Source organism: Anopheles coustani, chromosome 2, assembly GCF_943734705.1.
Source record: "Anopheles coustani chromosome 2, idAnoCousDA_361_x.2, whole genome shotgun sequence".
Classification (NCBI taxonomy): domain Eukaryota; kingdom Metazoa; phylum Arthropoda; class Insecta; order Diptera; family Culicidae; genus Anopheles; species Anopheles coustani.
In genome coordinates, this window is record NC_071289.1 from 57,602,081 (window position 1) to 57,674,169 (window position 72,089).

The 72,089-nt window shown below is 42.2% G+C and overlaps 2 protein-coding genes across 4 annotated transcripts in view; both read left to right on the forward strand.

Annotated features, from left to right (window-relative positions):
- Positions 1–18,640: 18,640 nt before the first annotated feature.
- Positions 18,641–58,137, forward strand: LOC131264689 (protein bric-a-brac 1-like). The gene is made up of 4 exons (XM_058266959.1): positions 18,641–19,090; positions 30,533–30,590; positions 54,901–55,310; positions 56,977–58,137. The coding sequence occupies exons 1-4, from the start codon at positions 18,641–18,643 to the stop codon at positions 58,135–58,137; spliced, it is 2,079 nt and encodes a 692-aa protein (XP_058122942.1).
- A 6,547-nt stretch (positions 58,138–64,684) lies between these two features.
- Positions 64,685–72,089, forward strand: part of LOC131266779 (serine/threonine-protein phosphatase 6 regulatory subunit 3) — a 9,294-nt gene continuing 1,889 nt past the window's right edge. The window contains exons 1-13 of one of the 3 annotated variants that reach the window (XM_058269416.1): positions 64,685–64,818; positions 66,899–67,323; positions 67,404–67,483; positions 67,552–67,996; positions 68,070–68,217; positions 69,618–69,762; positions 69,847–69,988; positions 70,086–70,204; positions 70,298–70,460; positions 70,542–70,811; positions 70,908–70,951; positions 71,017–71,427; positions 71,516–72,089. The exon at positions 71,516–72,089 is cut by the window's right edge and continues 1,889 nt beyond it. In XM_058269416.1, the coding sequence (XP_058125399.1) occupies positions 67,267–67,323; positions 67,404–67,483; positions 67,552–67,996; positions 68,070–68,217; positions 69,618–69,762; positions 69,847–69,988; positions 70,086–70,204; positions 70,298–70,460; positions 70,542–70,811; positions 70,908–70,951; positions 71,017–71,427; positions 71,516–72,089 (2,598 nt within the window). In that variant the 5' untranslated portion in view covers positions 64,685–64,818; positions 66,899–67,266. Of the gene's footprint in view, positions 64,819–64,859; positions 64,884–65,005; positions 65,126–66,898; positions 67,324–67,403; positions 67,484–67,551; positions 67,997–68,069; positions 68,218–69,617; positions 69,763–69,846; positions 69,989–70,085; positions 70,205–70,297; positions 70,461–70,541; positions 70,812–70,907; positions 70,952–71,016; positions 71,428–71,515 lie in introns of those variants that run through there. The other 2 variants (XM_058269418.1, XM_058269417.1) reach the window with 2 other exon arrangements.

Sequence of the window (72,089 nt, forward strand, 5' to 3'; positions counted from 1 at the left end):
CATATCGAACAGTTTCTTTCCATCCGTTTGCAGCAAACACGGCGGCTTAGGACGGTTTACTAAAGTGTGCGGGATGGGCTGCAGACGCAGCTAAACTTAATCTTGAACAGTGTCTCTTCGGAAGCAAGTTTCTTGACGACTCTTGTCCTCGGTGAACTAGGACAACTAGTTTTAACCTTCCCTTCACCCGGGGGAAACCGTTCTTCACAATTCCGTCGCCTGGAAAGGAAAACTTTTCTCCAAAGAGCAAACGAATCGGGGGAGCTGTGCGGCAAGATGCAAAGTTAATTATGCAGCAAAACATTGATTTTAACAATTATTGAACGGATGTCACACCAGTGAAGAATCTTTGCAACGACCGCAAGGCAAACTCCGAGAAGGGTATTTATCAACACTGAAACGTTACGTGTGAGGAAACGGATAAAAGGTGAGGTCATCTGCAGCAAATGAACAGGCAGCATGCAGTTTTAGTTGACAGAAAGCATGAACCGTGTGCCTTGGTCTTGAATCTCTGTAAATAATGGAGGGATAACTATAGGAAAATACGAAACTGCCACTTTCTCTAAGAAATTTTAATTTATGTTTTATTGTCAACACAACCATCTATTCAACAATCGGAACCATATAATTTGAAGATGAATTTCCTACCAGCAACACAAAAACAACACCACTCTATTAAGACAATAGACTCTCAGAGTTCTTTGATGTTGGTAACTCTTTACACCGAAACCATGGTTATAAAGTAAGTACAACAATTATCAAAGATGTCCTCATGCGTAAAATTACTTGTTCGCTGGTTGTTTTTCTCGTGCCGCTAGGTAAACATAAATTGAAATATTGTGTATTGAAAAATTTAGCGTCATCAGGATAAACTAAAACAATCGCCTTGAAAAAAACAAATGAGACGACTTGAAAATCTACAAGATGCTCAAGCATTCGGTAGAATACGACTAAGACTCGGAGGTCAAATGATCTTAAAAATAAACAAAACAAACTTGAAACATATCAATCAGCATGAAAAAAAAACTCACAAAAGTATAAAAGTACAGACAAAAAGAATGCCACCATGTGGCGAGCTGCACAGAGCAGGCAAAGCGGCGTACACGGTGAAAAGTATTCGCGGGTTTTAATATAAATAATGGCGGCATCAAATGACTGTGCCCGCCTTCTACCGAGAAAAGCGAACCAAACATCAATCGAAATCAAGCGTTTTCTTTTCAAAGCGAACCAGAAGCGCGGAGCACGGCAGCACGGAGCCAACAACAGAAGCTAGTTTTTCTTCGAACGCGTGTGGTATTGCCGAGATTGTTCTGGATTTCTCGCCTTCGAATGAAAATATTCCACCCCTCTAGAACGCCGTTTGATGTTTCATTGATCCAAGAGAAGGAAAATTACACAATCGGTGTGTTGTGAAATTAATCTGCGAAGGGAAGATTTTAAAAATAACGACAATGAGTTTGTGTTGAAGCAAAAAACATTTAACTCCTCGATATTTGGATTATATCATTAGATCTGCGATACCGCTTCAAATAGGAAGCCAATAAATAAAGCAATTGTTTGTAGCCTTGAACTGTAATGAGGAAATATTAACTTAGCATTGTAAGCAATAGGTCATGGTCATCGACTATTTTTGTAAATAAAGTAGCCAATTTTACAAAAAAAAAGGGAAGATTTTAAAAATAACGACAATGAGTTTGTGTTGAAGCAAAAAACATTTAACTCCCCGATATTTGGATTATATCATTAGATCTGCGATACCGCTTCAAATAGGAAGCCAATAAATAAAGCAATTGCCCAAATTGTACCATTACTCCGTGGTACGTCCAATTGCATAAGAAATAGAATTTCGGTGCAATTTGGAGTACTACTATTTTTGTTCCCTGCAACAAATAGCTTTTCATAGAAGATCATCAATCTCTAGAAAATTGAGCTATTCAACACAGTGATCGTTACTGTTTCTTCGGTAAAGATAGATTCGAAACGCTTCCCTAAAGCACCATAAACCGGAAGCAAAATGAAACAAAACAACGGACCATTTGATTGCCGGTTGACCGGATTCGAGGGAAACACTTACATCATCATTTTCTCGAATTATAATTTGCCAAACTTAGTTTTCCAGTCCGACCCCAAGGAAGATATGTCCAAACCAAACCTTGCGAAACTCGTTCTGCCAAAACGGTTGCCAAACATAACTCTTGCGAGTACATTCCGGAAGCCTCTCGCCCAATTTACGTCCACTGTAACACACGCTGAGAACGACGGATGGTACGGCCACAATTCTAGCCCGGTACATTATGAACACGAGTGGAGGCCAAAATATCATAATAATGTTTCGCGCACGTGGGTGTCCGTACGATCAGCGGCACTTAATGATTGAATATTATGCAAATACTGACGGAAATGACCTCAAATCATTGCTAAGACTTTTCGGTCGACTACATATTCCTTGCATAATGGGCAAGTACTATACCGGCGTTCGGTGATGGATGTTTGCTATGTACCCTGTGAGTTTCCCTGTGTATCGTTTGATATCAAAGCAATAACTTAATCTACAATCAACGTCGTTCGTTACAAGCCTCAAAAATGTATGGAATACATATGGGATTGCGAAACTGTCTTTTTGAAAAATTTTGAATCTTATTCAGGATATTTTGATGTATTGTTGTAAGCACTTTGATTTAAATTTAAAACAACCTTCTAAGATTCCAAAGGTTGTCCAAATCCAAGCCCTTTCTTTATTTCTCTTAAAAAATCACTTGCAAGAAGCGGAAAGAATAAAAACTTTCCCTAAACTTTAACCATAAACAACATCATTAAACCTTATAACCGTCATTATATTTCCCACTCGTGTCTCCAGTGTTCGACTCCGAGCTTGTTTCCAGGCGGGATGGAAGTGCCGAAAACAATTGGGGAACATTTTATTATCTTATTTTTTTCTCTGATTTTATTCGAAGCGGAAAACTTGTCGCCAACGCGTCGCAAAACGGCATCTCTTTCACTCCTTTGGGAATGCTATTCTGTGTTTGCATGTCTTTTATGCAAAATCGTGTCTGTCGATATGGTTAATAGAGATTTCAGTTTGAACTTCTTTGGGAACAATTTTGCTGGCGCCAACATTATTGGTTGTTTTAAAAAGTGAAAGAATTTAGGTAGACCAAAAAGTTGGTCGCAACCAGGATAACCAGGATAGCTGTAGCTTCTGAGACGCCATTTCTATTATTTTGTGTTTTTGTTTTGCACAATCATTATCTAATTGAAAACCATTAAACAATAAATCGCCAACCCTATTGTCGCCGCGCTGATTTTCAAAGAAGCGCCAAAGCAATCGATTTGCATGCATGGTCAATTCGAACCGTTTACCATATTCGGGTTTATTCGAACCGTTTACCACCAGCTCGCGCAAGCCAGCCCGGCCCCCAAGGGGAGAATCGTATTTCAATTTTTCAATCAATTAAACGGCACACCTCCGATCGCTAAACAACTTCATCCCCATCTCCATTTTGGTTCTGCTCGCGGTAGCAAAAGCCGGCAGGATGGGAAAAACAACGCTGCAATATGCAACCCCTAATGCTCCGGACATCACATTTAACCGTGTGCTTGTGGGTGTCGGTGTGCGTTTATGTTGGTGCACACCGGTCAAAGTGTTGGTCAACCACAGCCCGGAGCGGTTCAATCCCGCTAATTCGCGACCAAACTCGCGTCCCGCACAACTTTTCCCAAGCCCCCGATCCTCCCTTTGGTCGATCTCTCCGAAGGGGGTGGCACCGACCGATGAGTGCAAGCCGATGCACTTTGTTGGGCGAGCATCATCACGGCGTGTATCGCAGCGCGAACCAAAAATAGTTCAACCAGTGACAATATGCGTGGAGGAAGGGCGCGTCATATTTGGCCCTTCGGTTTGGGTGGACGAGGATGAGGAGAAAAAAAAAAGATCACCAACGTCAAAGAGGTAAATTCGAACACAAACAATCTAACCGACTTCGTGCTGTGGGGGTGCCGGAAGCGTATGGACTAGTGGGAAGGACAGACAAGTGTTGGGACCAGAAGCCATAACGGTAGCACTATATTGGTGGTGTTTATCACACATTAAAAGCAAATAATTCCTTAACTAAACAAACCACACGGGCAAACGCAGTGCAGTCCAGCGTCGGTCTGAATGTCGCGTGTCGCAAAATACACCTCGGTGCACATCCGGATACACATGCTTCGAAAGACCGAACATGGCGATACGATTTATGCAAGATTATTGAGTACTTTCACCATCAAATAAAAAAAAGGAGTGTCAGATACATTTCCGATACACTAAAAAGTGTTTTCTCATTCGTTTGTTTTGACTCTTGTGATACTTGAAGAAGTCTAATTGATTCATAAAATCGTATTTTCTTTCAGACCATCAATATTATTATTATTTGCCATCCATTTAGTTTCTCTAGATAAAGTTAAAAACATTTTAAGTAACTAGTTAGAAAAATCGGTGCAGTATGTAATATATCAAAAATCTCTCTCCGTATATTGACTACCTTTGGCATTTAAAAAAAATGTTATTAATATTACAAAAATCAAAAAAGTATCCACAAAATTTGCCCTTATGTTGTTTATCGAATTTTCTTTCTATTCACGTTTTTTTTTTATTTTTTTATTATACTTATGTATAATGATTTAGATCTCAAATAAAGGTTTAACAAATTACTGTTACTGATGACTTGGTCGCCAAATATTTTGAATATGTTGGTGCGCTTTGTTCCACCAAAGCCAGAGAAACGCAGAGTTCGCTCTCGGGCATCCTTTTCATACTTTAAACAATTTCTACGCAAATTTCAAAGCCATTCGAATGCAAAGGCTATTTTTTCAACATTCAATTGCCACTACGTATAGTTTACAATGCTTGGAACTGACTTTGATAATTGCTAAAAACGATTTCATAAATTTTGTTTCCATTCTTATAGCAATCATAAATCGTTCATATTACAGAAAGAATAAAATTATACCTTAAACCCACTTCCACACGGAGCTCCGCTCTTCGGGTGCTCGGGTATTCATGCTTTATCTTTAATTTTAATTAGGCCAAGAGCCCTTCACGATGCATAGAGCCACACGGAAAGCGGTCGGGTATTGGCCCGTCTGCCGTCGCCAGCAGACCACTAATAGAGCCGCATGACGATTTTTTATATTTATCCACGTTCTTCCTACACCTACTAACGGCATCGATCCCTTCCGGGGAGTGCATTCAATGTTGCATCTCGTCGTTGCATCGCTCGTCATCCTGGAAAATTCTAGCGCTCTCAGCACTGGCTGGGTGAAAACGAAGCGATTCCTCGTGCTTTGCTTCTCTCTGTATATATTTTATTCATTTTCCTACCCACTTATCATTTGCAACCCCTTCAAAATGCAAGTGCATCTCTCGGCCCCTTCATGTTTCACGGCTTGCAGAGAAGAAGGTAGAGAAGAAAACGAGAATTAACCAACCTTCCTTTCGTGACACCAGCCATTCCGTAGCCAATTCCCGCCTGCTGCTGGTGTTTTATTTTTGCAGCACTGTAAAATCGTTCCATTTTTGCAATCACATTCAAAATTATCGTTTGCTTCCGCAGCGAGAAACGGAACACCAGCAGAGTCCAGGCAATCCTTTCATTTGGTTTTGCCAATTTTCCAATCCCCGCGCTTCTCTACCCACCGGGGTCTTGGACGAGCATCATTTGGCTTCCCGTACGAGGTCATGTTTGAAAATTTGAACCCAACGCTTCCGCTTGCAAATAAATATGTAAAATAAAAAAACACGGGCTAAAATGGGAATAGGCAAGGCTTTTCCCATTTTTATTTTCTTTTTCATAACCGCTCATGGACTGCAACACGTCCGGGAACGCTGCACTTCTCTTTTTCATCTCAATGGGGCTGGTAATGTGCTTCTTACGCTGTGAACCATGCTTTCCGGTATCGTCCTTCCCTTCTTGGCCTATCGTCCTTCCCAATGGTGGCTATCATCAACTCTTTCTGTGAATAATTTGGACGCTGCAACGAGGGCGAACGGAGGGAAGTTAGAATGTCACTCGTGAGTCAGACTTTTTACTTTGATTTTTATTTTTCGTCCAACCTCAAACTCTTGTTTCTCGTATCTTTTCCGTTTTTATCATGCCTTTGGGATGCGAATGCAACGTTGTAATATTGTACCCATCGCTGAATGAAACTGGTATTGAATGTGTATTTCAAGGACAAGTATTCATATATTTTTGTAATTAAATTAACTAAAATCATTTTAAATTAACTAAAAACAATGCAAATCTATCTTTCATACATCACTTCAAAAAGATTACTTTTCAAAACAGTCAAATAACAACTGGTAATATACATTTACATTTAATCTACACAGTAATAATTTTACACAGTAATCTACATCTACATTGGGTCCGCGACAGCCGAGCGGTAGCGCCGGTTAGAAAATCGGCCCAAGAGCGCCGAGGCTCACCACCTCGACGGCGTGGATTCGAATCCCAACCGAGACCGGACCCTCCCCTGTACGAGAGGACTGACTGTCCACGTACAACAGGGAAACAAGTCTCGTAAGCCCTTAACGGGCAGGCATGACCAAGAGGTCGTTACGCCAAGAAGAAGAAGAAGAATCTACATTTAACATAAAACCTACTCGCTGCCATGAAAGATGAGGATTAAGCAAAGATAACATATTCTTCTCGATGTTCTTTGTAAATTTTATCCATTTTCAAGCAACTGTAATTCGATAAATCAAGCACAAAATGAGAAGATTATGAAGACATCTACGGAGCATAGGATGGGAAAAAGGGTGGCTGTCTACTACGAAATAGAAAAGCGTTCAAAAACACAGATTATTTCGCTACTCGCTTCTACCATCGTTGCTGTCATCGTTAAACAATCATATTTTCTCTTTTGTTATACTTTATACAAACTATCCAATCAAGAGAGTGTAAGGTAGTTCAAATTGTAATCCACAAAATCAAGAGTAAAACGAGAACAACTTAAATATTGTATAACTAAAAGCTTTTATATTTTCCAATAATCACACACTTGTTGGCTAGAAATTACTACATTGGTAATTTTTCCAAAAACGCACATTTATTACTAGCAAAACTCTCCATTTTAACGAAAGAAACGATGGTTATGCCTAGCAATTGTATTGCAAACAATCAAGAGAGTTTAAACGTGTTGGACTCATATCCGTTCGCCGGTAGCTTACAGGAAATGAGGGTTTATGGAGGATGTAAGCCGGTGGTTCAATAATTGACCATTATTTATAAATTCAACTTCACTTCTATTCCGCACAATGACCGTCGACTGAGACTGCCAAACCTATTTTGCAGACGAATTGCACTATCATGTGTTGTAATAATTTGAAAGTTGTCAGTATTATGCAGCATTAAACGTTCAGTATGCTCATGTTTGATTGTCGTTCGTGAAACAGTTTGTGTTGTAAGTCTTTACCGACTTTACTCATCATTGCATAAGAAAAGAGTAGTTCCAGAACTGGCCAAGAGAATTAAAGAGAAGCAAGAAAAAGCCGAATGGAAGCAAATCAAGAACCGAGCCCCGCTGCTGACCACGTCGAGAGGCACGTTAAAAAATCACCAGTCATAGGAAATTATTATATAATGAATGTCTGAACCGGAAAACGGTCTTACGGCAGTCATTGTACGCGGTCTACGTGGCATCCTAAGAAATGGGGCCATCCGTACGCAGCGTTCCACCATTAATCGTCTTATTTTATTATTATATTTTCCCTAGTTCCTCTTCAGTTTTGCTTTCATAAATTATCTAGGTCTGCGTTGGTGCTTCTATTTTTCAGGCACTTAGATGATATTGCTATTACGCTCTCTTTGAGCACGAAACGGTGAAAGAATGAATCTGCCCAAGAAATCTTGAATGAGACCTTGTTTGTAATAATCTTAGGTAGTTGTTTGCAGCGCTTCAGCGATGGGTGTTTAGTTGTTTTAACTCAATGTTGTGCGATAGAAAAACAAATGTGATAATTTAATCATGCGACAGTTTCTCAACAGAATGAGAAATAAAGTATCAAATCTTTAAGATTGATATGTCTGCACGAAAGATCTTGAAATATATGACACTCGTCCGTTTCTTCGTACATTGCCTGAAAATAAGCTCAGAAAACCTTCTCAAACCTACCATTGCCCCTCATAACTTCATGTCCCTCACTCCGTGGTACTATGACCTCACTGTTCATAATGCACCGGTTTCCTCTTGACGACGCTATCTTTTTTATTTTCCATATTTACCCTCGCCTGCAAAGTGGTGCACGGTTGCATCGGTGCATCGCTGTGACCCGAACAGAAGGGGATGGACATGCTTTAGTGGGTTTCGAGAACTTTTGCCCGGTGCAATCGGTTCCGAAGGGGGTTGACCTTCGCACCCAAGTCTCCGGGGTTTGTTAAATGAAAATGTTTAAACAATTTTTCAACATCCGGAAAGGATGCACGCTGCCTGCTCGTAAAATTCCGCTACCGCTATCCGGTTTCTGGTGGAAGGTAGGAAATTAGCTTTTCGATCAAACAGCTCTGCCTGAAGGTAGCCTCTATTGGAAGCAGGAGTTAAATGCATAAACTTACACACACATACATAGACAAGGCAGGCACACCGGTACTATAAACTCCCGCTTGTCCGATGGATGCACCATCGCGATGTCACGTGCAGTGGCTGTCTTGAAGAAAACGGCGGCTATCATTCAAACACGTGAAAGTGGGCAAAAATGTGTCCCGCGAAGAGAAGTTGTATTTATTTTATTCTATATGCACCTTTTTTTCTTTTCGCTCAATCCATTTCTTTCCCCTCGCGTCCGCCGGAAGTGCATCGCTCCAAGGAATGCACAAAACATTTAAAAAAATCAACGATGACGACAAAACACTAACCCCTTTCCAAAAATGCATTCTAGATGCAGCGAGTGACGTCTGAAAAGAAATTACGAAACTCCTTCACCCGGACGGGCGATTTCTTTCGTTCCCACTTTCACCCTTTCAGCTGCGCGTGCCTGTAGGTGTATGTGTTCGAAGTGTGCGCCACTGCCAGAGCATGCAATTTATTTCAGCCTTGTTGTCTAGACGTGAATGATTATTATTATTCTTATTTCTTGCAATAGTGTGGGGCTGATACAGGCAGGAGTGCATTCGATGCATTTGGAGGCAACGCCAAGGCATTGCGATGGAAATAGACGAGCCATGAAACCTTTTTTTATTTCCTAGCTCAGTCCAAAAATTCCGTGAAAGTACCTTTCGTGTCTTCGAAAAATTCTATAATCTAAACATTTTCTAGTAGCTGTGGGTAATGGTACCGATATGGAATTAAAAAAAAACTTTAAATAAAGTTTTTCACAGGAATTCATTGGCCTGTCCTTATTTGCAAATTATTGGCAAAGAACAGCAAATTCCACTGGTAAAACCCATGTTTTCACACGATCGATAATACGACAAACGTAAAAAAAAAATTCTTCGTCCCATTTCAAACCACTCGGTTAGCCACAAAATGTATGTCGCCAGCAATGCTTACACTCATTCCGACTCCTTTGGAAAGACTTTGGCAAACATTTCTCCACGGGGGGAAAACTATTCTTGTAAAAATTATCTTACCCAATAATGTATGGCATTTTATTTTCATAAATAGTTCCGTCGGGCAAAGTGAGCGCTCCACAGTTGATTTCATTTGGTTTTCCCTTTCTCTTGTTCCATGGAGAAAACAAAAATGTCAACGTGGAAATTCACAGCCTTATCATACCCTGTCTAAGTTCCGCCGATAACTTTCACACAAAGGTTTTGTACTTAGGTTTAGGTTTACCACTTTTGCTGAATACCATTAAAGTTGCTCTGATCATTAGGACTTTGCATTTTTGTGTTCATGTTTTCAAACATCTTTTAAAAGTAACACTTTATTGTTCATAGGGCTGCAGATTATTAAAAATATTATACCATTTTCCATCATACATGCAACTTTTTCCATGACCTATTAAATGGCACTGTTATACAACACAACAAGGCACTACCGGTGTATAATTGTTCTCAATGGACCCCAACCCATTACGATTAATTAAAGATTTCGTAATTATCATCGTCAGTTTTACCAAATTAATGTGGCAACGGTTTGAAACGCTTAGCTTGGCTACCATTCCCGATAGAGATCCATCTCCAAAGGGCGACCCAGTTGCTTTTGCACACTTATTTTGCATCTGCATGTGTGTATGTGTGTTTTGAAGAGTGTATGTGTGCACTTACTAAAGCTCGTTAGTAACCGCTGCACTTCCTGGTTGAAATAAGTTTCGGAAATGAGCTCGATTAAGGGTTAATGCTGAATTGTAACTCATTTCTGCCTTCATATCCCTCACTGTTGGTGCTTTTTCCGATGTTTATGCTCATTATTTTCTCTCTTTCGTTTCAGGTATGTATGGGAAGAATTCATTCGACAATACTGCCCTTCAGTTGGTAGTTCTATAGGATGTTGGAAACCCGTGTGGTTTTCGTACAATTATTTCGTCATTCCTCATAGCAACAGTCCCAGCATATCAGGATAAGTATAAAAAAAAGCTTATTTGTTTTTACCTAACGCAGCCTTTATTGAAGCAGTTACGGATTTTTAAACCACAATGCAAATGAAATGTCGATTGAATTAAATTGTAGCACTCCATTGCATCCGACTGGTCACATTACAAGTCACTAACCTAAGCCAAGGAACACATACTCACACGTACAATAACGTTAGCAGCTATCTAGGCTGGTGCATTGAGCGTAACTTCATCATAAATGATACAACGGGGCAGTTGGAGCGATATAAAAATGTTTATAGTTACACCGAAAGGAACAATCAAAAACACATTGTTACTCCGAAGTCATTTGACGAGCCATAAAGACGCACTTTTAATTGCGTTACGCTTGCACGTGCACATGGGTATTTTTCCTCCATCCGACTTTTCACCCCGATGCGAAAGCAGTTGACTCGCTGCGCACAACCGTGTTTGGCAGTTGGTATTTGTGCCGATGAACGCACTGAGTGTTTTCCAATTTGTGCAATACTAAATATGTATTAAACGGGCAAAACATACTAAAAGGATTACCTATTGTTCATCCCAAAATCCTCAAAAAAAAAAGCAAAAAGGTGATCGTTACGAGATGTTTTCACTCATCGAAAAAATCCCCCACTATTGGCTAGGTAGAGACGCGTTTCCGTTAATCCGAAGCTATACTCAAGCGGCCAAAAAGAACCGCCGGAGAAGGGTTCCGGTTTTATGATCACTAAGTTTTAGTACCACCGTCAATTTGTTAACGCTCTTCACGCGCACGCGAATCAGCATGCAGGGCTGGCGTTGGATTAACTTCCGACCCGTTTCCCGCACTCGAGCTGGAAAGGAATTAAAATAACTGAAGACGGAGAAAAAAAACCATTAAATTTTGGAACTGTCGAGTACGTGGTACGATGGATGTAATATTGTTTACAGGGACGGTACATCTGAGCGGCACGGACTGTCGTACAACTGCATAGAGACGTACTTATAAGACAATTTTATTGTGGGCTAAACAGACTTTTATTGAAACCCTAAATCGTTCACAGTATAGTTACTCTATTTGCACGTTTTCACCCTTACTTATTGGAACTTTTAGTTGTATTTAAGAGCAGCTCAAAAAATTCAATTTCAACCAACTTCTTGAACGACCAATGTGGGTCGAGTATGTGGAACATAGAATTAGGTAGACATCAACCAGCGTCGTTCCCAAATAATACACGGTCATAAGCACTCCCTTCGAACTCTTCCCTCACACGCAGCATTTATTAATGAGATAACAGTAAACCTAATTCTGCGAGCGAGAGAGAGAACAAAAAAAACATCGACCAAAGAAAACTACACCAATTACAACTTCCGATCGACAAATTTGAGTGGGCGCCACCCGGAGCCGGTAAACTTCAATTGCGTACGGAACTGCGGGGCTCCCGATTGGCGGCTCCGAGCTGCTGGTGTCTTTCCGAATGTCAGCAGAAGTTTGCTTCATTTCCGCTCTCGGAAGTCTTGAGAGGGCAACGGGATGATGCTGAGGCCTCAGTGAGTTTGCTAGATAATTTACCCAGCCTCCCTCCGGGCGTACACCGGTGCACCGCAAGCTATCTTATTTGTGGCCTCATTGCACGGTGGCTTGAAGATTTGTCAGTTATGACACACACAAACACACACGTCGGGGTACAAGTTTTCCATCTCCAGCATCGTGCTGACATGGCTCCATGAAGGGAGAAACAGAAAACGGAAGAAAGACGTGTGCCAAGTCATCGTTGTTTATGTTTGCGAGGTCCGGTGAGCTAACCCGAACTTCGTCCGAACCCGCCAGTACTGGGAGTTTGCGAGTCGACCTCCGCGTCGAGCCGACCCGATCGGAAGTTGTAATCAGTTGGGATTATACTGGCCGAGCTGCCCTTTTCGGTAAATGTTCACCTCTCCCGACTCCGCAAGATTGTAAGCCGTGGTGCCGACGTCGGTCATGTGGAGAAATTCACCTAATTTCTTTTGTTCCTCTCGAATTTTTTCACCGTCGATCCTATTACTGCGAAGCACAACCAACACGGACACATCCGCTTCCGGATCTCGTTCGTCGTCTAGTTTCGTAGCGAACGGGAAACGTGGAACTAACGGTCAGCGAATGTACGCTCCAAATTTGAGATTAGGTTCCTTCTGTACATGACGGAAGAAATAGCTAATTGATAATTTTGTATTGCAGCCTTTCTTCGGGACGGATGCTGTAAAAAATGTCAAATCCGCATAGTAACTTTACAGCAACAATATACATTTCCTGGTTTTTAGTTAGAAGCAAAACTCTGACTGAATACTCTAATATCTTACATTTTACTTGGAACATTTTTTACCGAAAGTTCCCAACAAATTAATTAAAAGTAACATATCTCAATTGAAATCTAAACCAATACCAACTGACTTCAAGGATGCTTGTAAGAAAATTTACCATTTAAGTTAATTGTTACTCAACGGGTCTTGTTGAACGAACTTGTTTACATTGCCACCTACTTTTCCAGTTGCAAGTGTTGGGTTTGGACGAAACCGCAGTCCCATCTTCTAGTGTTGACTCCTACTCAAGAAGCGGCCCCGGGTTGGCCCTTGGACGTAAACGTGTACGCTTGGGTCCCATCACGATCGACATTCGCCGCCGATCATCATAAGTAAATCGCCGTTTAGCTCTCCGTTTTATTCTCGCTCGAAAGTAGCGGCGAGCCACACCACAAAAAACCGCACGACGTGACCAACCCCCAATTGTTTATCTTTCCCGGGCCGTCGGTTTTTGTATTTAATATTTCGGCTTCGGCCGCCCTTAACGACCCCACGCCGATTTGGCGGCCGCAAACAGTTTCACCGCTGGATGTTTACTGGAAGAAGTTATTTGAATAATTTACCGATTATAATGACGATTATTGTTATTGAAATATTAAAACAAAATCGGACGCACTCTTGAGGTCAAGGAGGAGGGAGAGGGGCATCGATGCCGCCAACACGAAGGGAAAAGGCCACCCAGCGCCGGCGGCCACCATCAACAATGGTGTGTTCCATTTCGGTTCGCGGTTCTCCACGACAAACGCCTTTCTTCGCCCCCTTTGGCCGAGCGCGGTCTCCTTTCATGTGTGTATATATTTTTTTTAGTTTATTGTGTGGTGTTGTCTCCTTCAACTTTGCTCCCAACCTTCCGTCCCTCACTTCCGCCGAAAAATAGACCAAAACGATGGTACAGTTTGGGCCTAAGTTTATCTTAAAATTTTCTTTTCAGTTTGTTTTGTCTTGCTGGCCCAATCATGAATAGGTAGTTTCTTATTAGGCAACATTTACTCATTTGTCGAGGCACGTTAGAAGGGTGAGTGGTTTTAAAGGTAAACTGGAGGTTTGGTAACGAAACTGTACTTGCACGTACAACTGGTACTGAATAAAATGAGGTCAGAAGGAAAGTATTTGAAACACTGGCAAAAAAAAATTGGGTTGTATTATGTTTACTCATTAAAATGTTGAAAAGACATTTTTTGCAACAATATTTTTACACACCGTCGAACGATATGTTGTTCAATTCAACAATGTTAGCTCTGGTGTGTTTTAAAATAAATTGTGGTAATACAAGGACGGAAAGCAGTAAACACATTTCCTTTTAAACACCATCGAATGCGTACATTCCATAACATTTGCAAAAGGACTTTGCTAGAGAATTTACGATTTTTAGAGACACATTTGAAACAAACAAATTAAAAAATGCATGTCAAATTACTTTCCCCTTTGAGACGTACTGATCCGTCGACGTGTCAATGCAATTCATCAAATCATTGCGTGTCGCCACGCAGGGAAATCATGACGTAGGGTATTTACAAGGTCCCACTAACCGTTAATCACCGATTTCATTCCAGTCTAAAAGGAAGTGAACAAGTGGCAGAAAGCCATCGGAAGCAACCCTTGTGAAGGATAAATCCACAGAACCGGATGATTATACATCCTACAATGGTGTCCTTTGGTGACAATCGTGGATCGTTGGAAGAGCTTAGCGATATTTGCTACTGAAGTATGTGAAGTTATGAATACGATGACGAATACTCTGACAGTGAAACAAAATATCGAGGACGTTTAACAAGTGTTGGTGTAGAGGGCAGGTCTTTTGGGAACGAGCGGAGCTATTTAATCCCTCTTGTTGAGTTTTTTTATATCCACCTAAAACTGAAAAGAATTTCAAGAAGCATAAAGATGACAAACTGTCAGTAGTACATTGGGGCGGTGAATCTTCCTATAACATAAGACAGAATACGAAATAGAAATAATGTGAAATTGTTTCGTCTGTTGACCAAAATATGTACCTAAATAATGTACTGTTAATAATAACACATAACGTTAACAATAGTATAATCTTTCTCCGTTTTTTTAATATCGACATGTATCAACAAACCACTGTAGCCGATTTAGATGCTCAAATTAGAAGCTTACTTAACACCCGATGCGTCATTTAACATGACGTGAAAACACGTGTCCGCGTAGAGAACTTTCTCTCCGGCATGTAAGCTTCATCGCCACTTCCGTTCCATACCGATTTAGAGACGGTAATTATCCATTTGTTCTTAATTATCTACACACGAAAATGGACGCGTTATTCATCCGACCGAAAGCTGTCAGTCCCAAGTTCATCTTACACCGCCATGAAAATGTGCTAAGAGGTGTTAAATTGTAGACACGCGAACAGACACAATTGTATTGCATTGCCCTATCGCAGGAGCTCGTAGTAGGTTCCTCTGCAAGTAAAGAGAGAGAAAACGCTATGTTTTATACAAACAAGGAACGTAGATATGTATGTTTATCATATTAGACTTGTTGCTTAAGTCTTGAAAAAAACGCACGGCTGAGAAGCACATTTTAAAAGCGGCAGGTCTTATGAAACCAATAATTTTATTTCATTCTCAGTATCAGAACGCATATCACGTATACACTCACTCTTGCCAGGTTTCTATTCACGCTTAGAGTTGTTCGAAATGCTCAGATTTGTTACTCACGCTTTAGGAAGGCGGAGATTCAACGATGATACTTCTTGAACCGATACCCTCGCCGGCGAAGATGACGACGACCGCAGCGTTGACGATGTTAAGCACCCGGTGTGCTGCACGAAGGGAAAACCACCAATCGGTGGACTCCGGGCACACCGCCGGCAACCGGAACCGTCGCGTGAAGTCTGGGAAAAGTCTCTTGCGGCAAGCCGTAGCACTTCTGCGCCTCGCATCCGTAGGAAGGATCCTATCAGCAAGGCAGTCGCCCGTTCGCTGCCACTGACGGCGGCACGCCTGGAGGGATTTTCTTCTCACGCCATCCGGGACCCGGTTGGCACGGCAGGTCAAGGAGCCTACGAAAGAGTGATAGAACATTTTATTATGTATAAGGATCACGTCGTCGTCGTCGTCGTCGTTGGCGGTAGTAGCGTCTGCTGGCAATGTACTGGGACCTGTTGCCTTCGCTCTTCCCGGAGCACGATGAGGTAATTGCTTGGTTTTGGGATACCGGAAGAAATCACTACCATGCGCGCGCGCGTGCTCCTGTCTGCCATCTCGAAAGACTAGACGCCGGCTAGACGATGTGGCATTGGCAAATCAAGTAGAATCGACCACCGCCAGGGGTCTGGGTGTTTAACGAGGTGAGAAACCAGTCCCTCACTGCGCCGTCGATGTCTTTTACTCCCGCTTTTGGCATGCTGCTGATTTACGTGCAGAAAACCACACAGTTTAGTCAACTGAAAAAATATGCTACGACTCGTTTACGATAGGCTATGAAATTATAGGTGTTTCGGGCAGTTTAAGCTACTTTTCTTAGCATTTGTACTACCTATGAATTGACAGAGTCTTAATTATTTTCAATTGGCAACCTTGTTACATAACCCCTGCTTCCCAGGCCTCATAAAAGTACCTGTATCGTAATCTATCTTACCGAAATTTTGTTTTTGCTTATATGCATCACGCTCGTCAAGCGTGTGTAAAGTTCATGTTTATTCAAGTGTAACAGAATCTACAACAAATCTAGAGTAATAACTCTGTTTTCTTTAGCGTAACCTTCCAGGAATCCAAAAAGGAGCAGGAATAATAACATTGGCGTCTCTCTCGTAGCTGTTGTTTAAGCTTGAACAGCTGTGTCGGCAAGATTGTTGTGACGGAAGGATCGACCGAGTGTCGGTACTTGTCTCGATCTATGCGGGGATTTGATGCTCCGAATATCGCTATGGTAAGCGGGTATAATCCAAATTTATCTGAGGGAAGAAGCTTCATAACTTATTGGACAAAACGAAGATGGAGAGCGGTGGGGTCGTTGACCTATAAGGGTTCGTAATCATAGTTAATTGTCCTACATAAAATTTAATGAACTGACTGAATAGTCAGTTTAATTTGTTTGTCATACATGTGTGTTTCATTTCGAAACATTTTATGAACTAAGTTTTAGTGATATCGATTCTACAAACTAACGCCCAATACATTGAACCATGCACAGTTTCGAAATAACAATGTAATGGTAAAACTGGTTTTTCTGGACCATAAAGCTGTAAGAAGTGTGATAACGGGAACGTACTGCTTCTATGAAGGGCACCCTTTCTCATCACGTCAAATTTGTTATAGTAGACATAGGAATAAGTAATTCACGATTACTATGGCAACGATAATACTATATATAAGCAGTGCATCTGCTAATAAAGATCATTCGGTTAAGGAACCATTCTGCAATAGGTTATGGGCCCAGAAGAGTAAAAGCAAAAGTCGAAAATGAGTACTGGAAGTTCCGTTGAACAAAACGCTACGGAGGGAAGAGGAGCAGGATTGCCGACGGCTGGCGTAGGACGGCTCAACGGAATCAATCTTCCCATGGTAGAAAGGTTACGTGGACGTGAAAATTACTCAACATGGGCGTTTGCAATGCGGATGATCTTGATCCGCGAAGGAACTTGGAGTGCCGTGGAACCTGATGAAGGCGAAGTAGTGGACAAAGAGACAAAATTGCGTGCATTGGCAACAATCTGTCTGAGTCTGGAGAGTTACAACTACAGTCTGGTTCAGGACGCAACGGATGCAGCTTCAGCATGGAAGAAATTGGCCGCAGCATTTCAAGACACCGGATTGACCAGGAAGATCGGCTTGCTTCGGAAGTTGACGAACATAAGGTTAACCTCTAGCATGAGCGTAGAAGAGTATGTTAACGAGCTGATGTCGACTAGCCACAAGCTTGCTGCGATCGGATTTCAAGTAGACGATTCCTGGATGGTAGCATTGCTTTTAATGGGATTACCGGATCATTACGAACCAATGATCATGGGGCTGGAAGCATCAGGAGCGAAACTTACGTCGGATGCGGTAAAGGCAAAAATTCTGCAGGACGTGAAGTGTGATAGGAATCTTGATGGCAGCATGAATAACGAAGCATTGTACATAAGAAGAGAGTATAAACCAAAGGCGCAGTATAAGAAAAGGAGCGAAAAGACGTGCTATAATTGTAAAAGGCCTGGACATTTTGCAGCCAAGTGTCCAATGTCTGGAGAAAAAGGAAAATCAAGTTCACTATGGAGTTCGTTTGCTAGTGGCGATGCAAACAGTGAATCTTGGTATTTTGATTCCGGAGCAACTTGTCACATGGCAAAACCGAATCAACATTTTAGTGATGAGACAACGTTGCAGCAAGCGATATGGACAGCGAATAATGGCAGCATGATGGCTATAGCACGAGGTACAGTAAAATTAGAAGAGAATAACGCTAACGTATATGAAGTTCTGAAGGTACCTAATTTGGTTACGAATCTATTGTCTGTGAGTGCAATATGTAAAAAAGGGCACACTGTGATTTTTACAAAAAGATGTTGAATCTGTCGAGTTTATGGAATTATTCACAGAAGATTTGTTGATCCCGCACGAAGTGCCAATAGAAGTCGAAAACAATTGTGAAAGTATAGCAGAAAATTTAGAAAGAGTCAGCGAAACACCGCATGCTACAGGACAAAGCGAAGAAACTCAGCCAGTTTTGAGACGAAGTAGTCGCCAGCGTAATTGTCCAAATAGATACAATGAGTTTGTAAGTTACAACACCATTTCAAACCATCCACCGGAAGAAGATATTCCGCAGAGTTACGATGAAGCTATGAGGAGACCTGATCGTGAAAAATGGATCGAGGCAATGAAGCAGGAGATGGTATCCCTGAATGAGAACCAGACGTGGATGATCACCGATTTACCAAAGGGTCGAAAAACCATTCGAAACAAGTGGGTTTTCTCCATCAAGCGAGGATCTGATGGAAATGTGGACCGGTACAAGGCGAGACTAGTTGTTAAAGGATGTTCGCAGAAACCGGGAATCGACTATGAAGAAGTGTATGCTCCTGTAGTGCGATATTCAACTGTCCGATACCTGATGGCACTTGCTACGAAGTTTGATATGGATGTGGACCAGATGGATGTGGTTACCGCATTTTTGCATGGAGAACTAGGTGATGAGCAAATTTTCATGGAGCAACCCGAGGGGTTTGCAATTCCAAATGGAAAAGTATGTAAACTGAAGAAAGCGTTATACGGTTTGAAGCAATCGAGCCGGGTATGGAATGCAAAGTTGAATGAAGTACTGCTAGAATTTGGCCTACAACGATCGAAAGTTGATACTTGTTTATATTGGAAGATGAATGAAGATAAAATGCTGTTCGTAACAATATATGTTGACGATCTGTTAATTTTCACGAATGATAATCCTTTGAAGAAAAGACTAAAACAATTTCTAATGCAGAAATTCAAAATGAAGGATTTAGGCACAGCATCACATTGTCTTGGCATTCGAATCAAGAGAGATCGAAGTGCAGGAATATTATCACTAGATCAACAGTTATATATCGAAGAGATTGTTAGGCGATTTAGAATGGTCGACGCAAAACCTGCAACAACTCCCATGAATCCTGATCTTAAATTGGAAAAGTCAATGTCACCAAAGAATGACGCTGAAGTTGAGGAAATGAGAAGTGTACCGTTTAAAGAAGCAATTGGATGTTTATCCTTTGTAGCGCAAATAACTCGACCTGATATTGCCTTTGCTGTGAATACTGTTAGCCAATTTTCTTCAAATCCCGGAAGACAACATTGGGAGGCTGTGAAGAATATAATAAGATATCTGAAAGGTACAGCGAGCAGGAAATTGCAGTACAGAAAGGATGAAAGCGGAGAATTGGCAGGATATACCGATGCTGATTGGGGAGGAGATCCTGACAGTCGCAGATCAATGAGTGGATACGTGTTTATGTTGCAAGGTGCAGCAATAGCATGGGGCGTAAAGAAGCAACCAACAGTAGCTCTTTCATCTTGCGAAGCAGAATACATGGCTCTCTCTCGAAGCATTCAAGAGGCAATATGGTGGAAAAACCTTTGTTCGGAATTCAGCGATGTAGGAACAGTTCTGATTTATTGCGACAATCAGTCTGCAATCATCATCGCTAAAAACGGATCGTATAACCCTCGGACGAAGCATATAAGCATACGCTACCATTTTGTGAATGAAAGCTTAGAAAATCAAGTGGTGAAACTCGAATATGTATCGAGTAAATTACAACTGGCCGATGGATTCACTAAGCCTTTGCAACGGATGAACCAGGCTAGGTTTTGTAATAGTATAGGAATCGTGAATTAGGGAGGAGTGTTATAGTAGACATAGGAATAAGTAATTCACGATTACTATGGCAACGATAATACTATATATAAGCAGTGCATCTGCTAATAAAGATCATTCGGTTAAGGAACCATTCTGCAATAAAATTATCATCAAATAACCATCAAGTGCTAAGACGCATCCCGTGCGCTATACGTGAACATCTTCTTTTTTTCGTTTGTTCCATTTTCTTTCCGAGTTCGAGATAAAACCCGATCCACTCGCCCGTTGGATGCCACAAAATTAGCGTTTTGATTGTTATGCTCATATTTATTTGAACATGAAGCGTAAATCATACTTAGCACACCATCGACGCGTTCCCCGTCGAGAACTCGAACGAAGACGTCGACATTTGCTCTGCGTTGATATTTTCTTGCCAGACAAGCTCGGCGAACCGTTTAACCGGTTCAACCTGCTCCCGGAGCGACAAGGTGCTGAAAAGCTCGTCAGCCGGCCAAGTGCTGCTGAATGCCATGGCGGTAATAGTAATTACTATCGGGCTAAAATGCACCAGCATTCCATTACTGGTTTGTGATCTTCATTTGCGAAGGAGATCTCAACTGAGAAGGGGGGCCTAGACAGGAGGAGTATGTCGTCGAAGTCTAGTATGAGGTTTGGAGGCCATGGTAGATTCTTTACTAAACGAATCGCCTGGATTATTGTTCAAAACAAAATTGTTACAGTTTTTTACAGTTTGCGATTTTTTTCGTTTTGACTTCTGTGCGGTTCAAACACAAGTGAAATGATGATGCTAAATTTTGTGCACTCTATGACAACTTCCGTTTTCTATAAAAAACATGATAGAGCAGTTCATTTGAAGTTCCAAAACAACATAAAGCGTTGAAAGGCCTTTCAATAAAGTAAACTGATGTTTTTTAATCGATTTAGGGGGAATGCCTAGTAACCTCGATACGTAAACGCTGTTGCCTAAAACAGCCCGGAAATTGAATTCCAGAATTAACTAATATACCCCAAAAATGTGGCTGGATAGTGCATGAATTTAAAATATGATTGCATTTGCTTTCAGGGCAAATATTGTTCGGAAAATATGCTTCCATGTGGTTTAGAAATAGGAACACCGGATATGTGTCCTTAAAAACACCTCACTGTAAAATCGTTCCAAGTAAAATTCGAGTGAAAAATACTTGAACGTTCTTGAGAGAGTTTGTTTTCCAAAATGTCAGCCACAAAGTAACTTTCAACAGAAAATATAAAGTTACTCGAGGAAGTTTACTCATATTCGTCCTTGGGTTTCTTGCTGGATTTAATCAATACCAAATATATTTTTTCTGGTAATGAATACACCAGCAACAGCAGAAAAAGAAAAGCAAAACGGACAATGTACCGTGCCTACATGTGATGTACTTTCTTTCGCAGACGGCATCGTTCGCTTTAGACCTCGTACTAATTATATTTCGCTAATAATTACAATAAATTATCGTCAACCGTTCGTATGCGCGTTTTGTTCTTTCGGCAAACGACCACGCGTTCCCCGTCGGTCTGCTTAACAAGCTTGACATCGATGCACCGATGCACCGCAACAACATCAACAACAACAAAAACAACAACAACACCCTATCTGCATCCATTGTCCAGCTACCGGAGCGGCGAGAGGCAAGCGTTCCAACTGCAGTTTATGTGCATATTTAATTCAAAAAGTTTCAACAATGGTATAATAAATGTGGCCCAGTACCCGACCGCCCCTAACCTTTCCCCTCAAACCCCGGCCCGGTGGCAAAATCGCGAGGCTGACCTCCGGCGGCCGCGCTCCGCTTTTCGAAGACAAACAATGAGCTTATAAATATTAGATAATGTAATGCCACCGACGTCACAACGACGCCGCTTCGGCCCCGTTCTAATCCAGCCCCGATGCCCTCCCCCCCCACCCCGTTCGCTGGGTGGTCTCTTACCTTCCAACCCTCGCTCCACTTTGCCCCTTTCGTCAACCGTGCCCGGTTGCCATTTGTCAAGTGCCTAAACCGACTCCTTTTCCCTTCTTGTTGCCACCTGTTTGTCTTAAGACGCGCTGGACCTTCGAGCCGGATGTTGGTCGATTGTAAATATCGGCGAAAACCCTCTTCGATTCACCGGCGGGTGAAACTCGCGGTTTTCCACCGGCATGGCACCGCTCATTTGCCAGCTGCTTAATGATGTGTTTATAGGGAGATTATTTTACAATAAATTTACATAACCTCATTTGCATAGATGCACCTTGTGTCCGGCGCATCTTCGGTGTTTTCAGCGTCCGACCGACCGGCGGCGGCGGCGGCGGCACGTCTTGTGATGTGTGCTTGTGTGTAGTGCGCTACATGGTCCACGCCAATCCCATGTCGCGAACAAGCAGCCCATTCTGGAGCCGCATTCGCAAACAACCTGCGTTCGAAAAATAAAAAAAACTTCTCGCCATCGCGCACCAGAATCCAGTAGTGTCCGGTTGGCCAACACTTTGTCCCATCAATCAGCAACGAATGAGTGATTTTGAAGAATCGATCATTTCTGTGGCCCGATCAGCATCGGTGAATGTAAATGTGAACTATCCAGCAATAAATTAGAGGAACATTTTCTTCGCCAAAGAGCCTCGAAGTTTCTCCACGTGGGCTTATCTGCTACTGTAAACTCTGTTTGTTTTACGAACAAATTATTATTGTATGTTGTATGACACTTTTACCACTGTTAAACATCATTCATTATTTTACCTGTACAAAATCAATTTGTTAGTTCATAGTAAACCACTTTACAATATAACATTACGTTGAAATCAACCTTCCAATTTGCAACGCTCGAAACTAGCGCACATCGTATTTCTGGTACTCGTTCGTTATTCATTAAATCAGCAGCGGGTGGTTTGGAAACGTTCGACAAAAGGGGCAAAATTTCAAGCCTATCCTGCGGCATACAAAACCCAGCCCCAGTAGCGATCCCACAAATAGAATCATGGAAAAAATATAAACGGAGGAAGTAGTGAATAAGAAATGGCTTTCATTTATCATTGATACGTCGAGACATAACATGCATACGTAACTATTTCTGGGCCGAAGTGCTGCTCTCTGTTTGGAGTATTTTGTTTTTCCTGCTGCCACGGCTTGGACTTCTGCTCGGCCGGAAAAAAAATGTTACCGGCAAAGAGTCCATCAAGAGTGTACCGACTAGCGGTACCCTTGTAAAATGTGCGCGTCCGGGCGTAGTTTGTGGAAGGAAGTGTTTTGTTTTTCCGATTTTCTTGCTTTAATTTCCAACGACAAACCCGCTCCTGCAAAACGAGTGTACCAACTTACTGGAAACAGCCACCATTGCGGACGAGAAGCTGGTGGATTGTAATCATTTTCATATCTGCTCTCGCGCCATTAGGAAAAAGGGATGCCAAGCAGCGTGGTTCGTGGTTCGTCCTTGGCGCGCACACCGATCTCCACCACCGGAGAACGAACGGCGAATGGATGTGTACATGTACACATGCCTTTCAATTGCCCGGACACCATTCGACTCCGGCCCAGGACGATCCCGAGGACGCTCTCCTTTCCCGGCCGGTGGCGGAACATAGAACCCAAAAAAAAACACCCATTCCGTTAGCTGACGACCAATCAAGCAAGCAACAACTTCCGTTCGCAACCAGACACCAATGGATTTGGGCTAGGCGGGCAGGAGGAGCGACGGCAAAGGGGAAGAATGGCGGCGTGCACACACACAAAAAAAGACACATAGCCCCATTCGCGCCATTTTGCTCCACTGAAAAGACTTTTCATTAATCATTCATCAAAACATATTTAAAAACATTTTTCCTGCTGAAATATGCAGCCACGTCGTTTCGTTTCGGCGTGTTTTCCAGCCGTTGGCCGTCCTCGTCCCCTCGCTCGCACTGCAAAACCCCGCCGTGCGAGCTCTAGCCCATTAGCTTCGGTACCCGCTCTTGCTGTGTCTCGTGCGGCCGAGACCCGGATCGCAACGATGGCACTTTCACGATTTTCCCGGCTTCCGTTCGCAAACCAATTCGATCGTCCAGATCCGTATTCGTGGCAGAAAAGTAGCTTGCATGTATGCATGGAGCAGCAGTACGTAGGATTGGGAATGCGTCCTGAATATAGCCCCCGCTCTTTCCCTTTTTCGATCAACCTCAGCCCACCGAACGGCCTCAAGTTTAGGACGCTGGAAAACCCTAGAAATACAACCACAACGACCCACCGAACAACGCGCTACGTTAGCGCCATTCCCGTACTCCGTCCCTTATATTTTCGGCCGTTCGAATCCTCTCGCGAATGCCCGATGATTTTCTAACCCCAGCTGGCGGCTCGGGGGGTGTGGGGTGGGATTCCGGTGTGCAATGCGCACTGCCACTCTTCTCCACCAATTTGGACACAACAAACGGCATCGGGAATGAGCGTCGGTACGTGTGGTGGAAGAAAAACGGTGGAAAAGTAAGCGGAAATGGTCAGAGTAACAGTGGCGCTACCGGGTTTTTGTGCACCGGGACGCCTACGACGACGATAACGACGACGACTCCGACGACGCCGATGACGACATTGCGTTGTGTTGCTCCATAATTAATAACATGCCACTGAAAATTGCATCGATGCCTACGGAGCGTCGGGCACGGCGTTGTCCGGTGCTCCCGGGGAGCGAGGCCATCGTTGACCTTTCGCAGCATCGAGATGCGTCACGGTGTTGTCTCCCGGGCGTCGCAGGGCGTACGGGTGAAAAAATCGCAAATCACATTCATCAATTTCTAATATCATTTCACTTTTACCTCGACAAGATACGAACTAGAGAAATGTACTGAATGGCATATACTATTTATATTCCTTTCAGTCCATCCGATGCGAAAAATATGTATATACATATCGATGAGCTTTATTTTAGGGAAAACTGCACGCAAGAGAAGATGGCCAGTAAACGAGACAAGTCGAAAGGATACGTATCCTGGCTAATAAATTATATTATTCGGGTTTTTTTCGTCCCACTTCCTCTAAGCACACTCTGTGTATCTTTTTCCAATATTCATGAGCGGGAGGTTCGAAAAGAAATTGCACACAAAAAAGAAGGCAAAGTATCCTTTCTTCAACTTTAACCTTACACCGGAGCGGCTCGGAGGGATACTGCTAAGGCAAAAGTGTGTTTTAATAAAATATCCGGTTTGGATTAATTATGAATGAGCTTCGGTATCGATCCAGGATCGCTCGGTAACGTTTCAGCTCGGAAGAAAAACCTTCCGGCGCAAGTTATATATAAAAATTTGATAAAAAATTCACAACTGTAAGTCTACATTCCGTGCGCCGCGCAGTTGATGGTGATTGAATCGGGCGCTCATTAAATATGCGCAATTTATCTTCGTGCTGCCATTCTTTTTTTTGGAATGGTTTTATAAAATCAACTATCTATCAATCAATGTACAAATGTTTTTGAATTTAAAACTCTTTCATAGTCGAGAGTGTTTCTCTACTGTTTGTAACGTTTTTGAAACAATGTTTTTCTATTTTATCATTTTTAATAGTTCAAAGAATAACGACCATCAAACGTCGTTCGTCGGGGAAAATCGTTGCTTAACTTCCTGTAAACATGACCCTTCCACATCCGTTGCTTCACTTTTTAGCTTTGATGTCAGCCCAGTGGTACTTGACAAACGGCGTCACCCATCGTTCGCCCGATCGTTTTGTAGGTCAAAACGGCCCATTAGTCGATTTGTGTCTTCTGCACGCGCACGCCTTGTAATGGTGTAATTATAAATTTAATTTCAATTAGCATTCAAAATGGAAACAGCACCGTGAGTTACGACATCGTCCACTGTTCACCGGCTAACCGGAACCGGACGGAGCAGCAGAACAAGCACTTTCGGCAGTGATGACGAGTGATAATGATTCCTTCGTGGCTCCTTGCGTTGTGATCCGGCGAAGCGTCTTCGTGTCCTTCTCTAGAGACACTCGAACATCTCGGATATCTGCGGTCGTAGGATCCTAGACGCAGTGGCAATTTCCTCTTGCCACGCACGTAAAGCTCACTGTTGGCTGTTTATTGAGCTCACTTGGACTCATCGTCGCGCTGAACGAAAGCTAGACTCCTTGGATGGTCTTTAATTTCAATAAATGCATCAATTATCATCCATGCGTAATTTGTGTGACGGTCTTGCATCGAGTGGCCCCGGCCTGTGCAGCTCACAGAGTTGGTGAAAACGTATACGATTCGTTTGCTCACATTGAATTTGTTGATTTTCCTGACCCGGAATCATTTGCAATGTTTTCAAATAATGAGCCATTTAAACCACCGGAAGATTGATTGTGGTTGGGGCACGTGTAAGGAATAAATGAGAAATAAGTGTCCCTCTGGTCTATTTCACAATGGTTGCAATGCCATTTCAACCAGGAGCTTGCCACTCTTGGCAAAATGGTGCAATTTACAATCGAACAACAAGTGATTTGAGGGGAACGTGTTTACTTTCCCCAACGACCCGTTAGAGTAAGCATGTTCTGTTTAGTAATAATGCGATAGAAAATATTAATTAGTCGATGGTAAACAACATTATCGGAACAGTAATTGGATTGGCCATTAGGAGAGGATGATGGTAGCGGGTTTTATTTATTTTATTTAACCTTCTAGGTAAATGTTGCTAAATGTTACTTGCAACATCCAATAAAATGTGAATGAGAAGCACTTTACTTCGCATTGTTGATCTGCCACAGGAAAAAAAATATATGCAGATTTTTTTTGCGATCAGCATGCAAAATTCATTTTTCTGGGGATAAGTCTGTTGCGAAAATTGAATGCAGTTATAGAGTGCTGCAGGAACAAGATGCAGTCTAGACAAATCGACCGAAACATACTTTACACTAAACTCTACCCTTTCGAATATCTAGGAAAACTTTGAGCTGCATTCGAACCACTCGAAAAACTTACTCTATAGACATACGATTCCGAAAAGATGTATTGAGATGCAATGTAAATATCCGAGCCAATTAATGAATGCACTACTTTTTTATGAGCAGAGCAAAAACTTCTGAACCTCTCATTGTACGTTGTCTTCACTATTCTGCATATTTTGCTTCTGTTTGCCGTTTTAGATGCCGCCGCACAACCTAAGAGCATTACTGTGCAAGTCAAGGAAAATCATAAGGGTAAAGTGGAAAAGGTGCAGAAATATGCAATCCGCTATGCATCGGTCAGTTTTCAAGTCCGGTTTCATGCAGAAGAAATGCAATCGGAGTATCGTTGTTGGCAAGTTAATTTTCGTTTTTGCAGCTTCTTGCTATCACCGTCTACTTCACTTTTTTAGATTGCATTTTCAGAAATTCAACCCAAACGCTGAATGCACTTGCAGACTGCATTTATAGGTTTTGCCAAAAAAGTTGTACAAAAAAACCACGCAAGGAAAGTTTATATTTGTGTGTATGTGTATTAACAGTCATAGTTTGAACCGAGCACTTGTAATCTTCAGTAACTTCCGCGTCAAACATAATCCATGTAAAAGCTCTTGCTGGTTTCTGATATCGGAGCGTTTATGTTAACTGTTCCGTAATACATCTTGCGTTTTCATACTTATTTTATATTTCAAAAGCATGTTTTTGCAGCAATTCAACGCAATTTGGTACGATTGGTCTTAGGCAATAACATTTAGCAGTTGGAGTTTGTTTTGAAGTCAGCAAATTCCTCATTCCGTTTATAATTTTTTTCAATCCAATCCATTAAAGGTTGATTGGCTATAATTGTACTTGTTAAAATGTGGTTAAATACAATAATAAGTCTACTTTGGTACATGTATTGAGAAAAACTTGTTAAAAAGCTATAAAACAACGGATTCTTTTAATTAATCATTCGAATGGAAAATTCGTTACATTTTACCAGCGACCAGCAAGTTGAAACGACCTGCAGCCTATCGGTTTATTACTGTTTCATGACGAGAAGCACTCAGACCTCAGCAATTACCGTGTTGCGAATATATTTCACGTCAACATAAGCCAACGAAATGCAACCAAATGAACTGTAAAGCCACCGACGGGCATAAATTTGGGTAGCCAAACGATTCGTTGGAAATGAAATTGGAAAAAAGAAAGTGGAATGAAACATATGTCTTAGGCCAGAAAGCAATGAAAGAAACGATTCGTTTCGGAACCGAAAACCTACCCTTGCTAAAAGTACCCCTCAAAGCATCAAGAAAGCCAGTGGATTTTATTACATTTCCGTTCAATGCGTTGAAGTGTAATGCAAGAAGTGGATTGCATCGTTGAAGTACACAAGTAATGATGTGTAATATTTAACGATTCGAATCAGTATACTCGTAGATACACAAATATACTCGTAGAAAATCTAACTTAATTTTACCACAATTGAAAAAAACTCATGCAATATACTCTTGCAGTTATTGACTCTTAGAGTTGTTCATCAATATACAATTTTTCAAATTTGTTGGTAATATTGCATGTATTTTACATTCAACACGGTGTTTCAGGCATCGATACGATCAATTGACCGGAAAAACATTTTGGATCGTTTGTTTTCAACATCTGTCCATCTCTTATATTGCATTCAATTCATACTCAACACTTACCAATTTGCATAACCCAAAACAGATTGCATACCGGACCAAAAGCATAAAGACTAGTAATCCACTCCAACAACCAATTGAAAGCTGAAAATATTCAGTGACTGCCTGTTATCGCAATATTTCCCTTTACTTTTTGATTCGGACTCGAGCCTATCAATTAAGGAACCAATCGAACAATTCCGGATTTCCACTTTTTCCGTTCATTCTTATCGCTTTTAATTGAACACAATAAACCGCAAGCGCAGTGGGCAGTCGAAACCCGAAAAAGCTAACCGCTGAAAAACAAAAATCAATGACGGCACGGAAGCGTAGGAATAAACATGTGATATTATGTTCGTACACAGCAGTCTCCGCTGCACATCGATGCACTTTCGAGCGAGGTTTTTTGCATTCCATCGAAGCGTTCAGCCCGGTGCCAACGGAGTCGAACAAGGAGGCGTTCCTATCCGGCGGCAAGGTTTATTTTCATTTGTTATGCATTTCGGACTGACGGTATATATTTTTATGTCGTAGGGGAGAAAAGCAAGAGGAAAATGAAATCATATTTCCGAAAAAAGAGGTTACAATATGACATCATCTCGGTCGTATTGTGTGCCAGCAACCGCGGAAACGTGGCAAATAAACACACCCGTGCGCCAAATAAGACGCAACGGTCGCCCGATCGCCGAGTTCGCCGACGTGGAGTAGGAAATGTGCAGAATCAATTTGACATCCACGCGGCCGGCTCGGGAAAAAGGGGAAAAGCTGGCGAAACGATGAGCACATTCACACCGCATTAGTGTGCTTCATTGTTGCCCCTCGTTGCGGTGTGGCCGAGAGTGTTTTTACTTTCGCGCGCTAAATATGGGGACAGCCAAAATTATACCGGGAAGCATCGATTTGGCTGCGGATGGAACTGATAATTTTTGAACCAGTTCCGATACGGACGGCGAGCGACACTCTTAGCCCTCTCCGTTCGATCTCTTTCGATTTTATTTTAAGCATCACACTTGCTGCCGTGCACAATAATCTAAGAGGAGGTCCACGGGGGCGATAAATCAGGGCAAAGGTAAGGGCAGCGAAAGACAGACAAATGTGAGAAATTATGCGAGCGAGGGGGCGAAGAGGGTGGGGGATACAAATTGGCCCCGGGGACGGTGCGAGAGCTCTAAATTTGCAAGAAATGATTCAGCTTCTGCCCTGTCGCGCCTGCGAAGCGCTGGAGGATGATAATAATAATGTTTTCGATTCGCCAAAATCCTGCCAGCGTCCTGCAGATTCCTGCTAACTGCATCCTGCAGCTCGGGTTTGAGGCTGAAACGTCGCAAGGAATATGCTTTAAAATGTATTGCCGAAAAAACACCGAAGTAAGATGAAACGGAAAAAAGAGGACGTGAGTGTGCTAAAGCTGAATTCGGTTGCATACACCCGATGCTCGCCATGCTGACCACCGTCGACCGAAGGGCATCATTGTCGAATTTTATTGTGTTTATTATGATACTTATTTTGGCTTATTTTATTATTTATTGTAGCATTAACGGGCAAACGGTGGGCACAGCTTTTTCGCATCGCACGGTCGCTTCGAGAGTGGCGGTGTTTGTGCCAGCTAAACATAGAGTACCGTTCCGGCAAGCTGCCAATTTTAATGAACCTACCGTATAATTCATGCAACATGAAACGCTAGCAGGGGCAGGAGGAGAGCCTGGCCCTTGTGCGTCCCTGAGCTATCGGTTTTAGTCGTACAATTTGGCCAAAACAAACCTATCAATTTAAGAAACATGAAAGAAATGTTTAAATGGTAATCGTAACACAAGGAGTTCTAATTTGTCTCTTCTCTGTTGCAGGCTAAGCTGCTCGAAAACTCACAAGCATGGCTAGGTGCATCCACTTCATCTATTGCTGGTAAGTTACACAATAGTATCCATATAGTTTTGGATGATTAAGGCGTATAAACATCCATGTTCTTAATTAAAACAAAAGACAAGGGTATGGCAATGAACGCCCGAAAGAAATTCAATATTTTCGAGCACTTCATCGAAGAAAAACACCCCAATATTTACGCTTCGAATTGTTTCTATTATTCATATAATTTCTACTACCAAAATCTATGAAGACAACTAAAAAATCGAGATATTTAAAATCAATTTAACTTGAATAAAAAATGAAGATTCTTAATGTAGCACGTTTGAAATTTCAAAACGTAGTTGAAAATTTCAACGGCGAACAATAGTAATTATGTTGAAAGTTTCAGAACATGTTTTCAGTTTCACATATAAAACGTACTCTAGGATTTACAATATCAGCGTCTTAAATTTTAAACTAGTTTTTTTCATCACAGGAAACTTTCGAGAGAAGATTTTTAAATGTTCGTACCCACAAGCAAAACATACTTAGAAATAAATAGGGTTGAAGTTTTGTTAACAGCTCGATTTAAAGCTTCCAGATTAGCAGACCTGAAACATAAAAATCGTTACCGAATCAAATTTTAAGAATATTTCTTAAGTCACCATAATTCCACTAAAACCGAGTCTGTACATTTAACCCCATCGGTGCATAATACCCTGCGTTCTCTTAAATAAATCATTTACAACCCTACCTAGCACCCACTTGTGACCAAAAAGGATCAAATCAGCGGTTCAAATGGTTTCGTTGGCCGGATATGTAAAACGTTAAGGGCCAACCATGTGCATGTGCGACGTGGCTAGCAACGCGAATCCCCAGTCCCTACGGAAGAAACACTCTCGGGAGGCCGGAAGTGCATGCTGAAGGTCCAGCCGAGGAGAAATCATCCTCCGGTGAAACCAGTGAATTCTCGATCCACCAACAATGGTGTGCCCATCGGTTCCCCATGCCTTCGGTTCCCCGCCCGGATGTTTTTAGGAATGTCTCTTCTATCCGCCTATGTAACGACCAGAGGGTCTTTGTCTTTGTAGGTATCTCATGGTGGGTTTTCCGATCGGTGCTAGTGGTGGATTTAATTAAAAAATCTATATTTTTGCAATTTCTCCCTTAACCCTCACGTGAACCAAAGTCGCGGAAAAGGGCACCAGCTAGCGTAGGCCAGCGTTCCGTCGACAGTTTTTCTATATCAAACGATATGATGGTACAGTTCCCTGTCCTGCCGCAGCCAAATTCGACTTTCATTCTTCGCTTTATCCAGCAAAAAAGGCCTCTTGTAGATATATTTTACAACCAGTTTGTTCTATTTTTGATTCAGCTCATCGGTGGTTTCTGTTACTTTTTTACCATGTTTTGTTTTTAACTCTCATACCATCAGTATATGGCTGTGTGTCGGAGGACGAAGTAACTGCTAGGTCAGCATAATTCCTTGTGTGCAACGGGCTTAAAGGAAACGTTGTACCCGTGTACGGGTTGGTCTATAGCATGGAGTTTCGCTATTTTTGTTCGCTTAAAGTAGGTTTTGTTCGTTAGTTTGTAAGTTCATTGATTTTGTTTATTTGTTACCTTTAGATTAGTAAAGCTAAATATTACTAAGTATATTTTGTTTTTATTAATTGTACCCGGAGAAAAATCACACTGTTTTCTGTTAAACTAAAGAAACTACTTTGAACTCACCAAGTCGAATTGTATCTTCTTACCGTTTATCAATATGTATCGAAGCCTTAGTAAAATAACCACTTTCCAACAGAAGCATCTGATGTGTATCGTAAAAAAACGACCTGTAACGAACGCTTTTTTCTTGTTTTAACGCCATGCAAAAAAGTCTCTCAAAAAAAAGCTCTTTTGGTGCGTTACGCAGGAAGTGGATGGCTTTCCCCTTTGACATCCTTCGATAAACATGGACATCGCGTCGGAACTAATCTGCCTACGTCACAGACGGTCGTCAAAGGACGTTCTGCGCCCATCTACTACCCCGCCCCCTTTCTCGCCTTCCTTTTATATATGCCTGCTTTGTGCTTCCATTATGCGCATCCTTCCGGTACGATGCATCTTAATTGCTACGTCCTTACGCACAAACCGATGCCATGCGGGAGGGTAAAAACGTAAAGGCAAAAGAGTTTCCCCTGGTACGTCTGAACTCGGGTTGCAACCCGACGCCCGGTGGCCGAACGACGACGGGCCGTCAATATGGCTAACTTCTCAAACTTCCTAAAACCCGCCGGAGTTAAGCTGAGGCCCCAAACGTTGCACCGTGCGGTGTGGAAAAGGAAAAACTACGTTCCAACGTCACGTCACACCGATGCCGGCCGCGAAACGTCCTACGCCCCTACGCACCATCACTAGCTCGCAAACAGAAAGGACACATTTCACTTACAGTCTACCAGCAATGCACGCCTGGTTCCTCTTCCTTTCCAGATTCAGTGGGGCAGCATGTAAATAGTTTTTCTGTTTCGTAGCCGCTACCCCATCCCGCCATCATCACGGGACCATAGGCTGGCATCCTTGATCCGTTTTCCTTTCGCGCCTGTATGCTTCTCGGAGATGCCGGTTGCGTACGTGGTTCAGTGCCCTGGAGCGATGGACTTTTAGAAAGCACCGTGTGGAGATGATGGCATTTTTTAGTAAAAAAATAGTGTAATGCCCTTTGCACACACATTTTCAGTTCTAGGATTTCTTTTTTTATCTTTTTCGTGTCCGTTTTGCATCTCAGCTCGTTAGGGACCGTACGTTCAGCGTCGATCTCTAACGAAGTGACAAATGAGTAAAAGGACACTCTGGCCTTTGGTATAAAGTTTCTTACAGACCACTTCCAGCCTATACGATGGTTTATATTTTTTGTTGTTTAGTTCTGTTCGTTTTACACTGTTTTAAGCCCTTCGTGGTGTTTTGTTTCGCTTCGGAGCAACGCACTGTCACAACGCATGTCATTGGAGTGGTCACTTTTCCACCTCGTTGCGTCATGGCATGGCATGGCTGGCTTTTGGAAAAAAGTCACCTATCCTGTTCCATCAGCATCACAACGTTGAGGTGGGCAACAACGAGTCCTATAACATGTATAGTGCACGATGCATTAAAGGTTGGTTACATGTTAGACGGTAATGTTCTCAAACCTGGAGAAACATTGATATAATAGAAAATAAAATTTTTTTTAAGACTAACATTTTTCTGTAACGCATATATCCATATATGTTTACGAGCACGTTTTGACCGATGTCATATTTTAAGATCATTGATCTAATAATATAATATTTAGTATTGAAAGTTCTCATTTTGTTGGTGTTATATGGTTAAGTAATGAAACAAAACTTTTCCGGTCTTATTTTTTGCAAAACATTTGCACATAAGGCTGAGTTCTAAGAAACGAAAACTAAAACTCAAATATGCATACATTCATTCGAAACGACAATGGATGTAAACGAAAGCACCGAGCATTTTTTCTTCCCTCAGAACTGCCAACACGTATTTGTTCGTGTGCTTCAAAATACTCCCCTATATTACACGAGAACAAACAAAAAAAAAGGCACAATAAAAAATGACGAACTGAAAACTCATTAACAATATCGCGGGTGTAGATGATTTTCATTTCGTTTTTTCCCTTTCACGACTTATTTTGCACACTCTCTTCCGCGTTGATGTACGCTGGTGGACGCTGCTAAATTGAACTTCCCCAGCATCGTTTCTTTCGCTGTCTTGCTAATGTTCGTCAGCACTTTGCAAAGAACAATTAAAAATATGTACGAATATAAAATTGGAAAACAGAAGCGCAGTGCAGGGACGAAACGGAAAGAAATTCTTCCGTATTGGCGAGGGTTTCGAGGGCCTGGGGTTCAGGGAAGGTTAAAAATATTATAAAAACTGGGGACTTGCAATAAATATTTGATTAATTAGGACTTTTTTCCCACCTTCTCTTTCGTTCTTCACATTCTTTACCCTCTTTGTTTCTCAACAGAGTGACCGGGTTTTTCGTTCGGTAATTTTATGTCTACCTCCACCTTGGGTCACCTTTCATCCCATCACTTATTACATTTATGATTTCCTTTTTTATTTTTCTTCTCCTTTCACTCAAATCTCCTTCCGTTTTCACTGCCAAACGCTGCGATCAAATATTTTATATTCAGCGTAGAAGTAGAACTTCGCTGTCGAAGCGGGAAATGAAAGGGAATTTGCTGCAGGTTAAAATATACTGCAAAAATCGAGCCAACGGATTCGACTACGACGCGCCGAAACTCAAGGCACCAAAGGCCAACCAGTGAGTAGGAAAATATAAAAATTAGAACCAACCATTTTCTTCCCCTCTCAACGGCCCGTTGTTTCGTTGGCCTCGCGAACTGTTCATACAAAACAATATATAATATTTTTTCCCATAAACAAAACAAAAAATGTAGAACGAAACGGGGAATGAGAAAACATCAACCTTCCGCTGCCTGTTCCATTTTTTTCCATTCGCAATAATTGCGCTGCAATGATGCTGGAGGATGATTACGACGGTGTTGGTGGATGCCGCCGGTAGACTGTCGGAGAGGTGTGGAGGGTTTTGCCCCACGATGGGACGCGAATATTGTATCGGTACCGCGGTTCCGGGTAGCCCGGTTTCATTATGTTTAATTTATTGATTGAGTTTGTGTTCTGCTCATTTCGTGGATACCAATACCCATAGACGCAAGTTCGCCCAACTTTGAAGGCAAAATATGGTTGGTTGTTTCATGTTTTATGTTTTTTTTTATAATTTTCATATTTTTTGCTTTTCAATTCTTGATGCTCCTAAAAGCGCGTCATTATGGCACAGTGAATTGCCTGTTTGCACCGTTTCCTCTTATCAAAAAGTGCACAACCAAATTTGCACCTTAGGGCCAAGGAATACAAACATTACAGTTTCAAAGTAACCGCACGGAAATGTTTGAACTCGGTCGTTGAAACCCCCAATTTGAATGGAAAAAGCTGAATTCATTTCAACTGAAAGTAACAATGACTTCCGATTAATTACGCTGGTGTAAAAATCGATAGCCAATTCCATAATGTAAATCCTGACAGCAGGATAAAAATAATTAATTTAACTTACCTGGTAAATTATGCCTTTGAGATACAATTTCCCGCTCGATTTCAATCCATCATCCCGACATTATCCTGGAGAAGGAAGTGAATAAATTCAGAACTCATCTTGATGGGTGTACTCTGATTTCCTGTTTTTACCGGAGTCCTTGTTAATTCTTATGATCTTTCTCCAACCTTATCGAACGTCCTTCGGTGCATGCCTTTTCCTGCCAATAATGCAGCAAACAGATAAAAGTATTGAAAACAACCATGATATAAATTAAATTGGTTGAAATGATTTATCCACTTACTCTGTACCATTTCGTTCTCTCCCAATAGCAAGCGTTGTTTTCCATTTTTATCAGATTTTTTCAAGCTCACCCTTTTGAAGATAATTTTGTCATTCTCATTAAGAACATTGATTTACGTTTTATTAACATGATTAAGTTGCTACCCCAAGGATATCAATTAGCATGGCATTTAAATTACAATGTCGCTCATCAATATCTCGTTGTCGGTGTTTTACTGTGGAGCACAATGATGTCTCGTGAGTGAAAAGTCATGTTTTCCAGGATAGTATTTTACAATGTTTTCAAAAACCGTTTCCCAAATCGTTCAAAACCGATGCAATATTTTTAAACTTGAAACTTATACTATTCATAGAAAGCTCACCGTTACGGCATTGGTTCTCATGAAACAGTAGCTGCATGTAAAATTTCACTTCAGGAAAATCTTTTTCCCCATCGGAACAAAAGTGTAACCAAAAACACAATATGCCCAGTGTGACAAACGATTTTCCACACGTGGAGCACAAACAAAAAATCATAAAGCCCGAACCGACCCATACACTTTCCCTCTGCGTTTCCTTGCCATTTCGTTCTGGCGCGATGTTGATATATATTTGTAATATATTTTTCATCAGTTTCTTTTATGTGAGCCGCCGGGGTTTTTTTCCTTTCAATTTAGAATAATTTCTTGTAAACAAACCTGTTCAGCGCTTTCAGCGCGGCCTCCAAAATCCGTCCATAATGGTTTTTCCGCCGACTTGTTTCATTGTGAGTCCGTGCGATCTCGGGTGTGTTTCACGTAAATAGTACCACGTCACACGTGCAGACACCATTCTACTCACACGGAAACACATACACACATGCGCCCGCAATGCACTCATCTATATACATTTTACACTTATTCTCGCTAACCCGATCCACACTTTCGTCCATTTTTCCGCGCATTTTTTATCTGTTGTTTTCTGTTCATCCTTCCTAACAATGGCCATCCCACGTGTTTATCTTTTTGTTCTCACTCCCCGTTCCTCTTCCTCGGCGTTCACCCAGCTGTAGACACATGTTTTTGTCGGCTTGGAGCACCAGCGTCCCGAAGGGGCTAACCGTTTTTCATCTCCAACTCCGGCTTTTCACCGGTACCGGGGCTCGTCTTGTCCTGTTCTTGGCTGAGTACACGCGAGTGTGTGTGTCTACAACTTAAGTTATTTTCGGATCGAGTCTTTACCTTTTGTTTCGGCCGCTGACACCGCCGTTCCGCCCTCCCCAGCTTTCCCCGCGGGCGCTTCCGATCGGGACTTTTCTCCAGTTACTCCCTCGATTTGACTCTTTTAGCACTCTTTTCCGGGAGTCGCTTAATCTACGGCCCGTTGGTATGCAGTGCACAGGATGGGAGAAGTCACCAGCGCGACGATACATTTTCATATTTTTACACTTCTGTTATTGTCCTAACTGTACCGCCTAGCGTCTTCTGTTTGTATCCCGGTTCGTCTCGGTTCCTACGATTGTCATGCGTCCGTGTTTTCTTCCCTCTTTCATTATATCTTTATTGCTATCTTTATATTTTTGTTCCTCTTCTCCCAAACACTCTGCTCCGGCTTGTTCGATGCATTTCGTTGCATCTTTAGCTTTGATGTAACACGCGGCAGAGTAATTATTTACATTCGTTCGTCGCCCCCACCCTTGTCACTTCCTCGTGCTCTCTTGCAATTGTCATTTTCACATTACTTTCATCTCGGTTTACCATCGGTATCTGCTTACGTAGGCTGGTTCGGTACAGAAATATCTCTTTCCACCGACGATGGCTCGGAGGACTTTTATTACATTTTTTTTTCTATCTTGCCTCTACTCATTCCTTTCAGTCACTTCTTGCCTTTCTCCACCCTTTCGAAACGGCACTTCACGTTTCGACATCCAGCATCCGTTAGTTAAACTTATGTTTCCTTCCCGCGTGCCTTCCGCACCGCTCGTATCGGTTCTCGCGACATGAGCGTCCTCGTGTGCCGCATGGTATGTTATTTCTTGTATTGTTCAAGGTGTAACAAATCCACCCGAGCCATCCCACCACCCCGGCAACGGTGCGCCGACCGAAAACGTCTTACCTTTTCTAATATTTTGCATCCATCGCACACGGCACGACACATAAAAAGCCAATGGCACTCAAACGAGCTGGTGGGTTTGGTGAACTTTTTCTCACTTTTATGTCAGCTCCCATTTGCCCGCACCACCACCACCACCACGATCGCCCACCCTGCCTGCATGCACCGGTGAAGATGCTCTGCCTGACGATACGGCATACGTACAGCATAACAAGTCACAACATTACCGGCACATAGGTATTGTCTGCAAAAAAAAAACAACTTGTACTCAGCGGAGCAAGAAAAATAGCACATTTTTACCCCTTCCTCTGCTGTAACGGAATCCGCTGCTTCCTGGTCCCCAAGATTGTAACATTGTGTTGTGCGCCAGCCAGCTCAATGACTCAATCGGCCACTTCTGCCATGTCGCCTTTGATAAACGGTACGGCAAGGGATGTATTGGTATGACTTATTCTGAAACCAACATTAAATAACAGTGAAATATAGGATACAAATCTACTTTTTCAACTCCAAAATACCAATTTCAAGAAGGTCGTTAGTTTTTTTTTTTAATAACTAGAGTTCTTGCTGATGACAAGCATAGGGCACGGGTTTAGCTACACCTTAAGCATTTCATGCATAATTCACAACTAAAAATTTTATTTCCTGTTTTTCGTTCGTCACCCGTCTTGCTTCAGCTTTAGCGAGGTTTCATGAATTCATTTCATTTTTAATTTCTTTCATTTTCCATTAATCAATTATTAATATTAAGTCTTGTGCACTTTTCCTTCCCTTCCCGCCGGAATGCTCATAACCTCACCCACCACGCTCGATTCGAAGGGATCTTGAAGCATTATTTATGTCACCATTTTTTTCTCCTCTCGTCCATCTACTTCGCCATTTCAGCTTCTTTACTTTGTTCCGCAATCCGGTCATGAAACCCCCAGAAAGAGCCCAGTCGCGAATTATGTTTTTGTCGCAGACTATTGGCGTTTTATGTTATTTCCATCCTTATATTTCACACACCCAGTTTTTCGTTTACTTCCCCAAGATTAACCTCCCCATGCCGGATGCATCCAAGTTAAGCTTGGTGCTGTTTTCTTTTTCCTGTACTCCGTGTCCACCTTGCGCCCCCGCTGCGTGTTATGTAATAAATGTATGTACTTATTATTTCATACACTTTTTCCATCGTTACCCGGCCTTACCAGCGCCGTTTTGTTTTTTCTATATTCATTCGAAACTGTAAGTGCGGTGACTCCATTTTTACATTTACTTTTAATTAAATATTAATGAAAATTAAAATGAACCTTGCGTGAGAAAGGACGAATACAGGAGTGAAATGGATATACAGAGTACTTTTTTCCTCAATGAAACTTACTTTCTTGCTCCTATTCTACCTTTCTAATGACCTTCCGACTTCTCCATGAGAGATGATAGACTTTCCTACCACGGAGAATGTGGTTGGTTTCTATGTGTTTTTTTATGTTTTAAACTTCCATCCATCCCTACGTTGTCAGTGACCATTTCCCTGTGTCAATGGAAACGGTTACACATGATTGCCAACAATCGCATTCACGGATTGGCTCATTTGTCGAGTAATTAACTTTGCACGTATTTGTTTTTCCGCTCAGCTATGCGAATAAAGCCTTCGAATTGAATCGCCAATCGCAAATCGATCCACGGATCCTGGAATGTAGTTTTAACTTTTAAGTCTACCCCTTGACGAGGCTCAAAATCGATGGCAGTTCATTGAGTCGGTGTAATTAGTGCATAGGGATATGAAGGTTTTAATTGATTTTTCAACCGACTCACTCGGCATTTGTGTGGCTTTCTTGTCGAAATCGAACCACCGGACAAGCACGCGATCGAAACATTTGCTACAATTAACAGCACTAAATATTGTATCACGGAGTGGCTCGGTGATGGGTTTTCAATGCACGGCTGAGCGTAAACGGGTGGTTTTCAATACCTATACCCTTTCGCATCGGTAAATCGATTTGTGATTTAATTTTATTGAAAGCTTATCAATTACTTGGTGGCCTGAAGACGGTATGTTGTTTGTCTAGAGCAAACTGGTTCGTTCTTGGGAATGTTTTTTAATCGATTCTACAATGGTTCGAGTTACGCTGGCATACGCGAGACATCAATGGTTGATTTGCGAAACATTCTCACGAAGAAAAAGCGAGAGGAATGGAATTTAATTTTTCAAATGTGTATTTTCTTTTAACCAAAGGAAAACCATCTCCCCATCACACCTGCCTTTTCAGACCAAAAGAAAGTCGTTTATTGTTTCTTACCTGCCCGATCGTTTGGAGATGAAAAGATGTGTTAGAAAAAGATTTGAGGAAGTATATGCTGCTTTGTGGCACGAAGCATTTCAACAAATAATCAATCGCTAATGCACATACAAATAAATCAGTTGCCAAATCGAAACGTTTGTGATTGAGCCTCGTTAATCTTATTTTCCAACCTTCCATGAGGGATCGAAACCCATTCTCGCCAGAAACAAAGAAATACATTTTGTTTGCACCATTACGGACGAATCGGGCGGAAGAAATCGATCGTCTCTGCGTTCCACTGCGCGCCTTTGATCGTAAGATCTCCAATCGAGGCGATCGGGCGTTCCAGGCGGGCTGCCTTCGCGTTGCTCGTGAGTGGTTCCGCGGGTGTGCAGAAGTTGGCGTCGATCTTGGTACCAGCTCCCGTGAATGGCCATCGACGTGTCGATAGCAACGGTGCCCTTTGCGGTGGGACGCGTGTAGCGTTATTGTTGGGCGGGCAGCATTCAGATTGGGAAAACAGGTACGCAGCAGGCTGGCTGCGCAACGGAAAGGGAAAAGGTATGGCTTGAGCAAACAACCGCACACTGAATTTGTTTGCTTAAAATTTCAACATTTATTTCAATAACCCTTCGTTCCTCATTTGATGCTCAACGATCGTTAAGCGTTCTTTGAAGTTGGGGCGATTGTTTGTTTAATTGTGTTTCGGGATTTTGCAGATCTCGTGTTACTGACTCTTTTTTTCCCCTACAGCTGATTGCCAGCAGGCAGAGGGTCGAGAAACGTTGCGTGCCAAATGTTGCATGTTGAACGCTTCAATTTATCTCATATTTATTAGTACATTAATTCCAATTAGCATCAATCCAAAAATGCTGCCGGAAAGATAAATTTAAAAAAACATATATCCAACATCTTTCCAATACCTAGTGGTTCTTTGAGAATCATTTTTGATTTTAATATAAATCCATCACCGCATAATAACTGCCCGGAAAACATATGTAAAAAATTGGTATACATTTACTCAACATTATAAAATGATGTTAAACTAAATTATACGGCAACGGGTTTAAAACACGACAGTTGTAGGCAACTCTAAAAAGGCCGCGAAGCTAAAATCGTTGACTGAGTTGGAAAACCCGGACACGACAGTGCGAGAGATTATTACTTCTCTTTATTTATTATGGCAGCAATAACAATAATAATAATCATAATATATTCGGCTTTATGCTTTTCTTCCATTACTCCACACATTTGGCGGTCGCCTGATTCCGCGTGTGCGACTTTTCACAACATACCAACATGCGCGGTTTTGCCCCGAAGTAAGTCGACCCACAATGTAAGGCTGCCCCCAAAATTGTATATTTTTTGTTTGCCATCCGCCTGGCGTTGCCTCATCAGAGACCGGCTCGCGGTGCAGGCGATCTCGTTTCACTTGCTCTTTCATTCATTAGGCAGCCCACCCCTGCGCCGACCCGCGCGCGCTTCATCAACCTCGGCTCGCGAAACGAGAAGGAAAGATACATCGGCAGTTATTATAAAAATACCTTCCCAAAACCGTAAGACAGAGAAATACTACCGGGGCAAACCGGCATCAAAACCATCACGATCTGTGAAAGATATTGGAGCAGCGAATGGGGTAGGAGTAGCGACGGGTGCGGGGGCAGGCCAGCGCGGTGCTGAATGGTAATGAGCATTGGAGGTATATTTATTTCTATCTGTTAGAGATTACCGAAGCATTAACGATATAGCGCTTAATTGCAAACGCGCAAACAAATGCGTTCTGCGCTGTGCGCCGTTGCGAGGGTAGGGTGTTGGGGAGGGAAAAATAAATAAAAACTTAAATAAAAACCCAAAAATCATACACTTTCGCAAAAGCAACTCACACCAGCCCCGCGTCAATGCATACGTGTGGCAGATAAACAGAAGGTAACATAAAATAAGATGATTTTTTCGGGGCTCGTTATGATAATCTGCCCGTCTGGCGAGCGCTGGTGTGGGGTGGTTGGGTGGAAAGTCAACGAGGGAGTAAAAAGCTTTTACCTTCCACTGGCCCGAAACCAGCGCACTTCGGTATAATTCGCTCATTACGCCGATCCCTTGGGCGAAGCGGTTGACGATCGTTTAGTGTCGCGATTGAAATCATATTTCCGACCGTCACTTATTGTGTCTCGGCTCCTCGCAAAATGTGGGGCACATAAAGTGAACGGTCTATTTTGCAAACGAAAGTGTTTTCGGATGCCGACCTCTTTGCTATTTATTTATCAACAAAGAGAAAGCGGTGGTTGGGACGCAAATGAAAATTGCTCTAACATTAACAGATTTATTTGTTTGACTGCAAACGTATCGCATCGGTGTAGGCAAGACTCTCAAACCTCGCTTTATGGTTAGGCAATTATTGTACATTTTATGTCGTAAAAATTCTGCTCTAACAAACACTGCCTGCGTGTGTGATGACTAAGTTCCTGACGCCGATGATGTTCACGGTGATTATCTACCTCTTGCTAGTGGTTAACCCTATGCCGATGTTTGACAAAGTAGCGTTGAGCTATAAAGTACAGCGCATGGTACATGATAGCGTTTTGCAAATTAATTAGTAACACGTGAGTTATTTGCTTGAGCTGGACCACCAACAACAGTGGGCGGTCTGCAATGATAATTAGTTGTGCTGGATTTTGATCAAGTTGTTCGATATTTGCAAACGTTTTAACTAAGAGACTACGATGGTTTTATCAGTAGAAACAGTCATCAACAATAAATACCGCCGAGCTGCACATATTTTATTTTGCAACACATTGAATATTTGTTATTTTCCTTGTTTTTATCTTCAATATCCTATTTAACCGAATTAATGTTGTTGGTTAGAATTCATTCATATGAATCTTTCACCAAGGATTTATTCAGCTAGATTCACGAAAATCTTGGGACTCAAATCTTCAAACATTTATGAATCTTTCGAAACTTTAATGAATCTTCATGAATCTTTCATGGATCTTTCATGGATCTTTCACGAATCTCCATGATTTTCATTAGCGTGGATCATGCAAAAAAAAGGGGGTCCCTCTACCTATGTTCTGTTCATAAAATTTCATCAATTGATGTATCTTTGGGATTTATGAATCCCTCATTTAAAGATTCATGAATCTCTAAAACACAAAAAGCATTCAGATTCATGAATCTGAATCTGTTATCATCAAATTATCATTTGATGTTTTCACCGGTGATTTTCGATTCAGAGTTGACAAACTATAATCAATAATTATTTTTCTACTAGAACCAACTTATTTTTGATTCAAACTTTTTATTTCATTTGAACGAGTAGCAAAACTAAACAACGACATTGAAATGGAACATTCCAAGCATCATCATTCACCCCAAAGCAACTGCGGTGGGGATTTCCGGGCAACTTCCCTCGTAATGCACGTCATGGTGTAAATACAATTACGTTATTGTTTGCTATATGTAATTTAGTGAACAAAAGAGATAGCGAGCGATCGCGATATGGCGCAGGAATAGGGAGCGACAGTACACCCAGATGGAACAGATCTCATGTCTAGTCGCATCGTACTTTTGCTTTTCGACCCGTTCCTGTTCCCTCTAGAAGAACATGACACATTCCCCTGTTCGAGCGCACACCGATACTTGCGGGCGAGCTTATGATTACTTGAAGATACCGGGAAACGATGCGGTGGTGTTGGCTAGTAAATGTTTACCGGTCCGTTTGAAAAACGCCGTCGAAATGGGCCGTGAGTGGGAGGGGCCGCGAATGGAGGGGCGTCTTGGTTTTTGGGCAATCTTTTAAAAGCGGCAAAATTAAATGGTAAACAACATATAAACACGCGAAAGGAAGCAGCGCGCTAGGCAACAATAGACCGACGTGGAACAAAAAATCAAAAGCAATATTCCGCCCACCGCAAACCCCCGTCCCCCCGTTCGGTGGAAACTGCAAACTGCAACTCAGCCGTCTCGAGACGTCTTACGTTGCGTCGAGCAAGATGCGACGATGGGCCGAAGAAATGGCATGCGCCTGGCATTGCCCCACAATCTGCCCTCCGATGGAAGTCGCGCGTGCCTCTGTATGGAGCGAAACCCCGCTTTAAGTGTGAGTTTTTCTTCAATTTCCTCCCACCCGACCCCGCCGGTATTACCCGCCCGGGAAAGGGTTACCGAGACAACCACGTGGTGATGATGACTTTTTATTCATGCTTTTAATGAGTAATGCCGCGGTGGAAAGATAAAAGAAACCGTTTTATTTTCCACCGAACTGTGCCAACGTAATGTCTCTTTTTATCTTTTTGGTCTCTCTCTCTCTCTCGTTTTGCCCTCGACAAATATGGCTCGCTTCACGTGTGTGTGTGTGTGTGTGTGTGTGTGTGTGTGTGTGTGTGTGTGTGTGTGTGTGTTGATGTACCATTATACGATGGAATGTAGATAGATCTTCATGTTCGGCTCTCCGGTGGATGTCGTACAAAACGTACCCACGTGCATACGATTGGCCCTTGCTCGCCGGACCGTATGTTACGGTCATGTCCCTGTTGAAAGACTGCGACCACCGACCGCGAGACAGGAAGCCGGGAACCGTACCCTGGGCCGATCGTGCAATATTTGTTTGTACCGATGAAGTTACATAAACGCACACGCGATATACCTACCGGAGCTGAATCGCTACCATTACTCACACTTTGGGTGTCGTTTAGGTTCGTTATGGGCGCGAATCGCTACGATTACTTCAAAGAGTACTGGAGGCCGGAGGCAATAAAGTACACAAAAAGATCACCAACTCATAAACGAAGGCAAAAATGCTGATACACTCCAGTTTCGTTCCCAATTCTCGAAACCCGTCAGAGATCCGACTCAACCTCGGGCTTTGTTTCATGTACGTGCGATGTGCGATTAATTTATGATGCGGTGTGTTGAGTTATTAATCTAGCCATATGAGTATTTTTATTTATCTAGAGCAGTGGTGTCAAACTTAGTTGACCTCGCAGAACGCATATCCTACCAAAATAGGTTTGTGGGCCAAAACGTAACATTGGATTCATGGGTTCGTTGGATGTATGAAAATAGGTTCTTATCAGTTTGCATTTAACTTAACAATTATAATTTACACTTTTACATTTTTGGTGTATTATAATACTTCTTATCAATTTTCTATCAATCATGTAAAATTTTTCATTATCACGTCGATATATAAAAGTATAAGGATTATACACAGATTTTTTTTAGACAAGCAAATAAATCATGTTCATGGAGAACTAAGCTGACGATCTACAAGAGCATTCTAAATTAAATTATAGACGTTCAGCCAAGCAAATAAATCATGTTCATGGAGAACTAAGCTGACGATCTACAAGAGCATTCTAAATTAAATTATAGACGTTCAGCAATCAGTTGGCTGTAGTAATTCTGCACTTTTACGTATCTTAACTCTCTACCAAAAAGCACAATAGTGTTTAATTGTAAAATATGTGCAAAGAAAAGGAAAACGATTGCATTTCTTCGATGCGGTTACAACAGAGTTCTTGCAGCTCACCGTTTCCAATGAATGAAAATGCTTTCTAAAACAAATCTTAAGGAGAAGCTTAGATAAGCAGGTTGAAATGGATTCTATAAAAAAACTTATTCCAAATCATTCAAAATTTAATTCAATTAGAAGGAAACATTTTACCGATTTGAGGGAAATAGCTTTTTATTCTGAGTAATTTTTGTACAAATTAATCAAAACCAAGATCACGGATAACTAACGATCATATTTGTTTTATCGAACTCAGCTCGAATATTATAAAAGGAAACTTTGAGTTGGTAAAAAAGAAACAATTTCATGTAATTTCATTGCGAAAGCTCTTATAGTTCATCAGATTTATTCGCTCGTCTCGAAACATCTGTTAACCTTTGCTCATATCCACCGCCATATGTCGGCATGATGTGGATCAATGGTGAGTAGGACTTTCTTATAGAAATTGTTTAAATTGACGATGGTTCAGTCCTCTAGCTCGAATGAAATTCACAGTTCGTGGAACCACGTTCACAAAACCATTTTGCCATTCATACGAATGCCAAAACTAAAGGTTTAAAATTTTTCATTATTTTTTTCAAAGGTGTCGCGGATCCAACGTTCTTGCAGGCCGCATGTTTGACACCTCTGGTATAGAGCAAATAAAAAATACGGTCTTTCGTTGTGTGGAGCTTAAAAGGCGCTTTACTCACTTACTGTGTAATGGCCATCTTGAAACACGGTGGAGGGCAGCGGACTGATTTGGGGTATTCACAATAAAAAAGTAGTAAAATTGTATTTGATGGGAAGCACCAGTTCGCCTTCAAAATTAATTCATTGCTAACAAAAAAACAACCTCGATTCGACAAAAGGACACACCACAACCCGAAAACGAAGTCGACTACCTGTTGCGCTGAATCCCGCCGCAAAGCCACGCAGTGGCCCTCTTTGCCATGTGCAGCACACCTCTGTAACACGTTCGAACGGAGAGCCAATCGACCAATCGGCATGTAAATGATTATCCGATAATCGTATCAATCCACTCGCGGTCGGGCTCGCCGACCAAACGCTGTGGAAAACCGACCTGCGGAAAACGGCCATCGGTCACCAAGCGTGAGTGGGATGGGTTGGTGAAGGGTGGGGCGATGTGCGTGGAAGGAAAAGAAAAAAATAATCTACCGCCCAGCATCGAAACCGCCGTTTGGTGTGGAACGCGGGTTAAACGTAAACACACTCACACACACACGCACTCAAATAAACATCAACCTCCCCCCAGGGCAGCCACACAATGCAGCATCCCTCCCGCCGCTGGCCGAGAATGTGGCACAAATTATTATGCAACGCGTCGTGGGTACGCGCGAAACATGCAGTGCAGATTTATGCTCCTGTCAATGTGTGTATGTGTGTGTGTTGATGTGTTCGGTTTTTTGTTTTTCTTCTGCCCTGTACCCCACCACCACCAATCCAACCTCGTTAATCTACTCCGATCCACCGGTGATAGTGCAATATTTGTCGAAGTGCATCATTGCAGCGCTACAACACCCCCCTCCCTCTCCTCCACCCCTCCCACCCAACTGTGGAAATGCCCCTCGCCGAGAAAACGGCCGACCCGCTTTGGGGCTTTTGGGGGTGCAAATTGAATGAAATCACGCCACGTGCCCACGGCCGACAAAATTGACGCCAGTCCCGCTTGTGGGCGGGAGAAGCGAAGAAGGAGGAGGTGGGGAGGGTGCAAAAAGGTACACACAAAAAAGTGACTGTGAATCATTCGCACCGGTCAAACGAACAACGGCTCCACCGTTTCCGTTCCCTCATCGCAAAACGGAGGATTGGATGGATACCGCTGGCGCGATGTTTATCCTGCCGATCTGCTCTGGGGTTTGCTTTTCCGACACCCAGCAGGCCCACACCTATGGTACACACACACACAAACACGTGTGAAGTGCCCTCGCTGCATCCGGTTCGGTTCGTCGGAATGCACTCGACATAATTTGAAATTCGGAGCAGCGTGAGTTCTGCAGGGCCAGCCCCAACCCGCCCGGACAGCGGAGTCACATACATTGACCACCCAGCTTGAGCCCTCCGCAGCCTCCGCCGGACAGAACATTTTGACAGGAATTAGGTGCGAAAGATTAACGCTCATTGATGGCACGGGTTGGAGTGGAATAGTTGAATCGCCGTGCATGTTTTCATGACAATAAATCACAAAACAAAAATACAGCTGCATTTGCAGGAAGGTTCTTGTGTTTGCAAGCAAATAGAACAAATAATAATTGACTAAACTTATCACATTCTCTCGGAAGAGATATATGAATATCCTAGTTTGTAGCATCGCCATTAAATCTCTTTAACACCAGCACACTTTTCCTACGGCCCCCTTGGTGGTACCAGTGTTTGCATATTGATGGAACCAACTTCATCATCGGAGTCGCACCAACACTTTACGCTATTTAACCTTCGAAACTGCCAACCTGTTGCTTCGGCCTGGACTTAGGTAGTGTGTGAGATGGGTGAGAGAAAAAAAAACATGCAAATTCCCCTGCGCTGGGCGATGATTTGTGTCGGTAAAATTCAATAGAACCCTCGATGCACCCCAGTCCAAACCCTTTTGGAAGCGTTTGAACGAGTTGTTCTGTGCAATGGATAGTGCAATTGGTGGTTTTCCTGGTTACAATACAAATTCCATTCGAGAAGCGTAATATAAACTGTATAGCTGGTTTTAAACTGTCCTTTTTTAAGGACAAAAACCATCTCCTGGCACATTTTTCCATCAAATTGCATTCAATTTTAACGATTCGAGCCGATTGCTGTTTGCGTGTAACATTTACTTCGACTGAATGAACCGACAAAGCTTCGAGCTTGAAGCGTACAGCATCGAGTGGATGCACTTTTTGTCACTCAGCACGAACTGCAGCTGCACAAATCCTCTGTCTCTTTTTTTTTCTCTCTCACTAGCATCATAAGTGGCTGCAAACGAGCGTGTGGGTGATTTGTGGACACATTCCATTTTGTTTTTTCTATCTTCCTCGATGTGTGATGTGTCCCATGTCCCAGGGTGAAGAGGGGGGTGACAAAAACCCCAAACCATCCCGCAAAATCCTTCGGAAAGTCAAATATATTCATCAACCGTTACGGACCGGTACGGATCGGGAAGGGAAGGATTTTCCCGTTTCAGTTTTCTTTTTCGGTGCAGTTTTTGTTTGGTTTTCTTTTTTTATTTTGTTGCTCTAACAACCACCACTTTCAACACCACAAGCATGCAACAACCATGTTGTTCGCGGTTACAACGACCGTCCGTTTTGCTGGCGTTCGGTTGGCTAACCGAAATGCCGGGGCATCAAAAACGCCAGCCGTACCCGAGCCCGATGCAGATCGAACGGACAAAGTGACGACGTCCATCGAACGAACCGTGGCCGAAACCCGACCGTCCGTCCCGTTTGATGCGATGTATTCGATTTCTTTCAACCTTCACATTGTCGCACGGCCTTCGATGGCGCACTTGCATCGCCGTAGTCCCAGTCCTTTCGATGCAGAGCAAGTGCAACCAGTTACATTCGTGTAAAATTGGCCATTGGGTTGTTAGGCTCGAAAGTGGATAGACAATGTCAGATTAAATACGAGTGTTTTTCGTATCGCAGATTGTCAGTCAAGTAGTTTTCCAGTGTTGCCATTTTTTATGTTTGGAAAGAAAAAGAAAATTTTACCAATTTTTGTTTGAAAAAAGCTCCGAAAGCATATGAATCATAACTGGAAAAACTGAACCCTTTTCAAATGTTTAATATAAAATTACCCTTACCAACTCCATTAGCTCAAATTCCCAAGTTTTAAACTCAATCCTTAATCGACATCCTTTTTCACTTTACTGACAAAACTCCTTTCGATCAAAACGGGAGGCAATTTTGGAAACTAATGAACTGATGCACCGATAGAACGAATCATTTATTTCCCATTCATCTCTCAAGTCGCCTGGGTCGGGGTCTACCAAACGGTCCAAATAGTGCTATTTATGTCACTGGGATTAGTTTAGGCTGCATCTATTGAACGGATCAATAAAATTACATCTGATTTGGCTTCCAACCCATTCTACTCTCGATGCAATTTTGGCCAGCACAGGCCAAACAGCTTCGACACTAAATAAAACAGGGAGCCAGCTTGATTCCCGCGTGATCGGCACGCGCCCAACATTTTCGCCTTGCAAACACCGCGCCTCCACGTGGTGGTCCGTGTGTTGATGAATACTGTGGCACGCAAAAAGCTACGGCTATATAGCTTCCCGGCCACATCAAGCGCACAAACATGTGTTAGCTGTCACTCGCTCTTCATGCGGTTCGTTGGCGTTTGATTCGCTCGTCATGTCTGCTCGTTTGAGCATTTGTATTTAACTGTTTTCCCCCCCCTTTCTTTTTCACCAAAGATCCCCTCTCTTAGCTTTGCTTGAGTGCGCACGGCGGGCAGAAGTAAAAACTAAAACGAAACCCAGTAGCAAAACGGTAGCTGCACTGCACCTTTCTTCTGCGGCCTTAAATTCAATTGAGCCTTTGGCTCGCTCCTAATTACCCACCCCTGGGTGCCTGCCGCACACTCCTCTTGCTCTTACGGGGTCATCAAGGTGGGTCTACAAATGAAGACTGCAGCGCGCGCGCTCGCGATCGTGCGATCGAAACGAAGAACTGCAACGGGCACGATTGGCAGCAAGAGACGAACCCCGTTCACCGAGGAATGGATTGGCAGCAAGGGTGTACGGTTGTGGCATGATCTTTGACGACAGTTTGTACACAGTTGCACATGCGTTGGTTGCAGCGCAGCAAACCTAGTAGCTTGATAGGACTCCTTCCTCTGCACGATGAATGTTAGCGTACATTGTCATTATAACATTCATAATATTAATTATTTATGACATTCTGCACGCAATATTTATTTGTCATTTCTAGCTCTATCGACCTCCATCTTGGGAGTACCATTGGAGCAAAAATGTGCACCCCTTTCCACCGTCACCCACTTACATTTGTCCACCGTTCGACGGCACGCAAACAATGCAGTGCCCCATAAACCCCACGATACGTCAACATCGGCACATACAAATGTGTCAGTGTGTGAGGGTGATGAGGAAGGACACATTGAACGGGTACCCTAGTAGGTGACTAGGTTGTCAGAATGCTGACGAATGGTGATGGCGCTTTCCGGGGGCAAAAATGCATAACCATTTTTATATTTATACACCCCCCCGCTCCATCTTTAGAACTATTGTCGATTATGCCCTTCCGTTGCCTGTATTTATATTTTACTCTACATCAAATACATTAACTACTCTCCATGCTGTCCAGTGCACGCAAAACACCACAGGGAGTGTTTCTCTGCGACCGTCACATTACGATCTAACGATAATGAAGGCTTTTTATGCCTCAATTTGTCTGCTCTACGTCACTCTGGTTGTGCGATTGTGTGGAATTGTGAAATACAAACGTACACCTATCAGCAATCAACCACCAAAAACTAACATTTTCTCAAAGCCCAGGGAGATAAATAAAAACTCTTCCATTTGACACAATTTTTTTCTTTTTCCAAATATCAACAGAATATTGTTAAGAATAGAGGCTACAATATTCTATTATTGGTATTATTGGCTACCAATTAAGTGAGAGATATACATGTACAATACATTTTGAAAATTTCGTTTGTAGTATTACTTTATGGACTTGTCCAGTTAATTTTATGTCATGACAGTACATTTTATGTACAGATGCTCAAAATCTAAATCGAAAGGCACTGAATTTCTCAAACTATTAATTATTATTATTTTTTAGCCTGGATGCATCAATTGTTTCTTCTGTACTGTGAGCAGGTTTATCAGTACTTGTTTTGTTTTATTTTTCAAAATAACGCGCTGCCTCTGTTGTTGTATATGAAACTCTTTCAAAATTATGATATATTTAATTTGACTTTTCGTTATGGACGATTTTTGGTATCGCTATTTGAATGAAATGTTTGATAAAATCAATTTAAGATTGGTGAAAAAATTTAAATCGACTAAAAATAATCGTGTTAAAGACTGCTTTTCCAACGTCCTTGAGACACCTTATCAGCAGTATCCTTGTAAGCTAAGCTACCCCATTTTTGATTGTCATAGGTTTGTTTTTTACTTTAAAAGTCGTTTTCCTACTCTAGCACAAACAATAAACCTGACTACTTACAGCCAACCCTCGCTATCTCTTTCGTTTACATTTGTTTAGTTTTTTTTATCGTTTTTCGCGAACACATCCACTACAAACACAGCTACCACCTGACCCTGAAGAGCATGATCGAAATTGCTGCACAATGCACAATGTAGCAATTAGAGATAATAATTGATTACAGTTGAAGGAATATAAATAATGCCGAAGAGAAATGATGCGATGTGCATCCATCTTCGTGACGGCATGGAGGAAAAAATAACACAAGAAAAATGCACGGTGCATGATGCAAAGATGCCTTTTTCAGAGGAGAGGGGGGGGGGGGGGGGCATGCAAACGGTGTAAGTTGGGAGAAGCTCCCTCAATGTGTTGGAGAGGCGGGAGGCATAACTTGGGTGTTAAAGGAAAGAAAAAAAAACAACATGAAAACGAAAAGTGTTGTACATCGACGCTAATGGTTGGAAGTTTTACATCATCCACCTTCGGCGACGCCGGCGTCAGCGGGCGCTGGGTGGCGTGATGACAGCGCCTCAACTGTGTGTTCGCTTCATAGCAATTTTATTCTTCACACGAAAATGATCAAGCTTTTTTCTTTCCCAACCACGCTCGCGCCAACCGCGAGGGACGCGAGTTCTGGTATGTTTTAATTAGTAACTTTACGCCTACGTCAGACTGATAAAAGGTCGCTGGAAATCTAACTCACCGCATTTAGATTCGACCAGACTCTTAAAACAATAAAACGATTCCGTGCCACGGTTCGTTCAAGGAAGAGCATGATTATGGGGATGCAAATGGATATGTTGTACTTGGCATACAAACCGGGCAAGCCGAGCCTTGGATAAATAATTTGAATTTATTGGCCAGCAATTTGATTGAAATAAAACATACCGTAGATTGCTTCAAATGCAACGCCTTGACTAATAGTAAGCTCCTTAAAATACATAGCTTCAAGGTAGTGGAACAAAAAAGTTCATTATCATTAATGGTAATACGAAAACCATTTCCTGATGGTCGCGATGGAAAAAGGAAATGATTTTTTGCTTCAAGACCCTCATACAGATGGCTTATCTAACATCGAAAGTTGTACAAAAAAAACCACACGGTGGACAGCAGAAACAAAATCAATCTCCTGTTTTTAAATACCTTGCCGGAATCCACTCGGACGTTCCATTTTTTATCAGTCCTCAGTTTCTATCAGTTTTTATCACTCCTCCACCGAAGAGGAGGTTTTATACAGGCTATGAGCAATTCTGCAGATCTGCACAAGGAAAACTAATCTATAGCATAACCACCTAAATGTCATCCACCACAAGTCAGTAGGCTCAACGGGCCAATTGCATTGGTTCGGGTTTCGAAAATGAACACACATTTAGGTCCAGTACATCCTCCGGGGAACGATTTCGAATATATTTATCCTACGACAGTGTTGGTAAATCTGTCTCTCGTTATCAATAATAGATTGATTGATATGAATTAGTTTTGCTTTTCATGAGAATTCAGAAGAGAAAACATATGAAATTTGCAATAAATTCACCAGAAAAGAAGGATTCTGCAAGTGAATATCGTTCAAACCAGATCCAGACAAAAGACACGCAGTTTTCATTCAACATATTTGTGAATTATTTACTATTGTTATAAATTCCTTATTCTCTTAAATCTGATATCGACTTTTTGTCGATTTAAACCAAATAAAACGAAAAATTTATTTACGGCTTCATAGTCGTGTTTCAAACGACCCACGGTTGTGGTTTACCACCGCACACCTGCACTCTGTTTGCATCGCTGTTTGCATCGAAATGCACCACCCAGATGGGTGGTGTGTTGACCTCCCACGTGTTTTTGCGGTTTTGTGGTTGGTGTTTATCGTTTATTTCGGGTGAAATAGTTTGACAGCATCCGCACGTATGAACATTTAATCTCAACAGGTGTGGGCGTTTGTTTGCCCGGTTTGTTTTCCCCTTGGTCTGACACATTTTAAACCACTTTGCATTCGCTTCCAACTTCCACCGGGGAAACCCCCCGAAAGTGTTCAGGCTGATGTTTTATAGTGAATTTTAAATAACCGCCCCACTTCAGCTTCCGAGTGTTTCGTTTTATTTATTTTGTTTTTATCTTGCAAATCGTCCTTTTTCACACGTGCAAGTCAATGTGCGGTTTTTCGTTTGGTAGGCAAAAAAAATGAACCAAAGAAAAACGAAAGCGAATCATACGACAGATTCGGAATTTCTATAATGCAACACGACCACCGGTCAACAATGAACAATGAATCCGCCGCGTTCGACACGCGCGTATCTGCGGAACAACGGAAACAATACGTCGATCCCAAACCAACATCGAATGCGGTGCTGCAATATTTCATATCATTATAATTTCATGACTTTAATTCGACTAATGTGTCAAAAGTACGCGAGCACTTGAGTCGATTTTACCGACACTGGGTTTTTGCTTGCGTTTTCCTTTTCTTTTATTATTTTACCATCCATTTTCCCGCGTTTGGTTGCTCTGATTTTTGATCATACTTTTTGACAGGCGATTGGTCCTTGCTTTTCTTTTTCTGGGAACCGTTAAGCTGTCACTTTGACTTTTTGGGAGTCTTGTTTTCTCCTCTCATGGTACTTTTTTATTGTTCCCACATGTATTTGGTTTTTCTTTCGATGTTCATTCAAAAAACATATTCGTGTAGCGGTACAGGAAGTCGACCACTTTTTTTATTCCACTTAATCCGACCAGTAATTGAGCGATTGGTGTGAACGGATCAATTTATTTGATTTCTCATGCTTGCCTCTCTGCCATTCGGGGTAGTTTGCGATTGATTGAATTATGCATTGATACAGCATCATTTTCGGGGCTCGAAAAACCCGCCTGTTCCGTACCGTTTTGTTTTGTTAAAGCATTTTTCCTTACTTTCACCCCTCGCCGTTGGATGGTTTTTAATTGTAGGTATTTTCCCTCTTTTCCTTCTCGTTCTCGGGCCTCACAGCAGAAAGTTACCAATATCAGCTGCAGTCGATGTGGCAGAAGTGCTGGAACAGCCAGAACCTGATCCACCATCTGCGCTTTCGCGAGCGCGGCCCGCTAAAGTCCTGGCGCCCGGAAACGATGGCCGAGGCCATCTTCAGCGTGCTGAAGGAGGGTCTGTCGCTGTCGCAGGCCGCCCGCAAGTACGACATCCCGTACCCGACGTTCGTGCTGTACGCGAACCGCGTCCACAACATGCTCGGACCGTCGATCGACGGTGGAACCGACCTGCGGCCGAAGGGACGCGGCAGGCCGCAGCGCATCCTGCTCGGCATCTGGCCCGACGAGCACATCAAGGGCGTCATCAAGAGTGTCGTCTTCCGCGATGCCAAAGAAATGAAGGAGGAGCCCATGATGTACGGAAGACACTCTGTAAGTACCGCGGTCAATGGTGGGCCGATTCAGTCCGGTGTTATCGGGGGAATGGTTGCAGTTGTAGATCGTGTGCTTGCGCCAAACACTGGATAGTTTGCTTTACTAACGATGTGCTATTTAATTTTATTCTTCAATAATTTGAACCGTTATCCCAAACGATTTTATTTTTCTCTATAAGATGCCTTAGTTATACATTAGTTGTAACAACAAGTATTGGTAGTAATAACAAGTAATGAGTAATTTATCGCAAACATTTGTTTAAAACAAGAAAAATAGCCAAAAATGGTTCTACGGTTTACGGAAAATATATAGGGTACGTGACATATTTTTGTAGTAACCAACTACCCAGAGATTACTAAACAAAATAATATCGAATATAGAGAGCAATCTATTGCACACCGTCTTTTTAGTTTTTACCGGATATTGGAACCCAAAGGATAGATGAAGGAACATTCCGTATGGGTTTTGTTTATGAAGAACGCAAGCTTAAAAGTTATTCGCCGCCCTTTATCGTTATCGACATTAGCGGTGCAGTTACAACTATTTGGGCTCGATTCAAAACATCGGTATCGAATCAATCATTTTTTTTTGGTATATTTAAACTTTATCACAAATTTTTTAAACTACAGCAGAGGTGGATCATAGCATAAGCAAACTAAGCAGCTGCTTGGGACTCCGAGCTTCCAAGGGCCCCGTTAATTATTTTTATTAGTTTCCAACAAAGTTCCTTGATTTCAAATGTGTGGTGAGTTTATGAATTTATTTTTGCATCAAATTAAATGAAGAATATGAAAATGTGGGAATGATCCAACTCTTCTGAGTTGTGTTTTGATGCAGAAAAGGTGCCGTATTTTTTAGGTAAAAAAATGAGCTTCATGCACTAACACAAATCAAGGAGATCAGAGTACAGGTTTTGTTAAAGATGAGAAAAATCTTCAGACTCTGTTGAAAATAATCGACATGGATCAGGAAAAATACTGCACATTTCCAATTATAAGTAAAATTACTTAACGTTATTCGTACTTTTTTCACTTTCAACCATTTAACGATTGTTAATTTTAAATCAACTGAGTAAATTTCCATTAAAAAATTAAAAAATAAAATTCTTGTGAATTAGGTTCATAGAAAATGATAGATTAGAGCTAAATGGTTCTCTTAGAATGTTATTGATGGTTTTGCATGAAATAAGGCTTTAGGCTTTGGCATTGAAAATTTTTCAATGAAATAACATTACAGGACAGTTGTAGTCTGATTTAAATTTGCTGTCACTTTTAAAATGTGTGGTTTAATCTAAATGGAAATTGTGTAAACTTTGAAAACAAAATTTTAGATGCTTGTGTACCAAAGAACGTTTAATCCGCCTCTGGACTACATTTCTTTCTGATACACACATGAACCTTCTGAACAGAATAACCTTTCCATTGCTGTCAAATCTATTTTTTATTTCAATTGTATATCATTTCGTGTCACTCATCATTTATTAATCAATATCAATGGAAATTAAAAAATAAAATTTCAATACTAAAGGTGATGGATGTAGGACAGATTACCATTAAATACATCAGATAACGTTGATGGAAACCATCGAAAAAACCATTCCCCTAATGCGATGATGTCTTATCAATTTATGCATCTCTTTTAGTAATTTGTCGAATCCTTCCAGCCTTTTCCCTTTCAAGACAACCCACTGAGCTACGCACCGACCGCCCCGAACGGCCAGCTGCCGTCCGCCGGCTCCGTCCCGGACGGCATGTCCCCCGACGCCCTGACAGCCGCCACCGTCGCCGCGGTCCGCCAGCAGATGTGCAACATGGTGGCCGCCGCCCAGCACCATCCGGATGCGGCCAACCTCGTGGCGGCCGGTTTCAACCTTCCGGCGCACTGTGCCACCCCGTCTAGCCTGAGCATTCACCCGGCGTCGGCCGCCAACGCCGCCGCCGCAGCCGCCGCAGCCGCTGCGGCCGCCGGTGGACCGAACGGTGGTAGTGGTGGTAGTGGTGGGGGCGGTGGAGTCTCCAGCGGATCCATTCCCGTGCCCAAGCTCGGCTCCCCGGCCGTCCCATCGGCCGGTCACGTCGGCAACAATGGCGGCTCGGGCGGTATCCAAATGCCGCGGCTCGGATCACCGGCGGGTGCGAGCAGTTTGGCCAAAGAGCATGACCTACAGCATCACGGCGGTCACGGATCGCTTTCCCGCGGAACACCGCCGGGAGTGCGCGATCGGGCGGCCACGGCACGAGCCAGCGAATCGGGACGCAGTTCGGCCGGCGGCCATCCGCACGGGGCGTCTCCGTCCGGCAGTGCGCCTCCGTCGTTCAATCACCACCCGTCGCACCTCTCCCATCATCACCATCAGCACCAGCACCAGGCGTCGCACCACGGCCACGGACACCACCACCCACACCACAACCCGCTGTCCCACCTGGTGGGGTCGGGCGGCGGGCTCAGCATAACGAAGCTGGGCTCACCGGGCTCGGCTCACGATCTGCGTATCAGCAACAGCCCCGACCCGGGCAGCCCGCTGGCGTCGCCCATCGGCATGGTCCTCGAGCCGGCCGTCAACCTCGCGCTCGGCGGCGGCAGCCAAACGCCGGACGACGTCCGGGGTCTCGTTCCGCCACCGTACGGCAGCAAACCGCCGTCCCGTGGACTCGTCACGTCTCCACCGCGGCCGGAGCATCTCTTCCAGGATCAGGACATCGCGGCACTGGTGGCGACAAGCCGAGCCTGCCCGCCGTCTCGCATCGCCGACTACAAGGACAGTCCGGTGAGGCCACCGCCCTCCATCAAGGTGGAACCGCTCACCGAGTGCCGGGGCGACTAAAGCACACTGCATCCAACCCAAAGCAAATAAAACGTCACGCCGCGGTAGGACATTAGCTGCTTCCTGGACGCGCGCCGCACCAGCCCTCCCCTCTCGTTCGGTTGTTCTTATAAGTTAATGGATTTAAAATATGTGATATATTTAAGGTGGTTCGACGGTGCCCTTCACCCAGCCCATCGGTGCAAGGGGAAGGATCTTTTCTTACACTATACACAACCCTTCCAATCATGGCGTCAGGCGTAGGTGAGAAGTATGGTTCGCAGTATTTATTTGCACTGGAAGCAACATCCATGTATACTGAAGAAAGAAGCTTAAAAGTGTCGGTGCAGATGTACCGTGGCAAAACAAAAATAAAACATTATCGTGCAATAACCAGCCCGTGGTTCGAACAGATGCATACGAAGAGTTTTAAACTAGCTGCAAATCGGAACGCGCACATGAAGGCGTGAGGAAATTTAGAAACCGCGAAAAAACAAAAATACTACGGAACGGAATCCTACATTCCAAACGTCAGCGTCAGTTAATTTACTTATTCACAAAGCAAGTAAGAAAAAAGGAAAAACAAAATCTTAATCTACGAAACGTGGGTTACGTGTGTGCAATGAAGGCAAACAAAACGATGGATGCAAACAAATCAGAAAGAGAGACATTATAGTACGCGACTTTGCGACGAAAGCGTATGCAAAATTGCCGCAAAACAAGTGTACAAAATGAACATTCGAGAAATAAATACGAAAGCTAGAAGCAAGTGAATGCGAGGCTGCACAAACATGAAACTATATTTAGGAGAAATGGAGCCAATTTCTCACTACCATGCGTAAACGAAATGAGCAAACAACTCGGCCAGTCGATGACTGAATGAATTCGTTTTCCGACACTATTTCGTAACGCACGAAAGACGCTCAACCCGGCACTGGGAGCGAAGAGGAAAAATACACACAACAGCAAACCACATTTTAAATTGCCTTCTTTATCGTGTGCAATGAAAAAATGCAACCTCCAGAGTGACGAAAATGTTTTATATAGTGACACATTTTATGCCAAAATTTCGGAAAACGTTAAGCGAAAAATTAAATTGACACAAACTTTTCGGCACATTTTTAAACATGGACGGAAACGGAGACAAACTTGATAGCAAAGAAGGGAACGACCGAAGCTGATCGAGTTATTGCTCGACAATGCGGCAACAAACTTTTGGCTTAGATTGGTTTTTTTCCAGTGAACTGAAGCAACCTCAAGGCAGTGGAAAATGGATACAGTTTTATGGTTTGTGTTGGTTTCGGTTTTAGTTCATTTATTTTAGAAGTATGCTACCTATGGTACGCTTTCTTCTAGAGTACATTGATGGTTAGTTGTGGAAGTAACAAGCTGAACGAAATTAACAACAACACAACTTATACAATCGAGAAGAAACTAAAAATCGACCAAACATGAGAGCATTACGAGAAGAAAACAAAAGGAAAGGGGAAGGAAACTATCGCAACAAAAATCGCCCTGTATTGCTTTGCCGTTTTGCGAAAAAGATTGGGTGATGTGACCCTTGTCTTATCCACCACGGCAATCGCATCTGCAGGGTAGATCAACTCTCCTCTTTTTGATATCCTCTCATCCGAAAGCATCCAAGGCCCTATTCCTCATAAGAATCACCTTTTTGGCAACTGTTTCAGGAAATAATGTTTAGGCAACAAATTACTAGCGACTTAAAAGGCGACAAAAGAAAAAATACAAAGTTTCGGCCAATGTGTTCAATAAGAAAACAATGTTGAAAACAAAATTCTACCGAAAATTAACAAAATTTTATGAAAAAAAGCTAACAAAATTATTATGAAAGTAGGTGAAAGTATATTTAAATTGCGTGAAGCAAGATGAAAGAACAAACAAAATAATGGATGAAATAGGCTAGAAAGCATGAAGAGAAACCAAAAGAGAGAAATTTAAAAAAAGAAAAGTGCCTTCCACTTCCTTTTATGGAGCGTATAAAGAAACAAACAAAAACCATACCGGAAACGGTGAACTGAAGGGAAAATACATAGAGAGCAAAGAACGAATCAGTTGAGGTGTAGTTGTTAGTTTTATAGTAAAAAAACGTTACAAACCTTTTGGCATGAGAACAATATGTATGTAAAACAAATCAGATGTAAGTAATTTTTTATTTGTTGGTTGTTCAGTACACAGTGGAAAAGATCAAACGCAAAACGATACAAGTAAAGTGAGTAAGTGAGTAAAGAAGCATGTGCAACTATCGGAAAAAAACGCAAGCAATAGTATTCAACCGTATATTGCTATGGAAAAGTCTGCTTCAGTAACTGTTCAAATCCAAAATTAAATCCCCAATCGGTTTGACAAACTATCCTTCCAACACAATAAGTAAAATAGTGGACAGATGTGAATCCCAGAATGATGTAATGTGGTCTATTGACATACAAGAACACATTTTTTCTGCCCAACTGAGAAAGTAACAAAAATAAAGAAAGCTCTAATAAATAAATCACAAGATTTAATACAAAAACTCTTCAACTGACGGGGTACACTTTCTCCAACAGAATAATTCAAATGGTCCGAAGTTTATGGAAACAAGTAAAACCATCAACCACAAGTATACGAGAGCAAAAACAAATAAGTAAACGAGAAGATACGCAAACAGACACAATTAAGGAAGTGGCGCATAACTTTGTTTTTTCCATACCGATGAGATGTAATAAAATTCTACAGCGTGTGCTTTAAGTGAACATATGATCTCAAAACGGCACAGCAAACAAAAAGCAATGTTAGCTGAGCTTGCCGATGCAAAGAATCACCAGACGTCCATCGTTCCGCAGCTTCTCGGTTCGAAAACATCATTGAGTGACAAGGAAAAACAAAAATTAAAACCAGTCCAACAATCCAACAAAACAGGCGCAATGCGTAAAAACAAAAAATATTAGCTAAAATCTTTGATGTGTGTGTAACTACGGACTAAAAATACTTAAAATAGACGCTAGCAGGAGCATACAAAACTCGTGAGGTATAAATGATGCAGAGCGAATAGTTTTCTTAACCACAAAAACGCTAGTGGAATAAAGATACGAAACCCATTTTAACGGTACAACTCAAAACACGCGAGGCAGAAAGTTTGTGAATAAAATAGATTAATCACATTTTTTTTAATTTCATTTCAAACTCGCCTTCCTACTATGGGTAAAACACATCTATCTGTAATGAGCCCAACATCTTACAGAAAGTACCAAAAGTGTCAGAAATTGATATTGCAGTCTAGAAAAAGTCTTTGAGTGTGTGCAGTTTTCTTGATATACCCATTATTACTTCGTAATTTGCTGCGCAGTCCTATTTATATTTTTGAAACCTCTTGTGTAAGTCGTGCACATCGATAAGTTCACACAAATAGAAATCAAAAACAATCAGCCCATCATCATGTGCAGATGTACGAGCTCTAGTTCGATGAAATGAGAGAAACTCGCTTAAATGTGTAGTTCTTATTTAAGAATAATAAAAGCAACACTTGTAACTTACAAAACCTATTCAAAAACAAGTCATCACGATAGCAAGGAAGTTTCGCTGTAGCTGGAAAATCCTAGGTTAATTTAAATGAATCATCACCTACACCATACACTCACAATAGGCTTATGGGATCGTAAGAGACAGAGGGTGAATCAAATGTAACCTTTGCAGGAAGGTGGAAATAGAAAATTGTAATTTATAGATTATTTAAATGTTCCACGTCCTACGGGCACCCACATACTTATATACTTAGAACTCCAGATAGTTTTGTTATTCTCATGTACAAATGGTTTGAGTCCCATCATCTGCAGCTGGTAAAGAGAAGCTACTATCGTTTAATTGTTTAGTGTATTTTTTATGCATTTTCGCATTAAGTGTTTCGAAAGGCTATTTTTATTTTTGTTGAAATTTACAGAAAGTTACTTGCACATCCAAAGCTGTGCGGTATTCTAACATCTTTTATTTATTTTAAAACAAAAGACCTATTCATTAGTAACACTAGGAATGGGGTAAAAGGCGTCACAGCCAGGCATTGCCGAATGTATACCTATATTATATGAAATAGTCCGTTCTATAACCAATAAGAATGGAAGGATAACACCTTTACAAACCTACTACATGAAACTAACTACCAAGATGGAAATAACTCAAAACGGAAACAATAGCCTACCATGAACGTCAACCCCTTTGTAAATGTCTCCTTGCTTATGACGATATGAAGAAACTTTTTTTATTTATGTGTCTGTTGAATTTTATTTTCTATTGCTTAAGTTTTGTATTTTTACCGACAACCTTTTAAAAACACATTTTTAATGCCTTCGTGCATTGCCGGTGAAAATAGAGCGAACAATAGAACGAGAGTACCAGAGAGACAGAGAGATAGAGAGAGAGCGAGGACAAGAATAGAACTCTACGCGCGGTAAAAGGGGCATCGCTTTCGCCAAAGGTTACATCCTTTTCGTTCGAAAGGTAATCATATTTTTACGGTGCAAACTTCATTGTGAACAACTAATGTGCAAAACAAAACAAACAAACAACTTATCTGATACCGAATAGAAAAGCAACTAGACAAACCAATCTAATAGAACATACCACGGATCATCACATAGAGCAGCGAGAAAAGAATATAAAAACAAACTGGAACAATTACACAGCAACAGTTTATCATAATCATTAGTTGGCTATTTGTCACAGTGTACCACTTTATTCGATATAAAATATAGTTTAAAAAAATAATACATAAACGAACTTACTTATTTGTTATATAATCATAAAACTCTTTTATGGCAGGCACGGGGGGTAAGTATGCAATCAATTTTTTCAATATAAATAGCCGGTAAGAAATTTGCAACGTTTTATTTATCTTTTTTTAAACACCCTTAAGTATCTTCACTAAAAATTTGAAAACGATTCGGCATCTCAATAAAAAAAAATTGGTCTGTAGTATAGAAAAACAGAATCTTCGATACAAATTGTATGAATTACTCGGGTAGGTCGGTAATAGAAGTAAGGGGTATCAACCAAAAAATTCAGATACAAATTATTCAAGTTCCTTTCAACATTTATTTTCTTCGGTAAAATGATTGCATACCGATAGGGCAATTCAATCAAAAGTTATTTAAACATAAAACTCCTAAAACTACCCGCGTGTACCAGTGACGGTTAAGCGGTTGGCTGTTGACCAAGGTGTATAAATTAGAAGGTGAAGTAGTCCAGTGTAAAATGACATTTCATGACTTGACATAACACTTCTATGGTATTCATATGGGTTTTGAGGGGGGGAATCGGAAAAGGATTGGACTTTTGACTTAACTCTTCTCATATATGGCACCCCTACCAAAGCGACATAAAGTCACCTTCTATATTTATACACCTTGGCTGTTGACGTTGAATGCAAGTAGCTATCGTTTAAAATGGGCGTTGGTACAGCCAAGATGGTTGAAAGCTATCAATCAATAAAAATGACTTCCATCATAGGTCGATGGGAGCGACAATAAAAAAATAATAGATAGATTTGTTAACATTTTTTATTGTAAGTATTGAAGCTCAGAACTAGTGAAAGAATTTTTGAAAATCAATTATGTGTTGCATGCAACGCTTCATTTTAGTAGCCTTGGCTAGCTCGTAAATATAAAGGTGAATACAACAAACCTTTGGTCTACCTGATACATCTATTACTGTCTTAAGGACCTTGATTTTGACAACTGTCAGATTGACTCAATCTTAGTGGTGGGCAAATTTTATCCCTGTAGAGATTCGAATCTTTCGATTCGAAGCAATAATTTGCAGATAATAATAAAAAATTTGGTTCAATTGCATCGGTAAGTATTAAATATGTGAATAAAAATTCATAAAAACATAAGAACGTGTTTTCGAAGCAGGTGCACAGTCAGCCGGGTTGTGAATCGATTCAAATAGTCTAGGATCAAGTCAGAATCGAATTAAGGCTGATTCGCACGTCGGCAAGTGCAAGTGGCAAGTAAGCAGGCAAGTGGCAAGTAGCCGTTCGCACTGCAGGCAAGTACTTGCCGGTAACTTGATCACTCACACAAGTACACAATAACGAATAAATTTTATTTTACCATTATTTCATCATCAATAAATGAAAAGATCGATCATCGATACGATCAAATAATATTTCTTGAACATTAGTCGAAAATTATTCTAAAAAAATCACGAAAATGGAACAGTTTTTGTTTGACATCTTGTATTTACACGAGTTGTCAACCAATACATCCAGCTACTTGCCCGAAAAATAGACTCGGTTCTATTCCAGCCACTTGCTACTTGCCACTTGCTACTTGCTAGGTCCTGATTCGCACGGGGTAGGTACCCGGCAACTTAAGTTGCTTGCCACTTTGCACTTGTTTAATTGCCACTTGCACTTGCCACTTGCTGACGTGCGAATCAGCCTTTAAATCAAGTCCCAAATCAATCAAATCTGATGCGAATTCTAATCGAATCAAATCTTTAGAATCTGTCAGATGGGATACGAATCTTTAGAATCCGTCTAGCGATCGAATGTTCGAATCTTCGGAATCCCGATTGGCACAACACTACTCGGAACAGAACGGCAGTTTTGGTGCATGATTTGCATTGGACTTTCCTCGATAAGACTTCTATCAGAGGAAAATTGCTACATCTCATCAGGAGTGGCCAAAGCCCGGCATCAATCGTGCACAGGTACATCCGCTTTTTTACTATCCCGGGTAGTCGAGAAACAACTCGCGAAAGTCGGCGACAGGCAAGTGAGTCATCGTGGTCGCTGGCGAAAAAAAAAACCTGCGGTCGATTTGCGTTGGTTCCTCCGAACATCGAACCTTTGTTCGCCGCGTTCATGTGCCAGTGTCGTTCAGTGTGTCGTGGGTCGGGGAAAAAAGTTGCAAATAGCTAAGGAGATTGTGGTTATCAAGTTTAATGCCGAAGATACGAACGTTCGACGTGTGCACTCGACGATAACCATTTCCGCTGCAAACGCTATTCGCATATTGTGACTTGTGGATGTGCGTAAAATGAAAGAAGAACCCGAGATTTGGGATAATGTATGGAGTGTGCGAGTCAACTGAATGGATAATCCAAGCATTTTCTTCCATTTTTCTTACGTCGACATCAGCAAGGCAAACTTAGGATGGTTTTCCATTCGGGAACCAAGGTCAGTCAGGCCTTTTTCCTCAATTCCCTTTCCCGTCCAACTCCGTCCTAAAAACAGTCTTTTTGACATACGACCATTCTTGTCGGGTTCACGACGGAGTAGGAGCGATGAGCAACAGGAAAACGTTGGATTAACCTAAAATTACGCTTCACCGGCAACACGAACAAACGCTCGGTAGAGAATTGGTCGGTGACGTTTTTTTTATCATCCTGTCTATTTTCTATCTTTTAGCGCACCTTACAACCACACTGCGCCGTTCGTCTTATCAGGCACAGTGTTTGTGGGGAGGGGCGAGGGTTTGCGTGTTGTGTGCGACGGATTTTGTGTACACTCGCATTGCGCGAGCTACCGAAAGGGCCGAATTGTGGACTGTGGAACAAAAATAAAGTGCAAAAATCTCCCTAGTTTCGAAGTACCAGAGGAAGTAAGGTGTGCGGTTTTTTTTTGATGTGGCCTTTGGCTTCTAAGAACTCTCCAAGGATGTGTTGGAACTGAAGGATGTTCGACTGATCTTGCAGTTTTCTTATCGTAGGCTTTGGTGTTACGGCGTAACAACGGAAACCGCAGTGTGTAGTGCAGCAAATCGTACTTATAGGAAGCTATCGAACTAGAACGAAGAAATGAAGTTGAGCTTCACCGTGCAAGATGCATTTTACATTTTAAAACTACACAAACTGCTGCCCGTGGTAAAGTGTGAAGTTTCGTTTCTGCCTTCTTTTCTTTTCCATAGGGCTCATCGAAGAAAGATTTCGATTCTGAATCAAATCGGTTGTTGGATTAAGAATGCCTGTACATAACCTGTAAGCTTCCGGTTTACACTTGATGGAACACGCTTCCGTTTTCGCTGCTTTCCACACTAATTGGTCCAACTAACAGAAATGTTTAACTCCCTCGATTTCAATGTACGGCCGAAAAGAGGAGGTGGCAACGGTAACAACGATGGTTTTGTTGAGTGACGGAACAACAGAATTAAATTGTTTGTGTGAATTATCGTCTGCGTGCCAGTAGGCCGCGAATGCAATACAATGAAGTACTTGATGTCTGAACATACTTAACCAGCCAAGGCATAATAATTGAGAAAGATCGAAAAATGCTCCCACGACTGTTTGAAAAATCTTCCATCCAGTAAATTTTATCAAAACGAAACATCCCAACACGACACCGACAACGATCATATAGGGATCTGTCTTGGGTAAAGTAGTAATTCCTCTTTGAATCACCCATTCGCAGCGGAATGTATCAGATATATTTATTTTTCCGAACCTTCTAAAGCTGCCCTCTAATGGTGATCAGTTAGCAGGAGGAGGTGGTAGGCTGTGCGCGGGATACCCATGGTTAAAAATAAAAGATATGCGCTGGTTTTAACACCGTACGCTCGTCACTATCGATGGGAGGAATTGGTTGCTCTTATTCCTCAACGAGAGGAAACGTTTGCGTGATAAGAATGAACACTTTAGTATGCAGACACTTAACGCATACCACATAACCGACTCGCGAGTCACCTAATCTGACACGTTGTGGGTTTAATATTCCGCTATACATTCAAACTAGTTGACTGTTACTAGAGATTATTAATATTCTTCCATTTCTTTTTCATCCTAATCTATACAGCGCTGTGTTATCTATGCTTTGCTCGTAGTTTACGGAAAGCTAGCTAGCTAGAAAAGTAGCCGCTACAAAGGACACATGTACTGAAGATTGCATCGATTGTACTGCAAACAAAGCAAACCGTGCTCACCTCAAAGCCAACGAACACAACCACCAAAAGTCAGCTACCCACGTTTCGTTGACTTACTAATCACTATTGGAAGGAAAAGAAAGGACACATTATACTAATACGTGGCAGTGAGAAAGTTGATACGGGCAATTCATTGTCGGTCGTGTCGCTAGCGCACGCCCCAAACTTTATTGCAATCGGCCGCAGTCGATTGCCGGTCGGTTCTGTTTTAATTCCAGTTTTCAAAATAAAAAGAAGCATTATGTACTGGGACTTGCAAACCACACAGTCCGACGTGGATACATTGCTTAGCAAAGAGGTAAGTGGGGAGATGGAGCAGGGATATTCTTGTCGGCCAGAACCCCAACTAACTAACCTGTTGTAATCCTTTTCTTTCAGGGTATAACCCTCCAGGAAGTGTTGGAATATGAAAACATTTTGCAAGAATGTAAAACTCAGAATCCCAAACTGTTACAATAGTATGTATCCACCGAACAAATTACGATCTGCTGGTGTACCGGGTTTTGACGTTCGTTTCCTTTTCCAGCTTAAATCGCACCGAGATTTTCGACGCACTCATCGATCTCATCATTCAGGAACCGGCCGCCAACGCAGACGAACATGTACGCTTCATGCATTCCAATATGGCATGCGAAATACTTACCAGTGATGTACCGTCCTTCAAGACGCACCTCGTCGAGAACCAGAACTTCCTGAACAAGCTGTACAGCTTCCTCACCAAGGAACCCCCGCTCAATCCGCTCCTGACGTCGTTCTTCTGCAAAACCTTCGGCATGCTGATAGCGAAGCAGAACGAGCAGGACTACTTTTCCTACAAATCTGTGTGCCTACAAGTATTAGAGTTTATCAAATCGAAGAAAGGTTTCCTGCCGACGGTTCTGAAGCACTTCGGCAACCAGGTCGTCAGCGATCTGCTGCTGTCCCATATCACCGACATCGAGGATGCCGAGCTCAAGTCGGAACTGCTGGAGGTAGGTTGCCGTTGCAGAACCATTCTCTATCCCCAGCACGCTTTGAAACACCGTTCTTGCATTTCCGTTTTAGTGGCTCAACGAGGAACAGCTGATTGCGCAAATCATAGCCTTACTGAAGCAACCGGGTCAGGTGCAGAAGCACTATAATGCGGCCCAGTTTCTAATTGAACTGATCAAGATCAGCCGGTGTAAGCGGCAGAACGATCGCCAAGACAAAGGTATGTTGGCTAGTTTTTAGGTTTTTCATTTTGTAAATGTATCATCCGTTTCCATTTCCATCCGTCGGTCTTTTATTGTACTATAATTATTATCTAATAATGAGAGATGTTCTTAAGCAAATGAATAATTTGAGACCTTCCTTCTTTGGTTCTGTTCTTCTGTGGGATCTGTTTGCAAATCAACGGTTTTATGTTATTTATCCATGATTTCCTTGTTTGATGTGCTTTTATGACGAAGAACTCATCTAGCTCACTGCAAGCATGTTTTGAAACCGGAATGTCATACCAATCAAAGCTTTGAGAAATGAGCATAGGACGAAACAATCACTCTATGTTGTTCCATACATCACCTACCGTTTGCCGTATCGCGCTATAATTTCTTACCACTTTCTACCTAGCTTCCGCCAACTCCGGTTTCGATATAATTGACTTCTGCTCTCTCTCATTTTCTCTTTCTCTCTTTTTCTCTTTCTATTTCTTCCATTGTCTAAATTATCAAATGCGAAACTGTCCACTTGTGTAACACTTGCGCACCCTTTCCGTTGGCCCGACGACTGAGTTCAAAATTTAATCTTTGCATTATCGAAAATTTCTCATTCGAACGTTCATTCCTCACCTTCCACACCACCACCATGCGCGCGATCGTTCGATACACGTTCAGAAGGGACGTACAAGCTTCAAAGCACTTGCAAACGGATTGACAATCTCAAATCAAAAATTCTTCCAAACGAACTGAAAAACGTTTTCAGCTTCAACCTAAGCAGTACAATTCCGTCGATTCTGGGCAAGATTTCATCTCGCTTTCAAGGTAATACACACTTACGCTACACACCATCCATCATCATCGCTCTGTTGCTCGCAGCCCCTCTGTTCCATTTGCCTGTGGCCTGTGGCCAATCAGTTTTCTAATACTTGTCCTCCTCGTGCCAAGTTGAGTTCCGAATCGAAGCGCGCACGGTCCTTAGGCTTACTTTTCTTATTGTGCCGTTGCGTTTGTAAGGAAGATATTTTTAGTAGTTTATGCGTTGAGCCTTGCATTTGTTTTTGGGTTTTTATTCTTCTTTGTTTAGTCATTGTTTGTAACACGTCGACAAATGTTTTGTATTCTCTTGTTTGAAGGTTTTTAGAGAAGTGGTTGAACATTTGTATTATGGTCGTTTTTTTCTTCGTTAACGCATACTTTTTTTTTGCCATCGCTCATTATCTCCCTCATTCCGATCTATATTTGTTTGTTTTTTTTTATTATGAAAGATGGAATACCAACCTTAAGATCGTATATTATGTTCATTCTTAAAAGACATCGACTCTTTTTTACTCTAGTGAAGAAGATCAAATAAGTATGAAAGTACATCGTTTTAAGTATGTTTGTCTTTGTTCTTTTATTCTGTTTCTGCTTTCAGTCACATCCGATCCTCTGTTAAATACTCTGGAAAGCGAAGCCACAACGAAACAACTGGTCGATGTCATTCTGGAGGAAAAGGGGGAAGAAAGTGCAATTGTATCTGGAATTCAAATCATTTTACGGCTGCTAGAAAATACTATCATGTGAGTCTCGTTGAAAAAATCGTTTTCCAGTGGGCGGAAGGTTATTAATTTACTGTATTAACATTTGTTTGTTTGCCCTCTCAGCCAAGAGCCCGTCTCCGATACTGTCCTGCAAATGGTTATTGACGCCGAAAAGGAGCACCACGACACGGTCGTGTCCCGCCTTGTTAACGTTATCAAACCTCGAGTTGCTGAATTAGTTGAAATTTTGCTAAACCCGCCTGTGGTAAGTACTTAGAAGCGGAGCGCGTAGCAGGCTCATAAGTGGGAACTATGTTATAAATAATTGTGTGTTTTCTGTTCGACCTCCCGTGAATCATTAGAAACCGGATATCATTTCCACCGTCGGTACGCTGTCGCCTCCACTAGGGAACGTGAGACTGCAGATATGTAATTTATTTACAGTATTAGTAAAAACCAATGACAAAGAGATTATCAAGTCGTGAGTATCCGGTCACTAGGCGCTGAGTTTATGGCTTTGGAGCGTGTGGTGAACGAGGGTTTCTATCTTTCTTCTTCTACTACTCCATAATAGAATATGCGCTACGGAATATTACAACACATTGCTCATGCTGGTCAAGCAATACTGCTGGAACAACTTCCTCCATAGCCGCGCTAGTGCGTGCATCACCTATGCGCTTGCGGCCTACGATGTAATCGATGTGGACACGTTTAAAACTACTGACTTGCAGCGACACGTAAGTCACGTAACAAAGGAATGATTCGCCCTTTAAAAATTGGTTGTATTGAACCGTTTTCCTTGTTTTGCAACGCCGCAGGTAATCGTCGATTGTCAGATAGCGCCAAAGTTGCTCGATCTGTACCACCATAACCAGAAACACGTGGAGGAACACCGTCGCCGATTGGGCTACATGGGCCATCTGACTGAAATGCTCGACGCGTTGGCCGTTAACATGAATGGGTCGGACGAACTTCGTGCCTTAGTGCAGGCGACGCTGACCGTGGACGAGCAGGAAGATTGGACCAAGCTAACCGACGGAGCAGACAGCTATCTGGCAACAACGTTGTCTGTCCAAATGAGGTTCCTGGTAAGTTGCAATCAAAAAACCTATAGGATCTACGAGTCTTGTACCAGTAGAGTGGGGTTTTTATCGGCCTATTTTTTATTTTTTTTACTTCTACAGGCTGACCAGGATCCGCACAAAATCTGCCCCAACGGACCGGGAGGGTGAGTGTATAGATTTTTTTTCTTTTTTAGTTACAGTAGTTTTACTCAGTTGTTTTTCCTTTTAGCGACGCAATGCCGGATTCAAACGATTTTAACGCGTACCTGCAAACGAACTACAACGAAGTGATGGACATGCTGAGTGACGTAATTAAAAACATTTCCATCATCGACGTAAGTGAAGCCATGTTAGGCGATTCGGATTCGCTGAACGCGTGGGCCAATCTCGGTTCGGCTGATCGGATCGAGTCGGAGCTTGCTGGTGTAAGTGGTCTGTCGGCTTTATCCGGCGATGATCGTGGTCTAGCAGATGACGATGACGACCTGTTTGGTGGACACAGTAGTAGTGTGATATTCGACGGTGACGGCGAACAGGATAAGGCGACGAACGAGGACGATGATCCGTTTCTGCCTCTGCAGTCAGCCGACACGAACCCACAGGAGGATCACAAGAACCTGATGATGGGGGATAGTTTACTGTGAGTCGACAATTACACGTTTGCGCCGCTTATGACCGTGTTTATAATGTGTGTTTGTTTTTCTTGTTCCTAACTTTTGGCCCAACAGTGGACTCAACGCTGGGTTAGATTTTGCATCGTTGGCATCGTCGGGGCTTGAGGAGACCGAAGGAAACAGTGAAGTGCCGCTCACCAGCGGAATGAATCACAACATACTGAAGCTGCTCGAAGCCGTCAATGAAGCAGGGCCACCGTCTGGAGGATCTATGCTGGATGATAACTTTGCCGACTTTGATGCGGTCCTGGGCGTAAATAGTGGTAATATGAGCGGTGCCAGTGAAACATCCACTGCCGTTGTCGGTGCGGTTAGTGAAACGGTGGAATTCAATCCATTTGAAGACAGTTGCGCTGCCGAGAGTGCAGTCGCCGATGATTCGGCTTTCACTCCCATCACTACTGCGCCGTCGGCCGCACTGAATGGGCCCGCGTTTAGTGACGTCGTGCCTGCAGAAATGCTTGGCTCTGGGTTTGAAGTGCAAAATTGGAACGAACCTGAAAAGATGCTCCCAATCACGAAAGGCGATGGTGATTCGAATGAAATCGTTCCGGTTGCCAAAGTCGCCACCGTCGCCGATAAAAGCGTTGACGAAGTAGGCGTCGATAGCAAAAAAAGCAGTGAAAAA

What these genes read in the sequence shown, in the direction of transcription:
- LOC131264689 (XM_058266959.1), top strand. Translation starts at nt 18,641, where the DNA reads ATGAGGAGACCTGATCGTGAAAAATGGATCGAGGCAATGAAGCAGGAG. An exon ending in ATCCACTTCATCTATTGCTG is followed by an intron (nt 30,591 to 54,900) that starts GTAAGTTACACA and finishes CGGGCCTCACAG; the next exon opens with CAGAAAGTTACCAATATCAG. An exon ending in TGATGTACGGAAGACACTCT is followed by an intron (nt 55,311 to 56,976) that starts GTAAGTACCGCG and finishes GAATCCTTCCAG; the next exon opens with CCTTTTCCCTTTCAAGACAA.